Source organism: Pelophylax lessonae, assembly GCF_965119305.1.
Source record: "Pelophylax lessonae genome assembly, chromosome: 6".
Lineage (NCBI taxonomy): Eukaryota > Metazoa > Chordata > Amphibia > Anura > Ranidae > Pelophylax > Pelophylax lessonae.
In genome coordinates this window covers 6569279-6641367 of record NC_138773.1, presented here as the reverse complement: position 1 = coordinate 6641367, position 72089 = coordinate 6569279, and the positions used below count along the sequence as shown (strand labels likewise).

Here is a 72089-nt window from a genome sequence, read left to right as displayed (position 1 = left end):
ATTCCCTTTCATTTTCAGGACAGTTTTAAATATGTAGACATAGGATAAGAAGGTCATTAATAGAGGTCCAAAAGCAAGGAGGAAACCCACAATAAAGACGAGCAGAATGTTGATGAAGGTGTCACTGCAGGAGATCTGAAACAGCTGTGGAAGGTCACAGAAGAAATTTTCAATTTTTGAGATACAGAATGATAATCTTGTGGCATAATGTGAATGCAGAAAAGCATTGAGAAAACTAAGGAACCACGAAATGGACACCAACTGTGCACACATTTTCCTACTCATGATCTGTGTGTAATGTAACGGCAGACAAATGGCGGTATATCGATCATAGGACATGACAGCCAACAGAAAAACCTCAGAATTTGCAAGGAATATAAAGAAGAAGACTTGGGCTATACAAGCTGTTATGGAAATATTTCTTCTCTTGGTGAGCAGGCCAAGTAACATACGTGGGACGGTGACCGAGGAACAACAGAGGTCCAAACCGGCCAGGTTCCCAAGGAAGAAATACATAGGAACATGGAGGTGAGAGTCAATGACTGCAAGGGAGATGATTAACAAATTGAAAATTATTGTCAGAAGGTAGATGAGTAGGAAGAAAAGAAAGAGAGGAAACTGAAGAGCCGGAAGATCAGACAGTCCGGAGAGAAAGAATTCCTTCAAAATTGTCTCATTTCCCATTATAACAAATTTACCTAAATATTCAGGAACTTAAGAATATTAATAACAACCGTTTTTTTTTTTTTTTATTTTGTTTTGCATGTAATAATTGACAAATGAATGAACAAAATATAAAATGTTAAAATTCTTCCAAAAAATTGCAATTATACATTTAGGAATACATTTTTGCATAAAACATGAGCTGGACTGTTATTACCAAGTACAATGTCAAACATTGGAATTCCTTGTCTAAAATCTAAGAATCAAAATAATAAAATAAATGTTTAAAATCCCAGAAGCAACTGAGGTACCAAAAATTGTAATTTTATAAATTGTAATTGTAATACTTTAATGAGATGGCAGTTATTCTGTTTGGTAAATTAGTCAACTTTCCTCTCTACAAAGACTTTGTAAAGCCTCAACGGCTGCCAGAGAGAGAGGGTTCGCCCTTCCGACAGTAAACTGCCAATGTTGCTTCTGCCTTTAAATGGAATTATGATGGTTCCACCATAGGGAAAAAGTACAGTGTGCTAACATGAGACATATTTATGTTAAATGGATTTTAGAAACAGAAAACAATATTTATATCTGTTAAGTTTAGATGATAATCCTTATTATAATATTTTTTTTTGAAAATGTAACAATTCAAAAAGTAATAAAAAGAAGATTTGTGTAGATTGTCAGATTATAAAAAGCTGAATGAATGTCCATTCTCCTTAGTTTCAGCCTCCTTTAAAATTTCAGGATTCAGATATACTTATCAGAGATAAATGGATCAGTTTAGTGGCAGATAGTCTGATGACAAGAGATGTTGTTGAAAAAAATTACATTAATATAACAGGAATTCTGTGTGACATTTCTGGTCACAATACAGTTGTATCAGCCGTACATTCATATATTTATAATACAGAAATTTCCCCTGACATCCTCGGAGCACACAGGGGGAAATGTTGGATCTGTAGTCATCTGGGATTCATCTAAAACACGGATCATCAGGAAAATGAATCTCTACAGAAAATGAAGCATCGTCTGAATTATCTAATCCCTCAATAGAACTCACATGGGAGCTTCCTATAAAACATAAGAACATAATCCTATTTTGTGTTGACACTTTATAACCTTTAATGTCTAATTATACTAGTTAATTATTTTTCAGTGTTTTATTTATAGATTTATTAGAGTTGAACTCTGGGCAGAAACAAAAGACACAACTTAATGTTGAAAAAAAAAAATATATATATATGTATATATATATATATATATATATATATATATATATATATATATATATATATATATATATAATAACTATATAACTATAATGCCAAAAGTATTGTAGCACCTGCCTTCACACATACATGAACTGTAATGGCATCCCAGTCTTAGTCTGTAGGGTTCAATATTGAGTTGGCCCACCCTTTGCAGCTATAACAGCTTCAACTCTTCTGGGAAGGCCGTCCACAAGGTTTAGGAGTGTCTATGGGAATGTTTGACCATTCTTCCAGAAGCACATTTGTGAGGTCAGGCACTGATATTGAATGGGAAGGCTTGGCTCACAGGCTGCACTCTAATTCATCCCAAAGGTGTTCTATCGGGTTGAGGTCAGGACTCTGTGCAGGCCAGTCAAGTTCCTCCACCGCAAACTTGCTCATCCATGTCTTTATGGACCTTGCTTTTTGCACTGGTTCAAATCATTTGGTGGAGGGGGGATTATGGTGTGGGGGTTGTTTTTCAGGGGTTAGGCTTGGCCCCTTAGTTCCAGTGAAGGGAACTATTAAGGCATCAGCATACCAAGACATTTTGGACAATTTAATGCTCCCAACTTTGTGGGAACAGTTTGGGGATGGCCCCTTCCCTTTCCAACATGACTGCGCACCGGTGCACAAAGCAAGGTCCATAAAGAGATGGATGAGTGAGTTTGGGGTGAAGGAACTTGGTTGGCCTGCGCAATCCTGAACTCAATCCTATAGAACACCATTGGGATGAATTAAAGTGGAGACTGCGAGCCAGGACTTCTCGTTCACATTAGTGCCTGACCTCACAAATGTGCTTCTGGAAGAATGGTCAAACATTCCCATAGACACACTCCTAAACCTTGTGGACAGCCTTCCCAGAAGAGTTGAAGCTGTTATAGCTGAAAAGGGTGGGCCAGCTCAATATTGAACCCTACAGACTAAGACTGGGATTATTATTATACAGGATTTATATATAGCGCCAACAGTTTGCGCAGCACTTTACAATGTGAGGGAAGACAATACAGTTACAATACAATTCAAAACAGGAGGACCTAGAGGGCCCTGCTCGTTAGAGCTTAGAATCTAGAAGGGAGGGTCAAGTGAAATAAAAGGCAATAACCGCGGGGGATGGGTTGATGGAGAAAATGGAGGTATATGTGTTAAGTGTGGGTAGGATAGGCTTCTCTGAAGAGGAGGGTTTTCAGAGATCGCCTAAAAGCTAATAGAGTAGGAGATAATCGGACAGATAAGGGTAAGGAGTTCCATAGGATTGGAGAGGCTCTGGAAAAGTCCTGGAGGCGGGCATGGGAGGAGGTGACGAGGGAGCTAGAGAGCAGGAGGTTTTGAGAGGAAGGAAGAGAGCGATAATGGTTGGTGTTTGGAGACTAGGCTAGTGATGTAGCTAGGGGCTAAGCTGTGGATTGCTTTGTAAGATGTTGTAAGTATTTTGAATTTAATTCGTTGGGTGAGCGGAAACCAGTGGAGGGATGACAGAGAGGAGCAGCGGACACTGAGCGATTGGTAAGGTGGATGAGTCTGGCGGCAGCATTCATGATGGATTGAAGGGGGGATAGCCTGTGTAGAGGTAAGTCAATGAGAAGGGAATTGCAGTAGTCGAGGCGCGAAATGACCAGGGAGTGAACTAAGAGCTTTGTTGTGTCTTTGGTTAGAAAGGGGCGTATTTTGGAGATGTTGCGGAGGCTGTGGTGGCAAGATTTGGACAGCGATTGGATGTGGGGTTTGAAGGAGAGTTCAGAGTCCAGGACAACACCTAAGACCTTGGCATGTGGGGATGGGCTGATAGTAATGCCATCGATATTGACAGAGAAATCAGGGGAAGGGGCACGTGGTGGAGGAAAAATTATTAGCTCGGTTTTGGATGGATTTAGTTTGAGGAAGTGGTGAGACATCCAGACTGATATATCTGATAGTAAATTAGTGATACGTGAGGAGACTGAGGGAGAGAGCTGAGGGGTGGATAAATAGATTTGGGTACCATCAGTGTAGAGATGGTATTGGAAGCCAAGGGAGGCTATCAACTGACCCAGAGAGGAGGTGTAGATTGAAAATAGGAGGGGTCCAAGAACAGAGCCTTTGGGGGACCCCAACAGAGAAGGGAAGAGGAGAGGAGGAAGTAGAATTGTACATAACGCTAAAGGTGCGGTTGGATAAGTAGGAAGATAACCAGTGAAGAGTACATTCACGGAGACCAAAGGCATGGAGTTTTTTGAGGAGGAGGGGATGGTCAACAGTATCAAAGGCAGCAGAAAGGTCCAGAAGTAGGAGTGCAGAATAGTGTCCATTGGTTTTGGCCGTTAGTAGATTGTTTGTCAGTTTTAGGAGAGCAGTTTCAGTAGTGTGTTGAGGCCGAAATCCAGACTGAAGGGGATCAAGGAGGCTATTCTCGGCAAGGTGGTCGCACAGTCAGTTGTAGACTAGATGTTCGAGGAGTTTGGATGAAAAGGGGAGCAAAGAAATAGGGCGTAGGTTGTTCAGATCGGTTGGGTCCAGTGAGGGCTTTTCAAGTATGGGGCTGACTAGTGCATGTTTTAGAGAGTTGGGGAAGATGCCAGAAGAGAGGGAGAGATTTAAGATGTGGGATAGAGAGCATAGAATAGGGCCAGAAGGTGAACGTAGCATTTGCGAGGGAACAAGATCCAGAGGGCAGGTCGTTAAGTGGACGTTAGCAAGTAGTTTAGCAACATCATCTATAGTGGCGGGGTTGAATGAGGGAAGTAATGATCGCACCTGTGGGCATGAATCATAAGGCATGGAAGGTATCTGAACAGCAATGATCTCCTTACAAATTGTATCAATCTTCTGTTTGAAGTGGTAGGCAATCTCCTGGGCAGTGAGTGAGTGGTCGGGAGGGGGTAGTGGAGGACGGAGTAGAGAATTAAAGGTAGCGAAGAGTTGCCGGGGGCGTGATGACAGGCTGTTAATGAGAGTGATAAAATAGGTCTGTTTGGCAGTGTGGAGACTGGAATTGTATTTTTGGAGGGCAGATGTATATCGGTTGAAATCAGAGGCGCAACCCCCCCCCCCCCCCCCGAAAAAGCATGTTTTTGACCCTATTTTTTATTTTTTTTGCAATATAACAAAGTAAAACATTTCTGTTTCTGCTGAGGGGTGTGGGATCAGGGGCGATAATGGTGGTGGGGAGGGGTGTGGGATCAGGGGCGGTAATGGTGGTGGGGAGGGGTGTGGGATCAGGGGCGGTAATGGTGGTGGGGAGGGGTGTGGGATCAGGGGCGGTAATGGTGGTGGTGGGGAGGGGTGTGGGATCAGGGGCGGTAATGGTGGTGGGGAGGGGTGTGGGATCAGGGGCGGTAATGGTGGTGGGGAGGGGTGTGGGATCAGGGGCGGTAATGGTGGTGGTGGGGAGGGGTGTGGGATCAGGGGCAGTAATGGTGGTGGGGAGGGGTGTGGGATCAGGGGCGGTAATGGTGGTGAGGGGTGTGGGATCAGGGGCAGTAATGGTGGTGGGGAGGGATGTGGGATCAGGGGCGGTAATGGTGGTGGTGAGGGGTGTGGGATCAGGGGCGGTAATGGTGGTGGGGAGGGGTGTGGGATCAGGGGCGGTAATGGTGGTGGGGAGGGGTGTGGGATCAGGGGCGGTAATGGTGGTGGGGAGGGGTGTGGGATCAGGGGTGGTAATGGTGGTGGGGAGGGGTGTGGGATTGGGGGCGGTAATGGTGGTGGTGGGGAGGGGTGTGGGATCAGGGGCAGTAATGGTGGTGGGGAGGGGTGTGGGATCAGGGGCGGTAATGGTGGTGAGGGGTGTGGGATCAGGGGCAGTAATGGTGGTGGGGAGGGATGTGGGATCAGGGGCGGTAATGGTGGTGGGGAGGGGTGTGGGATCAGGGGCGGTAATGGTGGTGGGGAGGGGTGTGGGATCAGGGGCGGTATTGGTGGTGGGGAGGGGTGTGGGATCAGGGGCGGTAATGGTGGTGGGGAGGGATGTGGGATCAGGGGCGGTAATGGTGGTGGGGAGGGGTGTGGGATCAGGGGCGGTAATGGTGGTGGGGAGGGGTGTGGGATCAGGGGCGGTAATGGTGGTGGTGGGGAGGGGTGTGGGATCAGGGGCGGTAATGGTGGTGAGGGGTGTGGGATCAGGGGCGGTAATGGTGGTGGGGAGGGGTGTGGGATCAGGGGCGGTAATGGTGGTGGGGAGGGGTGTGGGATCAGGGGCGGTAATGGTGGTGGGGAGGGGTGTGGGATCAGGGGCGGTAATGGTGGTGGGGAGGGGTGTGGGATCAGGGGCGGTAATGGTGGTGGTGGGGAGGGGTGTGGGATCAGGGGCAGTAATGGTGGTGGGGAGGGGTGTGGGATAAGGGGCGGTAATGGTGGTGGTGGGGAGGGGTGTGGGATCAGGGGCAGTAATGGTGGTGGGGAGGGGTGTGGGATCAGGGGCGGTAATGGTGGTGAGGGGTGTGGGATCAGGGGCAGTAATGGTGGTGGGGAGGGATGTGGGATCAGGGGCGGTAATGGTGGTGGGGAGGGGTGTGGGATCAGGGGCGGTAATGGTGGTGGGGAGGGGTGTGGGATCAGGGGCGGTAATGGTGGTGGTGGGGAGGGGTGTGGGATCAGGGGCGGTAATGGGGGTAAGGGGTGTGGGATCAGGGGCGGTAATGGTGGTGGGGAGGGGTGTGGGATCAGGGGCGGTAATGGTGGTGGGGAGGGGTGTGGGATCAGGGGCGGTAATGGTGGTGGGGAGGGGTGTGGGATCAGGGGCGGTAATGGTGGTGGGGAGGGGTGTGGGATCAGGGGCGGTAATGGTGGTGGTGGGGAGGGGTGTGGGATCAGGGGCAGTAATGGTGGTGGGGAGGGGTGTGGGATCAGGGGCGGTAATGGTGGTGGTGGGGAGGGGTGTGGGATCAGGGGCAGTAATGGTGGTGGGGAGGGGTGTGGGATCAGGGGCGGTAATGGTGGTGAGGGGTGTGGGATCAGGGGCAGTAATGGTGGTGGGGAGGGATGTGGGATCAGGGGCGGTAATGGTGGTGGGGAGGGGTGTGGGATCAGGGGCGGTAATGGTGGTGGGGAGGGGTGTGGGATCAGGGGCGGTAATGGTGGTGGGGAGGGGTGTGGGATCAGGGGCGGTAATGGTGGTGGGGAGGGGTGTGGGATCAGGGGCGGTATTGGTGGTGGGGAGGGGTGTGGGATCAGGGGCGGTAATGGTGGTGGTGGGGAGAGGTGTGGGATCAGGGGCGGTAATGGTGGTGGGGAGGGGTGTGGGATCAGGGGCGGTAATGGTGGTGAGGGGTGTGGGATCAGGGGCGGTAATGGTGGTGGGGAGGGGTGTGGGATCAGGGGCGGTAATGGTGGTGGTGGGGAGGGGTGTGGGATCAGGGGCAGTAATGGTGGTTGGGAGGGGTGTGGGATCAGGGGCGGTAATGGTGGTGGTGGGGAGGGGTGTGGGATCAGGGGCAGTAATGGTGGTGGGGAGGGGTGTGGGATCAGGGGCGGTAATGGTGGTGAGGGGTGTGGGATCAGGGGCAGTAATGGTGGTGGGGAGGGATGTGGGATCAGGGGCGGTAATGGTGGTGGGGAGGGGTGTGGGATCAGGGGCGGTAATGGTGGTGGGGAGGGGTGTGGGATCAGGGGCGGTAATGGTGGTGGGGAGGGGTGTGGGATCAGGGGCGGTAATGGTGGTGGGGAGGGGTGTGGGATCAGGGGCGGTAATGGTGGTGGGGAGGGGTGTGGGATCAGGGGCGGTAATGGTGGTGGGGAGAGGTGTGGGATCAGGGGCGGTAATGGTGGTGAGGGGTGTGGGATCAGGGGCGGTAATGGTGGTGGGGAGGGGTGTGGGATCAGGGGCGGTAATGGTGGTGGTGGGGAGGGGTGTGGGATCAGGGGCGGTAATGGTGGTGAGGGGTGTGGGATCAGGGGCAGTAATGGTGGTGGGGAGGGGTGTGGGATCAGAGGTGGTGATGATGGTGGTGAAGAGGGGGTGAGATTAGTGGCGGCGATGGTGAGGGGGGTGGGTGGATGGTGGGGTGGGATCAATGGCGGTTATGAGAGGGGGTGATGGATTGGAGGGGGTGGGATCAATGGCAGTGGTGAAGGGTTGATGGTAGAGAGGGATCAGTGGGGGCAATGGTGGGGGGGTGGAGGAGGGGTGGGATGTGGTGTCACCACTACCTCTGTCTTACTGATCCCATCCCCCCACCACCGCAGATCTCATCCCTACACCCCCAAAAGCTCTGTTGTAGAGGATGAGATCTGTTCTGTGCCAGGCATGGGATGGGATCATTAAGAGGCAGTAAGCCAGCAAGGGTGGAGTTTGGGAAGGCAAGTTGAAGTTCACTTACGATTAGCAGTCAGTCACTCAGGCTCAGGCAGACACAGCATTGATCCCTTCACACTCGTCTGGCAGAGGGGAGAACTCCTCCTCCCCCTGCACTCTATTGGTGTCAGCTGGTCAGCTGACTTTCAGTGACTGTTACACCCCTGCTGCCTCACTGCATCAGCCCTCTCTCAGATTGGAGGATAGGCAGGGCTGAGGGCGGTGCAGGCAGCACAGCAGCAGGATGCACAGAATGCAGGTACTCGTAGATTGCTTTACAGTACACTGACTCTGACTGCACACATGACATGCCTGTACCTCTCCTCTCCGCCCCCCCCCCCACACAACGATCGGGGAAGGCGCAAGGCGGCATCCAGCCTAGTCTCTCACTCACTGAGCCACCACTAGCGATTAGCGATCATCAGGCGGACGGACGGGCCCCCTCACGCCGCGGCCGCTGTAAGAAAACAGGGGCTGGCGGGCCCCCCCTCAGGTAGCGGAACTCCAGGGCCCGGTCGCAACCGCGACCGCTGCGACCCTGATATTTCCGCTACTGGTTTAAATCCTTCTGAGACCTAGTCTTACGCCATAGGCGCTCAAGAGCACGGCTATGCTTTTTCAGACTTCTAGTGTTATCTGTTTGCCAAGGTTGAAGGGGTCGGGGCCTGATTCGGTGTGTGGTGAGGGTGGCCAGTGTGTCCAGGGAGGCTAAGAGTGAAGCGTTGTAGACAGAAGTGGCTAGGTTGGTGCAGGACAGGGGTGCGATTTTGTCATAGAGGTGGTCAGTAGCAGAGTAGAGAAGAGAAGGGTTGAGATGGCGTAGGTTTCTGCGGGTAACTGTAAGGTAGCTGGAGGGAGATGAGGTGAAGGAGAGGGAGAGAGTGAAACTAATAAGGTAGTGATCAGAGAGAGGGAAGGGATTGTTTGAAAGGTTGTGCGGAGTGCATAGGTGGGAGAAAACAAGGTCAAGGATATTGCCTTCAGAGTGAGTAGAAGCATGTATCCATTGCTTCAGGTCAAAGGAGGAGGTTAGACTGAGAAGTTTGGAAGTGGTAGGAGTGTTAGTATTAATAGGGATGTTGAAGTCGCCGAGAATGATTGTGGCGATTTCGGAAGAGAGAAAGTAGGGTAGCCAGTTAGAGAAGTCATCAAGAAAGGTCGATACTGGTCCAGGGGGGCAGTAGATCACAGCTATCCTTAGAGAAACAGGGGAGAAAAGACGAATGCAGTGTACCTCAAATGAGAAGAGTGACAGAGAGGGAGGTGGGTGAAGTACCTGAAGTACCATTGGCGGCGGTTCCCCATCCGGAGAGGATACTCATGGACATCTGATCAGAGCATATACAAGTGCCTATCCCATAGGCTCATATGCGAGTCCTTTAATGGCATTGACTTACTGATGTCAGCCAGGTGTATACCACTCCTTGGCGGCTACACGTCCAAGTTTAGCTCTACCCCTCAAGGTATAAAGCTCTGAATAATCCATGACTACCTCTTCGTTATTTACAAAAAAGTTTTGCTGAGATGTGTATCTTGCACAACAATCGTACAGAGTTTATTCATATATAAGCTCCAGATGAAGCTTTGAAAAAGGCGAAACATGTTGAGCAATTGAATTGATATACTAATACAACATCAGCTGACCCGGCTGGACAGTCTTTGTTTCCTTGGCAAGCCGCCGGCAGGACTCCCCTGGTGCTATAATATCTCTATTCCTCTAAGGATTTGTATAGTATTTTCCTACCTGTGCATGAAATTGAACATTTAAGAACTGGTGTATAATCTATACATGACTGTGAGCTTGTTCACAAGCCACACTTTTTTATATAGATATATAATATGTCTGTTTTCTTGTTTTCTTTTTGTTTTTATGTGAATTTAAATAAATGACATTTTAATTACTTTGAGTGCCAACAAAATCCTTGCTTCCCAACCTTCCATGTTCTAATATGTATGGAGGAGTATACCAGTGCACCACCCATAAATAAGAAAGAACAGAAAGAAGATTGTATAGTGTGAAGGAAGCACCCCACTACAAGAACCATGTGATAAGAGAAGAAAAACAAAGAATAAGGAAGGAAGAAAGGGGAGAAAATTCCCCCAGAGGAAAGAACCACGTGATACCACGGGGTGTCCCAAATAATGGAGGGTGCTGTTGGTTATGATGACATACCGTATCAGGCCATATAAGAAGGTAATTTTACCACCCTCCCCATTCCCCTTTCCACTCGGACCTCTCTGGGAGGTCAGGTCCGTGTTATCCCCTCCCCCCTTGATAATATACTCCCTTCTAGATTGTAAGCTCTAACGAGCAGGGCCCTCTAGTTCCTCCTGTATTGAATTGTATTGTAACTGTATTGTCTTCCCTCACATTGTAAAGTGCTGCGCAAACTGTTGGTGCTATGTAAATACTGTATAATAATATAATAATAATAATCAGTGCCTGGCCTCACAAATGCGGCTTCTGGAAGAATGGTGAAACATTCCCATAGACACTCCTAAACCTTGTGGACGGCCTTCCCAGAAGAGTTGAAGTTGTTATAGCTGCAAAGGGTGGGCCAACTCAATATTGAACCCTACGGACTAAGACTGGGATGCCAATAAAGTTCATGTGTGTGTAAAGGCAGGCGTCCCAATACTTTTGACAATATAGTGTTGTTTTACTAAATACAGTACTGAGGATATTTTCCAGTTTTTGGAAGTCTAGAAGAACAATGAATTTTCTAAGCCCTGCCATGAAGCTGAAACTAACTAAGGAAACATGAGTGAACAGGGACCTTCTAGCTGGGACTGTACTAACACAAAACAAGAGGTGGAATAAAGGAACAAATCAAGGGTGACACTACACTTCCACTAGGTGTCAGTAGATACCACTTTATTAAAAATGCAAAGCAATATATAAAGCAATACAACATGAATATACAAAGACTCATACTATGTGAGACACAACAGAGATTACACCATCTTGAAATATGAGGCTTGGATCCAGATGTGAAGAACAGCAGGGAGTGTACCACATATTTATTGTGGTAAAAAGACAAATGGCAACTTATACTGTGAAGGGTAAAATTGGGCTTATCACATAGTAAGGGCAGCCATCAGAAATTTTGGGGCCCCTTACACAGTTTTAGGCCTGGCCCTGACCACCAACATTCCTGTGGGCCCACCTACCATGTCGTCACCCTCCTCCAGTCCCATGTCCTCCTTCATCCCCACATGTCCTCCTCCTCCTCCAGTTCCATCTCCTCCATCCAAGGAAAATAAAGGTGAGCGGTTCTAGTAAATGCCGCCCCCTCCTGTCCAGGAATGAACAGCTGGAGAACAGGGGAGGGCAGGGCTTACAGCTGTGTGTGAGGGCTAGTGAGGGACAGGACGCCCCACATAGTGTCAGTCTGCAAGGGAATGGCGGAGCTTACAATTGAATGGTATTGTGAGGACAGGTGGCAACCTTACCCTGTGTGGGGCCCCTCAGGACGCCTGGGCTCCCTACATGTGTATGGGCTATACCCACCTGATGGCAACTCTACCCTGTTTGGGGCCCCTTGGGACGCCCGGGCCCCCTACATGTGTATGGGCTGTACCCCCCTGATGGCGGCTCTGGGAGGGCTAGTCAACATACAGTAGGTGTACCCCCCTGATGGCAACCCTACCCTGTTTGGGGCCCCTCGGGACACCTGGGCCCCCTACATGTGTAAAGGCTGTACCCCCCTGATGGCAACCCTACCCTCTTTGGGGCCTCTCAGGACACCCGGGCCCCCTACATGTGTAAGGGCTGTACCCCCCTTATGGCGGCCCTGTAAGGGCTAGTCAACATACTACAACATGCACCGGCTTTAGATATACATGTTCAGGGTTTGCTCCCCCAATTTTTTGCTTGTTTATTATGTATTCAGTCTGACCAGACTTATGAGGTTGAGCATCCCATCCCCCACCCACACCTGTACTCTATTGGTGCCCTCTATCAAGTAGATATAGGAGGAGTCCCCTGCAGTGCATTAGCACATCTCTCCCAGCAAGGAGCGTTGTCTCCAAGGGTTGGAGAGGTTGGATTCACCCCTTTTCTATGGATAGTGTAGGACCCACTGATAATGGGGTACTTTGACGCAGTGGTGGGCTTGAGCACTATATGGCCATATGGTGGAACTAAACCCCCATTTTTATTTATGGATTGTCTCCATATTTGATAGTCATTTCTTTTGCATGGTTGCGCTATTCTTTTTTTAATCAACATACAATAGGTGTTTGGAGGGGGGAGAGAACATTTTTAAGATTAGTTAGGTATATCCTGGAATTCTACTTTAACCACTTCAGCTGCGGAAGGTTTTACCCCCTTCCTGACCAGGCCATTTTTTTGCGATACGGTACTGCATTACTTTAACAGACAATTGTGCAGCCGTGTGACGCTGTGGCCAAATAAATTTTATGTCCTTTTTTTTGGTGGTATTTGATCACCTCTGGTTTTTTTTTTTTTGAGCTATAAACAAAAACACAGACAATTTCGAAAAAAGAAACAACAGTATTTTTTACTTTCTGCTATAAAATATTTCCAATAAAAAAAAAAAAAAAAATGTAATTTCTTCATCAATTTGGGCCAATTTGTATTCTGCTACATATTTTTGGTGAAACAAAAATCCCAATAGGTGTATATTGTTTACGCAAACGTTATCGCGTCTACAAACAATGGAATTTTTATTAATTTTTTTACTAATAATGGCAGGGATTAGTGATTTTTAGCAGGACTGCGACATTGCAGTGGAAAAATCAGACCCCTAACTGACACTTCTGACACTTTTTTTTTTTAGGGCGTAATTGTGCATCCAGTGGCGCGCGCACACCACCCAGTGGCTGTTGCAAGAAATTACATACAGGTACGTGATTTTGTGCAATAGAGCCAAACTGCCACAGTAAATATACTGTAGGCGTTAAGCAAGTGGTTAACCACTTCCGGACTGCCCACCGCAGTTGTGCGCCGGTACTTTGACATTAAATACCAGGGTTATGGCAGCGGATAACAGATAGCTGCCATAACCCCAGTATTTTCTTTCTGGGCGGGCGGTCCTCTTTTACATTAAAGTGATCCCGGTGGGATCACTTTTATGGGCGGCAGGAGAAGTGCCCCCCCCCGCTGCTTCCCGGTCCATTACCCCGCTTACCAGAGCTGTCAGAAGCGGGGAAAACAATCCAGTCCTATGGAGTCCTAGGCAGGAAGTCGAGTGAGGGCAAGATGGCCTCCACTCCACTCTATTGCCTTGGAGGACCAGAGATATGTCATACATCACTTCCTCCCAACGACCTTAAAGCGGAGTTCCACCCTGGATTTTTTTTTTTTTTTAATACCCCCGGGACAGTCAGGGCTAGTGCATTCCACAATGGCTAGCCTCTGATCTGTCCCGGGTTGCACTTACCTGTTAGGACAAATATTTACCTTGCAAACGTCTTGTCCAGCGCTGCCATCTCAGATGTGGGCAGCTTGAAGCCAGCGCGTCCTCTTCGGCATCTTCTTCCGCCTTCTTTGGTCCCACGATGCTCTGCGCCGGCCCCGACGTCACTTCCGGGTCGCGCGCGTCATCCCTCCACAGCTTCTGGGCATGCCCAGAAGCTGTTTAGAAGGGGATGACGCGCGCGACCCGGAACTGAGGTCGGGGCCGGTGCAGGCGCAATGATTCCTGGGAGCTATGACGTCCAGCTCCCAGGAATCATTGCAGAGCCAGGAAGTGACGACGGGCCGCGGCCGAGGAAGGAGGAAGAAGGAAGTAAGGTAAGTATATTTTCTTCGCTACGAGGTAAGTAAAAAAAAAAAAAAAAAATGCGCTTATCCATTTCTTTTTCAGGTGACCCGGAGCGAGAAGATGGAGGTAAGTATAAAAATAGGGTGGAACTCCACTTTAAAGGGCCCATTTTTTTATCATTAAAAAAAATATATATTTTTATTTTTTTTGCTTTTTAGTGTAGATGTGAGATGTGAGACCTCACATCTCACATCTCAAGAGGACTTGTCCTGCTTATTTATTTTACAAGGGATGTTTACATTCCTTATAATGGGAATAAAAGTTATAATTTTATTTATTTTTTTCTAAAGGGACAGTGTGAAAAAAAAAGGCAAAATAAATAAGAAAAAAAAAAATTAAAGTGCCCCAACCCTCCGAGCTCGCGTGCAGAAACTAAAGCATACGCAAGTCGCGCCCACATATGTAAACGGTGTTCAAATTGCATATGTTGAGATATCGCCGGGATCGTTAGAGCGAGAGCAATAATTCTACGAGTGTGCACAATTTTGAACCATAACATGTTGGATATCTATTTACTCGGGGTAACATTATCTTTCACATTATAGAAAAAAATTGGGCTAAATTTACTGTTAATTTTTTTATTTTTTAATGCAGTGAAATTTTTATTTTTCAAAAAAAATTGCGTTTAAAAGACTGCTGCGCAAATACCGCATGACAAAAAATATTGTAACGACATCCATTTTATTCTCCAGGGTCTTTGCTAAAAAAAAAACCAAATAGATAGATAGATAGATAGATAGATAGATAGATAGATAGATAGATAGATAGATAGATAGATAGATAAATAGATAGATAGATAGATAGATAGATAGATAGATAGATAGATAGATAGATAGATAGATAGATAGATAGATAGATAGATAGATAGATAGATAGATAGATAGATAGATAGATAGATAGATAGATAGATAGATAATGTTTGGGTGTTCTAAGTAATTTTCTAGCAAAAAATACTGATTTTAACTTGTAAACAACATGTGTCAGAAATAGGCCCGGTCCTTAAGTGGTTAAAGTCAACAAACAGGAGAATTTTTTCCATCTCTAGTTATTAACATCAATACATAATTACAATATTGTTTATAATTTATCACTTCTAGAAAGAGCCAAGAACCAAAATTGTGTTATCATGGCTTCATCTGAATGCTTAACCACTTCTGGATTTCCCCCCTTAAAGACCAGGCCATATTTTGCGATTTGGCACTGCATTATTTAACTGACAATTGCGCGGTCATGCAACGCTGTACCCAAATAAAATTGACGTCCTTTTTTTCCCACAAACAGAGCTTTCTTTTAGTGGTATTTGATCACCTGTGCGATTTTTATTTTTTGCGCTATAAACAAAAAAATAGCGACGATTCTGAAAAAAAAACAATATTTTTCACATTCTGCTATAAAACATTCCTCCCAAAAAATTTTAAAAATCAAAATTGTTTAACATTTTAGGCCAATTTGTTTTCTGCTACATATTTTTGGTAAAAAGAATCGCAATAAGCGTATTTTGATTGGTTTGCGCAAAAGTTATTGCGTCTACAAACTACGGGAAAGATTTGTCATTTTTATTGTTTTTTTTTTTTACTAGTAATGGCGGTGATCTGCGATATTTTTGCGGGACTGCGACATTGCGGCGGACAAATCGGACCCCTGACTGACATTTTTGACACTTTTGGGGGAATCAGTAACATTACTACAGTAATCAGTGCTAAAAATATGAACTGTTACTGTAATAATGACACTGGCAGGGAAAGGGTTAACAGTACAGATGATCGGGAGCTGGAGCACACCACCAGCAGCGCGCCCTCGCCCCCTAGCTGCCACCAGGCGACCGATGTAGACCTACGTTGGTTTGCTTGGGAGAGCCACACTGCCGCAGTAAATATGCGGTAAGTGTTCTGCAAGTGGTTAAAGTTGCAAATAAAAGCATGGTATAGCTATCAGGACTTCGGCTTTCTTTCGGTCTCATCTTTTATTTGTTTCCCTCTCTGTACACAGCTAGAGTTATAGGTGGGTACAGCATCAAGGTTAATGTACATGTTTGGTTTAAAAAAAAAAGTACCAACCCTCTTTAACCACTTCCATACCGGGCCTATTCTGGCACTCCCCTACATGTAAAAATTACTCAGAATCCCAAACATTGCATATGTTTTTTTTTAGCAGAGAACCTAGGGAATAAAATGGCGGTTGTTGCAACTTTTTTATGTTACGTGCAGCAATTTTTGAAACATGTTTTAAATAAAAATTAAAAAAACAGTAAAGTTAACCCAATTTTTTATTGTATAATGTGAAAAATGATGTTACCCCGAGTAAATAGATACCTAAATTGTCACTCTTTAAATTTGCGCACGCTCGTGGAATGGTGCCAAAGTTCAATACTTAAAAGTCTCCCTAGGCAACGTTTTAAAAATGCTTACAGGTTACAAGTTTACAAAGGAGGTCTAGGGCTAGAATTGTTGGTCTCGCTGTAAGGTTCATGGCGATACCTCACAAACTGTGGTTTGAACGCTGTTTACATATGCGTTCGCTTTTGCTTTATTGTTTATTTTATGTTTATTTTTTTATTTTTTTACAATTTCTCTTTCATTTTTTTTTTATCACTTTTATTCCTATTACAAGGAATGTAAACATCCCTTTTATTAGGAATAGGGCATAACAGGTCTTCTTTATGGAGAGATTGTGGGTCCATAAGACCCCTCACCTCTCCTCTAGGCAGAAAAGACTGAGATAAAAAAAAAAAAACAATCTCTGCCTTTCCAGCCGAGTACATGGCAATGTTCATATCTGTCGGGCCAGATGTGATGTCATAACATTGCGCCCGGGCCTTCAAAGGTCATAGAGATGGTTCCCGGTATTCTCTATGGTAAACTTCCGCTACCAGCAGATTCCTTCTCTGGCTCGCTGATCGTACATCAAACTGGTAGAAGCACCAGAGGGTGGTGGGAGGAGGACATCCCCTCCCACCGCCTGAAAAAAACAATTAAGCAGCTAAACGCCTGCTATGATTGATTTTGAGGTGCCAGGAATTGCAGGCAGAAAATAATGATATCTGAATGATGCCTGCAGCATTCAGATATCTCCACTCACAAAGTCCAGGACGTCATATGACGGCCTTGGGCAGGAAGTAGTTAGATACACAGAGCAGCCCAACCCACCATAAGTCAATTTTCACCTCCTCCTCTGATGGCTGTTTTTAGCACCTGGACTGTTGTGAAAATGAAACCCCTGAGGCTTGAACCCAATTAGACTAGTACGCTATGCATGCATGCCTTGGATAAGTTCGGTAGGGTGAAGGCATCAGTATCAGGAAAATTATTGAGATGGAAATATTTATGGAGATGTTGACTGAGCACATCATTTGTTACAAGTTCCTGAGGAGTTTACTGTTACATCACCATACAGTAAATGGATGTTCTGATACCATAATGGAGACAGCCACTTGGTTAGACCAGTTATCAGAAGAGGAGACTCTCTGCAACAACCGTTTATCGACTAAAAACATATTAATGTGTGAGGAAGAGTTATGCCTAACTGAACAGTATGTGTAATGTCTTTCAGAGGAATGTAGGCAGCACCAGACATCATACACATCCTCAGAATGCATAAGCGATCTTAACGAGTAAGAGCAATCCCCCTGGTTCGAGGTTGCATCCATATGGGAATCAATGACCCAATTGAGATCCCCACATACTATCAGATTACCACTCTTAACCACAGCAAGTTTTTTAAAGAGTTTAAGAAAAAAACTCCCTTGATAACTGAGGAGCAGAGCTTGAATTGAGCTTCTAATAGTAATAAGGACCCCTCTCTTCTTTGATGAGAAGTTGGCAAAAAAGACATGCGGGGAGTCTTTTTGTTGACACTTTGGAGCATCAGAAACTTGAAAGTGAGTTTCTTGGGCTATTAAGATATCAGCTTTGGCTTTGATGGCTTTATTCCATAGATTCAGGTCACGGGCATTAAGGGATAAAAATGTAGGTGACATACCAGCATAAAGCTAAAGGGGTTTGTAGTAGACTCACTATGCAGCAAGGTAACCAAGCATCATTATAACCAGCCTGAGCCAAGTAAGGTAAGGAATGGATGTTGAAATGAGCCAGTAGTTGACCGAAGAGATCCAAAGGTGTAACTTGGAGAGGACATTGCATAGGGTACCTTGGAGTTACTGAACAAGGAAAGGAAGAAACTTAACTTGTGTAGAAAACAGGTGAAATGGAAAAAAAGAGCTCACCTGGAATAAACATATTGCAGGTAAAAAAGGAAGTTCCAAATAAAACTTGAAGCAGCAAGTCTGCTATTTTAAATGGGGTGAGTTTAAATATAGCTTTATTAACAAGGAGTTAGCATCTTTGGGGAAAACTGACCAGGTAGATAGGATCATAGACTGTAAGGAAACTTACGCCATCCTTGAGAGGCACTGGAGAAAGGACAAGCAAGGCCTTGTTGCTGAGGATCTTCTGGATCTATGTTCAAAACTTTGAGGAGGTGAATGATGTCTTCCAAACTATTGATGGCAATGATGAAGACTTCCCAAGTAATTTTTAGCATAGCCAGATATTTTCACTGGTATGTAAAGTCGTGGTTGCGTAGAGCCTTAGCAATGGAGATAAGATATTTGCCTTGCAGTAAGGTATGTGCCAAGAGGTCTGGGAGCACCTGGAGCGTTGGAGCTCTGGCAATTGATCCTTCTTATGAAATACAGACAGTAAGTGCTCTTTGACCTGGTAAAAGTGTATCTATAGCAGGACATCCCTAGGGACTTCCTGAGGCCAGAAGGAGGGTTAGGGACCCTGCCGATAGTAAGGTCAGCAGAAGTTAATGAGGGTACAACTGCTTGAAAAAGGTTTTGCACATAGTGAGGCAGTTGAGAGGATTCCAATGATTCCAGGATGTCCCTGATTTTAAAATTGTTACATGTTGAGCGATCCTCGAGATCGGCTACTTTGGATTTCAACCAGGCGATGTCTTCACTAGGGATGATCGAACAGTTCGGGTCGACCATCGGTTCGACCCGAACATTGACTGTTCGAAATTCGTCCGGATTCCGAACTTTTTGCTGTAAAAGTTCGTAATTCGGCACCAGAACCACCCAAAATGCAATGGGACAGGAACTGGGCATTAAAAACCCGTGATTGGAATAGAAACATGAGTAAAAGACAATTGAGGGGGCAATGTAGGAATGTGATTGGAGTGACTAGAGGGTCCAGAGGCCAATCAGTAGTGAATACACCCCCCAGTATATAACATAGCCCCGCCAAATCTCTAGCACTGTAATAGAGAGGATGTGGAAGAGAGTGGAAGCAGTTCTGTTACTCCTGCTGCTCCAGTGTCATTTAGCAATTATTAGTGTGAGGAAAGGGATATCTAGTGTAGTTAGGGTTCTATATATCACTATTGTTAGATTATAGTTATAGTTAGATAATTTCAGTAGCGCAGGGATAGGGTTCCGCTCCTTTCACACCTATATGTGTGTATATATATACAGTGCCTTGCGAAAGTATTCGGCCCCCTTGAACTTTGCGACCTTTTGCCACATTTCAGGCTTCAAATATAAAGATATAAAACTGTAATTTTTTTTGAAGAATCAACAAGTGGGACACAATCATGAAGTGGAACGAAATTTATTGGATATTTCAAACTTTTTTAACAAATAAAAAACTGAAAAATTGGGCGTGCAAAATTATTCAGCCCCTTTACTTCCAGTACAGCAAACTCTCTCCAGAAGTTCAGTGAGGATCTCTGAATGATCCAATGTTGACATAAATGACTAATGATGATAAATAGAATCCCCCTGTGTGTAATCAAGTCTCCGTATAAATGCACCTGCACTGTGATAGTCTCAAAGGTCAGTTTAAAGCGCAGAGAGCATCATGAAGAACAAGGAACACACCAGGCAGGTCCGAGATACTGTTGTGGAGAAGTTTAAAGCTGGATTTAGATACAAAAAGATTTCCCAAGCTTTAAACATCCCAAGGAGCACTGTGCAAGCGATAATATTGAAATGGAAGGAGTATCAGACCACTGCAAATCTACGAAGACCTGGCCGTCCCTCTAAACTTTCAGCTCATACAAGGAGAAGACTGATCAGAGATGCAGCCAAGAGGCCCATGATCACTCTGGATGAACTGCAGAGATCTACAGCTGAGGTGGGAGACTCTGTCCATAGGACAACAATCAGTCGTATACTGCACAAATCTGGCCTTTATGGAAGAGTGGCAAGAAGAAAGCCATTTCTTAAAGATATCCATAAAATGTGTCGTTTAAAGTTTGCCACAAGCCACCTGGGAGACACCAAACATGTGGAAGAAGGGGCTCTGCTCAGATGAAACCAAAATCAAACTTTTTGGCAACAATGTAAAACGTTATGTTTGGTGTAAAAGCAACACAGCTCATCACCCTGAACACACCATCCCCACTGTGAAACATGGTGGTGGCAGCATCATGGTTTGGGCCTGCTTTTCTTCAGCAGGGACCGGGAAGATGGTTAAAATTGATGGGAAGATGGATGGAGCCAAATACAGGACCATTCTTGAAGAAAACCTGATGGAGTCTGCAAAAGACCTGAGACTTGGACGGAGATTTGTCTTCCAACAAGACAATGATCCAAAACATAAAGCAAAATCTACAATGGAATGGTTCACAAATAAACATATCCAGGTGTTAGAATGGCCAAGTCAAAGTCCAGACCTGAATCCAATCGAGAATCTGTGGAAAGAACTGAAAACTGCTGTTCACAAACGCACTCCATCCAACCTCACTGAGCTCGAGCTGTTTTGCAAGGAGGAATGGGCAAAAATTTCAGTCTCTCGATGTGCAAAACTGATAGAGACATACCCCAAGCGACTTAAAGCTGTAATCGCAGCAAAAGGTGGCGCTGCAAAGTATTAACTTAAGGGGGCTGAATAATTTTGCATGCCCAATTTTTCAGTTTTTTATTTGTTAAAAAAGTTTGAAATATCCAATAAATTTCATTCCACTTCATGATTGTGTCCCACTTGTTGTTGATTCTTCCCAAAAAATTACAGTTTTATATCTTTATGTTTGAAGTCTGAAATGTGGCAAAAGGTCACGAAGTTCAAGGGGGCTGAATACCTTTGCAAGGTACTGTATATATATATATATATATATATATATATATATATATATATATGTGTGTATGTATATATATATATGTGTGTGTGTGTATATATACCCCTATACAGAAGTTCAGATGTCATGCCTGCCTCCAAAGACGCCCAAAAAATGCCCAATAAACGCCTGAAACAAAAACGCCCAGGTGTGAAAGGAGCGGAACCCCATCCCTGCGCTAATAAAAATTCTACGAAAAATTATCTTTTTTTTCTGGTTCTGGACATGCTACAGAGCTGAAACTTCACAGGTACACTTTTTAGACCCCCCAGACACTAAATCCAAAGAAATCTCTTTTTTCTTTTTTCAATAATTTTTTCAATAATTGGCTCTCTATCAAAAACGACAATTTTTAAGAACTTTTTTTGTGTGATTAATAGTCCTTGGGGCATGACCCAGAACCCTAGGCACTTTTTAGGGGCATTTATTGTGTTTTAGGGCTTCAAAATGGTGTTCTTTGATTACCGAAGTTCGGGTCCCATTGATTTCAATGGGGTTCTGGAATCCGGACCCGAACTTTCGGGAAATTCGGGTGTTCTGGCCAAACCAAACTTTTCAAAAGTTTGATCATCCCTAGTTTTCACTATGTGCATCTACCATGATGTTATAAGATGCAGTACAAGCACTAACATTATCCTATAGATGGCTCATCCTGTCCCCAAGCTCTTGGACCTCAGTTGCATATTTGTGAAAGCATGCCAGCATGTCCGATTGGAGTGAGGAGCAAAGAGACAACAGCATGTCTTTTAGGATGGTGTCTGAGGCTGTCTGGCCTGTAAAGGGGAATGAGGCTATAGGATCAAGGTCAAGGTGTTGAGCATCTGAGTGCGGCTGAACATCCAGGTCACATAGCTTCATACATTGGCAAAGATGTCAGACTGGGATTCCTATATGGGCCGGGATTTGATCAGGTTCCTGGTGCTGGGAGAGGAGGAAGGTGAGCAGCATGTATCTGCCGTGAAGCCCAGTGAGTCGGAGATGGCTGGTATGGAAGCGGCCATCATGTGTGGACTCCCTCCGCCATTTTGATGAAGCTTCCACGGGCTTCAGTGCCTTGGGATCACTGCAGGTGCTGCTGTGTAGTGGCTGATTGCCAGGGGAAGGGAAAGGGCAGTGCAGGGCAGTTTTAAATATGATGTCTCCCTGGAGAACTCATGAAGCTAGAGCTTCATGCAGCCATCTTGGCTGAGCAGTCGCCACTCCCCCAGTTTAGGTAAAATTATTGCTATATTGGGGATAACCTTCATAAAAACACCTCGGAATGCTTTTTTGATGCTCTGGTTCCTCAAACTGTAAATCAGAGGGTTGAGAAGTGGAAGAATCATGGTATAAAACATGGACACCATTTTGTTACCGGTAAACTGATGGCTTCCAATTAGCTGAAAATAATTACAAAAAACAGACCCATAAAATATAAACATCACTGTGAGATGAGGGGTACATGTAGAGAAAACCTTTCTTCTATTGCCCTTAACTTTAATTTTTAGGACAGTTTTGAATATATAGCCATAGGACAGGAAGGTCAGTGTCAGAGAACCAATTGCAATGAAGCTGCCCAAGAGAAGAATAAGCAGAATGTTGATGAAGGTGTCACTGCAGGAAATCCGAAACAACTGGGGAATGTCACAGAAATAACTTTCTATAATATCTGGTCCACAAAATATTAAATTTAAGGTACAAAGTGCGTGAATTAAAGAATAGATAAAGCTGAGACACCCCACAATGGACACCAACTGTACACAGACTTTCCAACTCATGATCTGTATGTAATGTAACGGCTGACAAATGGCGGTATATCGATCATAGGACATGACAGCCAACAGAAAAGCCTCAAAAGTAGCACAGAAAATGTAGAAGAAGACTTGGGCTATACAAGCTGTTATGGTAATCCTTCTTTTTTCGGTGCGAAGATCAAACAACATTCGTGGGACGGTGACCGAGGAACTGCAGAGGTCCAAACTGGCCAGATTCCCAAGGAAGAAATACATAGGAACATGGAGGTGAGAGTTGGTGACTATGAGGGAGATGATCAGCAAATTCCAGGTTAATGTCAGAAGGTAGATGAGAAGGAAGAAGAGGAAGAGAGGGAGCTGAAGAGCCGGAAGGTCAGACAGTCCAGAGAGGAGGAATTCCTTCAAAATTGTCTGATTTCCCATTGAAACAATATAAATCCCTTTTGTTAATTTTATATAACGTATTCAGGAAAGAATTTACAGTAATAATATTAAATTCACTTTTTGCTGCTATTCAGAGAGTAAATTAATTTATTACAATTCACAACATCTAATGTTACATTTCAAAAACAAATTTGAAACTCGGGGTTCAAAACTCAAAGTTTTTGTAGAAAACCTGAATCATTCTCTTTATACTATAAACAATGCAAATGTTACAATTCTTCTCTTAAAATGTCAGATGTTTGTTGAAAACATCAGGTTTGCTGCCCTATTTTGGGTTTAAAAAGTTGCTAAAAAAAGCTATTCATGAATCAGTGCCAAACCAATGATCAATAAGTCCAAAATGTTATTTTTTATTATTTTTATTATATTTTTTTATTATTTTATTATTATTTAATCCTATGTAGATAGCTACGAAAATAATAATAATTGCATTGCATTTCAGGGGTTCAGACTCCCCTTTTTTTAGTGCTACAACAGCAAGTTAAAAGAAAAGTTCATAATAAAATTCACATAGTAAAAGGATTTGTTAAAAAGAAAATCAAATTTTTTTGATAAAAAGGAAGATAAGTTAAATAATAAAATTCATATAGTAAATTTGGTAATAAAGGGAAGAAAAAGTCAAAATTACCAAAAGAAAACGATGTAAGAATCAGTAAGAAAGCCACACTAATGTTCAATAAGTCTAAAATTGTATTTGTATTAAATAATTACTTTAATGATTCCAATGTGTTTCAAGGATTCAGGTATTCTCCTTCTTCAGGGCTACAACAGCAAGGTGATGTTTAAATTCATAATAAATAATAACATTCATAGAGTAAAAGGATTTATAAAAAAAAAAACGCACACAAACTATTTCAGATTTGGTAAAAAAAAGAAGAAAAGTCAAATAAAATTAATATAATGAAATGTTTTATTGTAAAAATACACTATTTTAGATTTGGTAAAAAGGGAAAGAAAAAGTCAAAATTCAAACAAAAAAACAAAAAAACTATGAAGGAATCAGTAAGAAAGCCATACCATTGGTCAAAAAGTCAAAATGTTTTTTTTTTTTTTTTTTTTGATAATCACAAAAAAAAAACCCAAAAATTCAAAGGTGTTTTAGGGATTCAAATACTCCCCCATTTTTCAGGGCTACAACAGAAGGTTATATAAAAGTGACAACATTCTTAGAGTAAAAGGATTTATATAAAAAAATATATACATCCAAACTATTTCAGATTCGGTAAAAAAAGAAGAAAAGTCAAATAAAACTCATATAATAAAATGATTTATTGTAAGTATTTCCCCACCTCCTACACTGCCTCTGATCCGTCTGGCAAGGCAGGGGTGGCTGTCCTGATAAAAAAAACATGTCCCATTCGGGTTAGGGACTCCCTGCTAGATCCACATGGGAGATTTGTAGCATTGGTCTGTGATTATCTGTCTACTTCCTTCACGGTACTCAACATTTACGCCCCAAACTCGGGTCAATTGGGATTTCTAGATGACATTTTCCATTCTACCTCCCACCTCTGGCAACCATTCACGGTGGTGGGTGGGGACTTTAAACTTATCATGTCCCCCCATAGGGATTGTCATTCCCTGCACAGAGAAACACCTTCACAGCTACTCCTGTCCCAAGCTAAAGCCTTTCCGCAGGTGTGTCCGCTCCCATAGGTTGTTTGACCCCATGGCGTATTAAGCATCCTAACCACAGACAGTTCTCATTTTACTCGGCAGCTCACAAGATGCATTCTAGGCTAGATCATTTCCTAATTTCCGCCCCTCTCATACCCTGTGTAGTTAACTCTGACATTCTCCCCATCGCCTGGTCGGATCATGCCCCTATCGTTATTGAGGTTTCCTTATCCTCCTCGCCCCCAAAGGCCTGTCATTGGAGCTTAAATGACCGCCTTCTTCAGTCTCAGGATATATTGACTCGGAACCTGCAGGAGTTTTTTGATCTGAACGAGGGCTCCGTAGGCGAGGTGTCCACGCTGTGGGAGTCTCACAAGGCTTTTTTTCGGGGCTTGTGTATAGCTGAGGGCTCCCACTTGAAAAAAAAGGCCGAGAGTCTATGGTCCTCTCTCATAGCCGACCTTCGGTCGGCAGAGTCCCGACTTGTGAACTCTCCCTCAGTGTCTTCCCTTCATAAAGTGGTGGGCCTTCAGGATAGTCTCAAGTCCCTGGCAATGTCTAAGATGGCTAAGTCTTTAATGTGGGCGCGTCAGCGTTTTTATGAATATTCTAATAAACCTCTCAAAATGTTGGTCAATAGGCTTCGTCCTAGGCCCTTTCACTCAATCCCGGATCTCCTGCTCCAGTCTGATGGTACTCCTACACATTGTCCCTATACTATGGCTAAGGTGTTTGGTGACTTTTATAGCAAGCTATATAACTGCCTTACCCCTGAGAACCATTTTACTTTCACTCAGGATAATTTTGATGCTTTTTTTCAGGACTTGTCCCTTTCCAAGCTTTCCGCTGCCGATTTATCAAAGCTGAATGCAGATGTCTCCTTTGATGAACTCGCTGCCACGGTAAAAAACAACCCTCACATAAGGTGCTGGGCCCAGACAGCTTACCTTACCTATATTTTAAGACCTTTTTGCCTACTGTTGCCCCCCATCTACTTGAATTTTATGCTTCTCTGCTGCAGGGAAAGGTCCCCCACTACATGCATTCTTTTATTTTGGTTATTCCCAAGCCAGGGAAGGATGCCTCACTCCCGGATAATTACAGACCAAAAGTATTGTTAAATTCCGATTATAAAATATTGACAAAGATTTTGGCCAATCGACTTGCAAACGTTATTCCCAAATTGGTTGATCGGGATCAAGTAGGATTTGTTCTGTCTCGTCATGCAGGTGACAACACTAGGCGCACGGTGGACCTGATCGATCTTCTCGATCGGTTCCCCCATCCGGCGGTGGTCCTCAGCTTAGATGCTCAAAAGGCCTTTTATCGCCTCAGCTGGCCCTACCTTTTCTCCACATTACAGAGGTTTGGATTGAAAGGTCCGTTCTATCACGCCCTGGAGGCCCTTTATGCCCCCGTTAATGAACAGGTACGCCTGTCCTCTGCCTTTGTGTCGCCTCCATTATCCATGTCCAACGGCACCCGTCAGGGTTGCCCCTTGTCCCCCTTACTTTTTTTTTTTATGTTTGGAACCCTGGGCAGAGGCCATTCTTTACCATCCGGATATCACTGAGGTCCTGATGCGACACAGAGAACACAAACTTTCCTTGTTTGCAGATGACATTCTGTTGACTTTAAACCAACCCTCTCACGTCCTTACCCTCCCTGCATTTGGTATTATCTTCATTTAGTGCTATTTCGGGATATAAGATTAATGCCTCTAAAACTGAAGCCATGCCTTTACACATTCCTTCGGATCTTTTGGCTCGACTACAGAGTTCTTACCCATACAGGTGGTGCCCTACGGCTCTCAAATACTAGGGAGTTCAGTTGACACCCTCGCATTCCATGCTTTATTCCCTCTAACTATGTCCCCTTGTTCAGTAAGGTCTCCAGGTTGCTGCGACAATGGATGGGATTCCCGTTATCGCTCTTGGGTCGCATAAATGTTTTAAAAATGTCCATTTTACCTAAATTGCTTTATTTGTTTGATACCCTTCTGGTCGCAATTCCCCTGACCCAACTCAAGGCATTACAGCGGTCTTTTCTCAAATTTATTTGGAAAGATAAGGCCCACAGACTAGCTGCTTCGTGGAGTTTTCCCCAAAGAGCAGGGGGGTCTTGGGGCTCCGATTATTATCAAATAGTACTATGCTCCCCACCTTCGGGTGGCGGCCTCCTGGTCATCCCTGGTTGCTCCCAACTGGTGGTCAGAGATAGAGCGGGGTGAGATCTTCCCAGTCCATCCCTGCTCCCTGCTATGGTCACCCCCATTGCACACAGACCAGGTGCTGTGGGAGATGTGCTTGGCTCCCATGAGGGTTACCATGGAGGTTTGGCGTAGATGTTTCCGCAGGTTCTCTCTCTCTTCACCATGCCCCCCTTTGACCAGTGTTTTATTCAATCCTCTGCTCCTGGATGGTCTCCATATTGGTTGGGTGTGGACCTGGACCCATGCTCCTCTCTTCCAGCTCCGCAATCTGGTCCATCCGGTATCTTTTTTCTCTTTTGAGACGTTGCGGGCCAAATTTGCACTTCCCAAGAAAACATTCTATTTCTATTTACAGGTTTGCCATTTTTTTAGATCCTTATCGACCCCCCTGTCCCTGGAGAGGCCCTCCACATTCGAATATGTATGTGCACAGAGCCCTCACCAGGGACACTTGGTATCCTTTATCTACAATATATTTTACGATGCCTCTCCCCTGACCAAGGATTACCATACATATATGCAGAAGTGGTCTAAGATTTTAAAACGTCCCATCCCCCTCCTTATGTGGAGTAAGATATGGACATCTGCCTTTAAGGCCTCTAGATGTGTGGTGCAGAGAGAGACCACTTTAAAAATTATTCTATTCTGGTATAGAACCCCTGCCCACCTCCATAAGATTGACCCTTCCAGCTCCACCTTATGTTGGCGGTGTGGAGCTGAAATGGGCATGATGTATCATATTTTCTGGCAATGCTCTGGCATACAACCTTTTTGGGCCATGGTTATGTTACTACTCTCCAATATTACCGGTTTACAACTTCCGCTGGATCACTTGCATTACCTGCTGGGTCTTCCGTTCCCCGGTATCACCAAATTGACCAATAGATTACTTTCTTTCCTACTTCTGGCTGCCAGGTGGGCTATTCCGCTTTGCAGGCTACAGCAAGTTCCACCTGACAAAACTCTCCTGTTGCGCTTGATGTAAGAGATCCGGGGAATGGAACATCTCACTGCTATGGTCCATGACGAAATGACCAAATTTAATGCTGTTTGGGCTGATTGGGATCTTCATCACTCTGGGTTGAGCTAAGTCCTGCTGGTACCCCCTTTCCGGTATGGTTCCTTGTTTTCATTAATATTTCTACATTCCAATGTGATCACACGTGACTATGACACTTCTCATTGCTGATCTGATAATATATTGCTTAGTTTTTGGGGGCACTGACCTTATTTTATTTTATTGCCTTTTGTTTCTATCTCTCTCTATTCATTGTAACCTTCTTTTCTTAATAAAAATTATAATTTAAAAAAAAAAATATTTATTGTAAAAATATGCTATTTTAAATTTGGTAAAAAGGGGAAGAAAAAGTCAAAATTCAAAAAAAAAAAAAAAAAAAACTTAGGAAGGAATCAGTATAAAAGCCACACCAATGGTCAAAAAGTCTGACATTGTTTTTATATTAGCTAATCACTAAAAAAAAAAAAAAAAAAAATGGGTGTTTAAGGGATTTAGATTTAGATACTCCCCCCCCCCCCATTCTTCAGGGCTACAACAGAAAGGTGATATAAAAGTTCATAATAAATAATAACATTCATAGAGTAGAATTATTTATTTAAAAAAAAAAAAGCACAAACTATTTCAGATTTGGTAAAAAAAAAAATACAAAGAAAAAGTCAAATGTTGTGACAATACCATAAGGGGGGGGAATTCTAGTACTTCTATAACACAAAATAATAAAATAATGCTTTAAAGATCCAAAGACATCTGCTAAAAAAAATAAAAAAAAAATAGAACAATAGAGCAATCATAATCATATGCTTTATTATTGGCTAATTCATGGCAAACCGGACAGTCTATGCTCATACGATAAAATAGTCTGATGACCAACTGCACCATCAACACAACAAATCAATTTGAGCCTATATGACCAATTCCCACTATGACTTATATGTTGAAAGATATTACTAAAGGTGAGTATATGTAGAAAAAAAAAAAACACAAAATAAAAAAATAAATGAATAAATAAACTGTATACTTTACAATTTAAAAATCTGAGTTTCTATCTTAGTATGACAAAAAGGCAAATTCGAGGTTCACCTTCCGGAACCTTTGGCAATTGAGAAATGTTGAACCTTTTTGTTTTTGCAACATGTTTGCAGTATTTCTGTTACGTTTTTGATTACATCAAAAGAAAATCCAATTGAACTCATTTTTCATTTCTCTGTAAACTGCAATTTGTCTTTTCAATTAAACATTTATAGGAAAAAAAAAAAGAGGAAAAGAAAGTTAAAGCAAAACAGAAAAAAGAAAAGAGTTATTCCTGCATCCTCCCAGAACATTTATTTATTTTGAAGTATTTTCCTAAATATTCTATATTTTTGTGTCATTTGAGGACCCCCAACCCATAGATCAGAACCTCAAATTAGCCTCCCGGAAACTGACCTAAGTGTTTAAATGATGTGCCATTGAACCTCTTAGGACTTTTCTCTTTTCTCCACACAGAGCCTAGATAGGTGCATCAGCTGCCAGAAAGTGAGACCTTACTATAGTCAATTGTGGGTGTTGCTTCTGCCTCTACATGGAATTAAGATGATTTTTTTTTTTTTGTTTAAAATAAATGAAAACCTTTCTACAGAATATGGTGCCTAAATATATATATATTTTTCCTGTTCCAACCTCTTCTCAGATATTGTCTGATAAATGCTGATGGAAGAGAGGTGTTGGAATCTTCCCTGGGTCAGTTCACTAGCAGCAGGTCTGATATGGAGACATTTTACAGAAGAAAGTAAATATCAAATAATAACAATAATAAATCATTTTAAAAAATCAGCGTGACATTTTGATTGTAACATATTTTTATTAGCTTCACATTCATATATTTATAATGCAGAAATTCCCTCTGATATCTCAGGAGCACACAGGGGAGTATATTTTCTCTTAATTATTCCAGACTAATGTTAAATCTTAGTAAATTAATCTCTACAGAAAAACAAAGCATTACCTTAAATCATTTATCCCTCAGCGACGTACAAGTTGAGTCAAATTAAAAATAAGTAAATGATTTTGTATTATCATATTTTCTGACAAATTTGTCTCCTAAGTTTGAAAAGAAAGGATGTGATGCTGAAGTTAAATTAAATAGATCTAAAGTAAACTGAAGGTCAAAAAATTTAAATAAAGTCCAATAAAAAATAAAAATGGTCAAAACAATAAAAAAATGAAATAATAGTAATAATAATGACTGACAACAATTTGATGAATTTTGGTTCTCCAACAGAGCTCCATTTACAGTAAAATAGTAGATCAATTCTACTTTACGGTAAATATGTGCTAATGATTGTTGGTATTTTAAATTAAAAAAAGACAAATAAATATATAAAAATATTATTATCTAAAAAATTGATTGTTAGAATCATACAATTATAAAATGATAGTATATATATAAAAAAAAAAAAAAAAAATATATATATATATATATATATATATATATATATGTATATATACTGTATATAGATATACATATATAATAAATATATAAATATATACAGTATATATATATATACGTATATAATAAATATATATATATAAAGATATATAATATAATAAAATAATATAAAATAAGAAAACAATTTTGTGTCGTGTGTCGCCACATTCTCTGATAAATGTTTCTCCTAAGTTTTAAAGGAAAGGATGTGATGACAAAGTTCAGTTGAATAGATTTAAAGTACATTGAATGTAAAAAATGAAAAAAAGTGCAAATGTAAAAAAAATTGCAAAAAAAAAAAATACAATTACTGCTATCAATCTGATGAATGTTGGTCCTTCAGCAAACCCCCACTGAAAATGGTAGATTATTTTTATTTTAGATCTGTGCCATTGAAAGTTGATATTTAAAAAAAAAGGTTAAATATTTTAACATTATTGTTGGAGTTATCTGGAAAATAGATTTTTGGGTAGTCAAAATAAATGTAATTATAGACAATTTAAAGAATGTTGATCCTCCAGCAGACCTCCACTGAAAATAGTTGATTACTTTATCTTTTGATTTGTGTCAATGATTGTTGGTATTTCCAAGTTTAATTAAAGACACTTTACAGTATATAGATTATTGTTGAAGTTATATTAAAAATAGCTTTTTTGGGTGGTCAAGAGAAAAGATTGCTATGACAAATATCAATTAAGATGGACATTGATTTTCTGACAGTCCTGCCCTGAAAATAATAGGCTAGTACCATTTTTTTTTTCTGATAAATGTTTCTCCAAAGTTTAAAAGGAAAGGATGTAATGTTAAAGCCCAATTAAATAGATTTAAATTAAATTAAATTAAAAAAAATGTAAATAAAGTGCATTAAAAAAAAAAAAATAGTCAAAATTAAAAAAAAAAAAAATTATAATAATAATGACGGGCAACAAATTGTTGAATGTTTGTTCTCCTGCAGAACTCTAATGAAAATAGCAGATTACTCTGACTTTTTGATCTGTGACCCTGAGGAAGTCACGTAACCTCGTGACGTAACGCGTAGGAGGAGCCGGAAGTGACGTTACAACGGAGCCCGATCTCCACAGCGGCGGCTGGTTTTTTGTTTACATGCTGAAGCATCATGCCTAAATTGTAAGTGTAAATCTTTATATTTTAATAAATGAGTTGGATATACTGCACCATGAATAGTCTTTGTCTCTGAGGCACACTAAAGATCGGACAAAGAGGATAGTACAAAAAACGATCAAGACAAACATTTAGAGGGATCCAAGAAAGCAGCTCCACTAAGTAAGAAAGGACCTGGATTGAGAGAAATTGAGTCTATCGTTGAGCTTGGATAGATACCAAAGGCAAATTGATCTTGCCTATAAGGTGAGAGGCTAGAGCACTCAGAGGTGACATACAAGGTGAAGGAGATCATAGTCACTTAATTGCATGAGTGAAGCACGGATATAAGCGAGGAACGTATTCACACAAGCTATTTTGGATGTTCTCTATATAATAATTTTTTCTTTTGGACTATTTCATTTAAATATTTATATTTGAAGGATTACAATTGAACTATTCACAGACTTCTTTTCTAGCACCGTTTTAATAGAAAATTGCATGTAGCACTTTATTTTGAGCACAATATATATGTGTTTTACTGTTTATGAATCAGATTGAAGACCAACACTGGATTTATATAATTTATTTATTGATATCACTGGTAAAGAAGTAGCACTCTGATATTTATTTATTTATTTATTTATTTATCCATTGATACACATCGTACTCATATATTTATCTACTTTAAGAAAACCTTGATATTGACTGATTTGATTAATACACTTGCACTTTCATCACTTAATTATTTAAAAACATAAATATTATATTTATCACGCGGAGCACCTTTAAAGCAAGAATTGTACATATCACTGCCACCAACCCAAATAGAGATCCATTAGAGCCAATCCCTGAAGCGCACCACTACCCTTTGAATTGTGACAATGATTGTTGGCATTTCCAATTAATAAGAAAAGGACAAATTAACCACTTTACCACTGAGTACTGGAATAGTACTGCGGCAAAGTGGCACGATCCCGTCTGACGACGTAGACCTACGTCGCCAGACTCCTCCCCTGTAGGCGGCGCATGTTTTCATTCACAGTGGGAGTTGAGCCAGGGGAGGAGCAGCGGCGATCGCCGTTGCTCTGCCCCGATCGTCGGGGAATCCAGTTTAGAGATCCGCCCGCCTGTGTAAACAGAGCGGGCGGATCTCCTAAAAGACAGGGAGTGACAGATCGGAGTGTTCAGCATAGCTGGACATCTGATCTGTCCCTGTCTCACACAGTCACCTCCCCCCCCCACACGTTAGTAAGCACCAGGCATACATTAACCCCTCCCTCTCCAATAAAATTAACCCCTTCCCTGCCAGTGTCATTTTTACAGTAACAGTGCATATTTATAGCACTGATTACTGCAGTAATGTCATTGGTACCCCCAAAAGTGTCAAAAATGTCAGTCAAGGGTCCGATCTGTCCGCCGCAATGTCGCAGTCCCGCAAAAAAAATCGCAGATCGCCGCCATTACTCGTTAAAAAAAAAAACACCAAAAATGACAGAAATCTTTCCCTTTGTTAGTAAACGCAATAACTTTTGCGCAAACCAATAAAAATACACTTATTGCGATTTTTTTTACCAAACATAGGTAGCAGAAAACAAATTGGCCAAAAATTTTTTAAAAAATTGGTTTTTACATCTTTTTTGGGGGGAATTTCATATAAAAAAATGTTAAAAATATTGTTATTTTTTCAAAATAAACGCTCTTTTTTTGTTTATAGCGCAAAAAGTAAAAATCGCACAGGTGATCAAATACCACCAAAAGAAAGCTCTGTTTGTGGGAAAAAAAGGACGTAAATTTCGTTTGGGTACAGCTTCGCATGACCGCACAATTGTCAGTTAAAGTCGCACAGCGCCGAATCGCACAAAAAGTGGCCCAGACGTAAGACAGCAAAATGCTCTAGTGGTAAAGTGGTTAAATACATAATTGTTATCTGGAAAATAAACAAAGTAAAAAAAAAAAAAGGGCAGACCTCAATTTGATGACTGCTGATTCTCCTGCAGACCTTGACTAAAAACATTAATGACCTGGTTGAGGCACATTGTGAACTGGGTCAGCTCCACTTTGGGAGTGCAATAATGACAGAAACTTGAACCTTGCCAAATTCAATCCCAAGGTGCTGGTGGTAGTAGGTAAAAGGAGCGCCCAATATCAAAATAAGAGACCAACTTAGATAAAAAGATTGTCGTTTTGATGGGGGCCCACGCTGTCACTGCCAGATCCGACCAGCAACAATCATGCCCTGAAGAAGGGGGAGTCTCTGTCCCCCCGAAATCCATTGGCTTCAACATGTTCTGCTACTACCATTAAAATGACAATCTTTTTATCTACAGTAAATTGGTCTCTTATTTTGATATTAGGTGCTCATTTTACCTACTACCACCAGTACCTTTGGAAACAACCACTAGGCAAGACTTGAAGGCAGCAGCCCAAGCCCTCCCAAAGGGCCTACCACCACCTTTCTATTCAGTCGGGGCCGGACTAATTGGGGGCTAATTCCCCCAAAGCTGCCTTGATCATCACCCACCCACAGACCTTCTACCGAGTAGGACAGTCCAGCGCAGTCATCAACTTTCAAGAAGTAATTCAATCCCGAATCTTCCTTACACTGCAACTTACACCAATCAGATGGAGGTCTTCCTCCAATGTTAGAGAGTTGGAAATGGGACGCAATCAAGACTGCTGATAATAATACAGAAATGCCTCCATATAATATTATATCCTGTTTCAGATTATCTGTCATGGACTTGCAATAGTGTCTGGCAGCTTACCTGCTCCTTCATGTCTGCATTAGAGGCCAGATTCCTCTTCTGGCTCCTTTTTATCATCTCTCCTTCCTGTTCGGCCCCACCCCAGGCCATCCCAGGAAGTCTATATTAACCAGTGCATTGCAGGTCTGCTTTGCTGTTCAACAGTGTTTGTTAGTTGTTTCCTGTCTGCCGTGTGCTTGATCTACCTTTCTGTGTACCGACTTTGGTTCGTCTCTGACTACTCCTGTTTGCCTGTGACCCTGACCGTTGGCCTGTTCCTTGGTTACACTTGTCTGCCTGTTGTCCCGACCTCGGCTTAACCATCACTATCCCTTGTGTCCTGAGTGGCTGCTTCCCCTCTCTCCCTACGGAGCGTGACCCGGGGGACCCCAGGGGACACGACCTGGGCCCAGCTGCAGCCAAGTCCATCCTCACCACTAGATGCTCTGGTGAACACCTGCTGGGTCTTAGACTCCGCGCCCTGGGGAATCTTTGGCTCACGTTCCTGTCCATCCGCAGCAGTCAGCTACTGGGTTCACTACCTTGCGGTGCACCCATGCCTCCAACAGGGTGCAGTCGTCACCTGGCCACAGGTGACCTGACATTATCCACATACAACTGACAACATTTTATGTCACATCACTAGTCTTTGTGCAGTTTGGAAAAACTTTGTAACTAGAATTTCCTCTTCAAAGTGAAATCAATGCACGTCTCCAAATCAAAGAAACTTTTTTTCAGAATATTTTGAATACCTCATGGCTGATGTCCGCCTGCTTCACCAGAATGTTTTCAAAGTGATTTCCAAGTTCTGATCCCTAGAAATTTATCAGTCCTTGTATTATATAACGTGTTATATGTTATCATCCTTTGCAAGAATAGGGTTTTGAAAAAACAACAACACCAATATTAAAAGTCATCATTTAATTTGTTCAGATAAAAAACAGCGTGTGCTAGAGAATTACACATTGGGGTCTATTATTTAAAAAAATACTATATGAGGCAAGGCAAGAAGGAACAGAAAAAGGTAAAGGAAAATGGAAAGAAAAGGGAAAAAGGAAAAAAAGGGGGGAAAAAAAGGTAAGGAAAGATGAAAAAAAAGAAATATGGAAGATGAAAAGAAAGAAAAATAAAATAAAGGGTGGTAAAGGAAAAGGAAAAGAAAGGGAAAAGGAAAAATAAAAGAAAGGGAAAAGGAAAAGAAAGGAAAAGGAAAAACAAAGGAGAATAAAAAAATAAAAGAAAGGAAAAGGAAAAGAAAAAATAAAAGAAAGGGAAAAGGAAAAGAAAAAATAAAAGAAAGGGAAAAGGAAAAATAAAAGAAAGGGAAAAGGAAAAACAAAGGAAAGGGAAAAGAAAGGAAAAGGAAAAACAAAGGAGAATAAAAAAATAAAAGAAAGGGAAAAGGAAAAATAAAAGAAAGGGAAAAGGAAAAACAAAGGAAAATAAAAAAAATAAAAGAAAGGGAAAAGGAAAAACAAAGGAAAATAAAAAAAAATAAAAGAAAGGGAAAAGGAAAAAAAGAAAAAAGAAAAGGAAAAGCAAGGGGGAAAAAAGGGAAAAAAGAAAAGAAAGGGAAGAGGAAAAAGAATGAAAAAGGAAAATATCTCAAAACCTTCTCACGTAGCTTCTTCCTGACACTTTAAAATGTAACTCCACTTTTGTTGAGAAAAAAAAACATTCCCCTCTGGGTGATCTCTGTACTTTGCAAGGATTTTACCAAACTTTGTTGCAGATTTCTACCTTTTGTTATTCTGAAGAAATCATTGTTTGTTCCTCTGTGCTGAGTGGGTCTAATGGGAGTGGTTTCATAATTATCTATCAGCTGTGGCAGCTGCAGGGCTCTAATGAGGAAATCTGCTGGACCTGCATCCCTTTAGAGGTGTTCCTATTGGGAGGATCTCACCAAAAATGACATTTTTGTTGCAGGGGATGCCAGAAATGTGACTTGTATCTTAGGCAGACTTCTGGCAAAAATTGGTGAGCCAATCACACAAGCAGGAAATTATGTTTCTGGGGGTGTGGTCTGTATACATTCTGTGTACAGAACAGCTCCAGGAGGCCATATTGTATTGAATTTTCAGAAAATTACAACAGCTGCAGATTAAAAAGGAAAGGTCATTTTTAACCGGTTCCCGACCAGCCGCCGCAGATATACTGCGGCAGGCTGGCTCCTACAGGCAAATCGCCGTACAAGTACGGTGCTCGTCTGAAGGCCGCTAGGGGCCCCACCCCTGCTCGGTTATGGGGAAGCCGGCGCGTGTGTCAGGCGGCTCCAATTGCCACCTGATACCGACGATCTCTCCCCACTAAGGGAGAAGGACGGTCGGCTGATATAAACACAGCTGTCCGTCCTTCTCCCTGCAATGATCACAGAGACCATGTGATCCTGCTATATAGGATCACAGGTTTCTATGATCATCTCACAAGCCCAACCCCCCCCCCCCCCCACAGTTAGAATCACTCCCCTAGGCTTACATTTAACCCCTTGATCACCAACAGTATTAACCCCTTCCCTGCCGGTGTCATTATTACAATAACAGTGCATATGTTTAGCACTGATTACTGTAGTAATGTCACTGGTCACCCCAAAAGTGTCAAAAATGTCAGTTAGGGGTCTGATCTGTCCGCCGCAATGTCGCAGTCCTGCAAAAAAATGCAGATCGCCGCCATTACTAGTAAAAAAAAAAAAACAATAAAAATGACATAAATCTTTCCCATAGTTAGTAGACGCGATAACTTTTGCGCAAACCAATCATAATATGCTTATTGCGATTTTTCTTACCAAAAATATGTAGCAGAAAACAAATTGGCCTAAAATGTTAAAACATTTTGATTTTTTTTTTGAGAATGTCATATAAAAGAATGTGAAAAATATTGTTTTTTTTTTTTTTTTCAAATTTGTTGCTCTTTTTTTGTTTATAGCACAAAAAATAAATATCGCAGAGGTGATCAAATACCACCAAAAGAAATCTCTGTTTGTGGGAAAAAAAGGACGTAAATTTTGTTTGGGCACAGTTTTTTTCCCCATGAAAGTGGAGTTACCCTTTAATGTCTTAGTTGGTGCTTCACTTTTACAGCTTATAATAAAAGAAACTGCCAAAAAATAAAAAATAAATACTGTATTTTTCGCCGTATAAGACGCACTTTTTCTTCCCCAAAACTGGGGGGGGGGGGGGGGGAGTTGGTGCATCTTATACGACAAATACACATTTTTCCTGCATTAAAACTGCCCCTAACTTTGTGTGGTGCTTGCTCTCAGTCCTCTTTTTATGCTGTGTGCTGCAGGCTGGATTTGTTGCATGTACTGCGGGCTGTGGAGACTTCTCTGACCCTCCGTGCACGGCCAGGCTGTGTGTGTTCGGCTTCCCTCTCCCTCCTATAACGCGCCTTGTCCCCACCTCCCGACAGTCTATCCACGTGCTGCCCGGGCACCATGTCAACGCTGAGCTTACCGGTATCCGTCAATGCAGGCTGTGCCTCCTCATGTCTCCCCGGGCCACACATCTGCCCCTCCTGCTCCGTACGTTCCCGCTCCTATTTGATTTGATGCCCGTGATTGATGGGCAGAAGAATTGATCCACCAAAGCTCCACCCCCGAATCCTGGGGAGAAGACACCGTCCTCCCTACCTCATACTGCTGCTCCTGCTCCGCCCCCACTTCGCCTACTACTCTATTGGATGCCCATGATTGATGGGCAGAAGAATGGCTCCACAAGCTCCGCCCCCAAATCACGGGAAGAAGACACACCGCCCTCCCTACGTCATACTGTTGCTTCTGGATAGATCACAGGCAGCGTGTGGTGTGAGTGAGAAAGTGTTCAGGCGGACCAACTACAGGGTAAATGAAATGTAAAATGTGCATACACACCCACACACACCTAGGGTCTAAGAGAGCCTACAGTATTTGGTTCAGAATCTTTTTTTTCTAGATTTTCCTCCTTTAAAATTGGGTGCGTCTTATATGCCGGTGCTTCTTATACGGCAAAAAATACGGGACATTAATTAATTGAGAAAAAAAACTGTGTGAAAGTGACAAACATTTGCTCACCCGCAACAAAAAATCCCCACATTTTCTCTAATATGATTATTTCCTAGTGGCCATAATGCCTGGGATACCTTAATAAAGAAAATAGCACATTATAGATACTAGGCTGTGCTTACCAGCATAGAAAATAAATATATTAGATAATATAAGGCCATTTTTTGTTGTCTGTGGAAATGTTTGACATTTGTACAGCAATTGTATTTAATAAATATACCCCACTGTGTTCAACAATGGTTAATACTTACAGTTAGAGTGGGTGACTTGTAAGACTACCAAAGAGTACAGATGGTTGGTGACCAGTCTGCACAGGTATGACTGTATACATGCTGTATGGTGAGACTTCATCAGCAAAAATAAACCATGCCCTGAAATGGAAATTGAACAGCAGGAGCCACTGAACACTAACAGGGAGTTGGCCAAACAATACAGAACAACTGTAGAACAGTGACAGAAATCACTAATAGAATCATCTTCCCCGCTAGTGAATTGGGGCGCACGCGTGCCCCCAGGATCGCTCCCGCAGATCGCCATACAGGTATGGTGATCCGCGCAGCCGAGCCAGCCTGCTGCAGTATATCTGCGGTGGGTGGTCAGCAAGTGGTTAATCTTATAGTTCTTCTCATGGAAGATCTATTGCATTGCAGGGGGGAGGGGAGAGGGAAGCACCAAGCCACCTCTGGTGCAGTAATATTTTATTCACAAAATGATAAACAAGCTTAAAATTCACTCACATTACATGAGTTAAAACAGGCACATTGGAATGACAGTATCAGCACGAGGGGACCCGCGGAACCAGCAGCAGGTAAGTAAGCTGGAGAAGGAGGCATGACTTTGCCTTTGAAATGCGTTCCTATTGGTTCCTACAGTGAGCTGCACCAGGTTTTTACAGCTCTTCACTGCTCTGACATCGAGCGAACTGGCTGGCTTATGTGGTGCCCACCACTGAATCCGCAGGTCCCCTCGTTCTGTAAATGTCATCCTGATGTGCCTGTTTTAACTCATATAATGTGAGTGAATTTTATGCTGTTATGTAATGGTATCAGCCAGATGATCAGACCAGTGGTGATGTGCAATTTCTACTTTACTTAACAATGAAAATCAACTTAGATTACACAGGAGATCGTGTGAACAGGGGTTTGCAGTACAAAACGGCAGCATGAAGAGTGGGGAAACAGGCATAAAACATATGAAAACAATTCTACTGCAGTTCTACGAATGGCCACTGGATGACAGCAGAGTGCTCTGAGTTCAGTTTACTGTTAGGATAGAGAACTGAAGATTCTCACGTGTTCCAAGAGATTGATCTATCATTCAACAGACTGTGAGCTGAGGGGATTTCCTTCTGGCACAGACTTCACACAGGCGCAGCTGATGCTGACTTCAGTCAGGAGGCTCTGGGGGCTGTAGATAGGACCAACCCACTGCTTGGACAGCTTATCCACATGGACTGTAACAGAGTCCTCTCCAGTGACTGGGGCTTGGATAGATGCTACGTGCTCTTGTGCTCACTGCTGGTGGCCCGCACACCAGACTTGGCAGATAAGGACCCAGCACCTGGGGACAGCTCACTTGCCCAGTCACTGCTGTCCCATCAGGCAGGATCTCTCTGAGCACAGGAAGCTGGGCGGAGCTGGCATTTATACTCCCTGGGCGTGTCCTGGAACTCAGGGGATGCTGGGAGCCCAGAGGATTGTGGGGAATCGAGTTAAAGTAACTTGCACCTGCATCTGGATAAAGGGGCACACCACTACAATACTTGTTTATCATTTTTGAATAAAACGTTACTGCACCAGAGGTGGTTTGGTGCTTCTCTCTCCCCTTCCCCCTTCATTTTGTCTCCACATTTATTGGGTTTCCTAGTCCATGATTGAAGCAGCCTACCACCAAGAGCAGTTGTTTCAGAACTTTGTTGATGCACATACTGTATGTGACTTTTTGGGACTATCATTTAAACCCATTACTGATGGACTGACTTCATCCCTTACAGCTAGCACCAGATCTATATATCTCCCTCAGCTGATAGATTGTACCACTAAATTAAACACTCACATGTGCTTCTTCTCCATTGTTAAGATATAGTCTGTTAGCTTGCATGCTGACTGTGATGATATTAACCATCACTGGGAGTGAAAGACTGATGGTTTGGATTGCTTAAATAAACAGTCTGTTTTTATCCCTTCATGAAGTTTCGACTCATGTTTGGGGTGGGGGGGGGGGAATATGCTGCAAGGGATTGCTATGCTCTTCATACTCCCTTAGATAATCACTAAGCTCGTAAGAGTTTGTTCCTGCTTCACTCTCTGGGGAAATAGAGGTTCACCCACTGGAACCTGGAGCCTTGTCGTAGGTCCAGGGTGGGTAGGAGACGGCGAGACCCCAACCAACCTGCGGCAGTTTGTGGGGTCTGAGTTGGTTATGGTGCCTGGTGGAGTGCTTGGAGCCCTCGGGAAGCACTAGGAGCATCCGTCAACGGAGGTACCCAGTCGGGATGCCGGTTAATCCGTTACATTGGTGGCAATTGGTGGGATCGTGTCCTAGTGCAAGGAGAAGCAGCTCTCGGGGACACCGGTAACATTATGGAGTGAGCAAACACCCCTGCAGGGTCCCCATAGGAAGAAGAGAGGTACAGCTGCCATGGAAGAGGAATTTGTGAGGAGGTTGCGAGAGATGCAGATACAGAACAGGGGACCAGTGTCAGAGCAGGTCCTGCTAGGATGGCATGAATCTGTGCGCTTGGATCTCTGGAAGGAAATGCTAGCCCGTGAGCAGTGCCACCAGGGAAAAATCCTCCCCTCCATCCAGAAAAGGTATTGGTCGCAGTATGGATTGTGGGAGCTGTTTTTGGGAGATACACAGCACCAGGAGCAGAAAGCTAAGTTAAGCAGGCTGGTCTGGGCGGAGATGCGGTTGGAAGAAAGCTATAGAGCCCTCCGGTGGCATGTATCCCAAACATGCCCTTGGATAGTGGATGACAGCCCAATGGAAGGCTTTGGCTATGGCGGCCTGGGAATGTTGTATGGGAAGCTGTCAGGGGATCCTAACTTTGGGAGCGATTTGGAGTGGCGGTTAGAGAAAATTATGAATTACAGAGAAAGGATTCTGAACATCTCGAAAGTGCTCTGGGCACTGGAAGATATGGAGTTTCTGGCCGTTCAGGAATGGGAGCTGGAGATCTCCTACCGACGGCTTCTGGACTCTGCTCAGCGCCAGTGCTGGGCTTTTCTTGCCTGGGAATATCCAGAAGAACCAGCCAACAGTCCAGAAATCCTGATTGAAGAATCAATAAATACAGAAAATGAGCAACCATTTAGCAGCAAACAGGGGGGCAGCAATAATTAAGAACTATGTGCCACATCCTGGTTAATAGGTCAAGAAATTTGGAAAGAAGTAAGTGGACTTTATAGGCACAGATAGGAGCTTTGGATAAAAAACTTTTTTATTGATTGACAATTAAAAACAAAACAAAAACCCGCATAGGGGAATAAATGCGCATAACATACAGTACATACAGAACAAACTTACAAACTATGTGGAACCATGTGGAACTTTGTCAAGGAAGCTGCCATGATGGATTGACTTTTTGGGACTTGTTACCCGACTAACTCAGGCACAGACCAGTTGGAGGTCTGGTACCTGGTTAGTCTACCTTTGGGGGGAAGATATGTGACGGTATTAACCATCACTGGGAGTGAAAGACTGATGGTTTGGATTGCTTCAAATGGGGTCTGTATTTACAAGTGAGGCTAATGTGTATTGTACTTCAGTGTCAGACAGGCTCTCTCTATTGTTGTGTATTTAGATAATATGTATTTTGTTGTCGTCTGTCCCATTGTTAAATGTTAATGACTTCCCATTGTTCTGTCCAGATGGCCAGCTAATTAGTTCGGGCAAATTCTGTTTCTGTATACAATTTCATCTGCATATGATAATGTAATCATTCTACCCCTGACCTGTGTGTAGTAATTTGTTGAGGATGGGGATGTGCTCATGTGTGTATAAATTGAGTGTCTGTTAAATAAACAGTCTGTTTGTATCCCTTCATGAAGTCTCGAATCATGTTTGGGGGGCGGTATGCTACAAGTATGCTATGCTCTTCATACTCCCTTGGATAATCACTAAGCTCTTGTAAGAACTTGTTCCTGCTTCACTCTCTGGGGAAAGAGAGGTTCACCCACTCTAACCTGGAGCCTTGTCATAGGTCCAGAGTGCGGGTCTGTGGTGGTTATTGTTTCTAGTGGAGTGCTTGGAGCCCTTGGGAAGCACTAGGAGCATCCGTCAGTGGAGGTACCCAGTCAGGGTGCCAGTTGATCCGTTACACTGATTAAGTCAGGATAGGGGAAGCCACATTGACATTATCTGTCCCCTGACTTGATTAGCACTCAGGATATCAGGTTGTACCTACACTATATTGTCAAAAGTATTGAGATGCCTGCCTTTACACGCACTTAAACTTTAATGGCATCCCAGTCTTAGTCCGTAGGGTTCAATATTGAGTTGGCCCACAAGGCTATCAACAAGGTTTAGGAGTGTGTCTATGGGAATGTTGGACTATTCTTCCAGAAGCGCATTTGTGAGGTCAGGCACTGATGTGGATAAAAAGACGTAGCTCGCAGTCTCCGCTCTAATTCTATCAGGGTAAGGTCAAAACTATGTGCAGGCCAGTCATGTTGCTCCACCCCAAACTCCCTCATCCACGTAATTATGGACCTTGCTTTGTGCACTGGTCCAAATTATTTGGTGGAGGGGGGATTATGGCGTGGGGTTATTTTTCAGAGGTTGGGCTTGATCTCTTAGTTCCAGTGAAGGGAATTCTTAAAGCATCAGCATACCAAGACATTTTGGACAATTTCATACTCCCAACTTTGTAGGAACAGTTTGGGGATGGCCCCTTCCTGTATCAACATAACTGCCCACCAGTGCACAAAGTAAGGTCCATAAAGACACGGATGAGGAAGTTTAGGGTGGAGGAACTTGACTGACCTGCACAGAGACCTGACCTCAACCCAATAGAACACCTTTGGGATGAATTAGAGCAGAGAATGCGAGCCAGGTCTTCTCATGCAAAATCAGTGCCTGACCTCACAAATATTCTCCTGGAAGATTGGTCAAGCATTCCCATAGACACACTCCTAAACCATCTGGACAGCCTTCCCAAAAGAGTTGAAGCTGTTCTAGCTGCAAAGGGTCAACTCAATATTGAACCCTACGGACTAAGACTGGGATGCCATTAAAGTTCATGCACGTGTAATGGCAGGGGTTCCAATACTTTTGAAAATACAGTGTATGTTTGGTAGTTATACAATAAGATGAGTGACGCCATAATGTACAAAACCAAATGAGTCCCGCATCATTTACCCTTAAAAGCAGCTGACTAATCTACAGGTTTAATTTAGGTGAATTCTATGCTGCAATGCATTGGGATGATCTTCTTTAAAAAAACCTGGAATGCTGTTTTGATATCCTGGTTCCTCAGACTGTAAATCAGAGGGTTGAGGAGTGGAAGGATCACCGTGTAAAACATGGACACCACTTTGTTACCGGAAAATCGATGGCCTTCATTCAGCTGAAAATAATTAAAAAATACAGAACCATAAAATATAAACACCACTGTGAGATGAGGGGTACATGTAGAGAAGACTTTTCTTCGACTGCCCTCAACTTTAATTTTTAGGACAGTTTTGAATATATAGACATAGGACAGGAAGGTCAGTGTCAGAGATCCAATAGTAATGGAGCCACCGAAGATAAAGAGGAGCAGAATGTTGATGTAGATGTCACTGCAGGAAATCTGAAGCAATTGGGGAAGGTCACAGAAGAAACTTTCTATAATATCCAATTCACAGAATGTTAAATTGAAGGTATAAAGTGTGTGAACTAAAGAATTGGTAAAGCTGAGACAACACACAATGGACATCAACTCTACACAGACTTTCCAACTCATGATCTGTATGTAATGTAATGGCTGACAAATGGCGGTGTATCGATCATAGGACATAACGGACAACAGGGAAACCTCAGAAGTAGCACAAAAAATGAAGAAGAAGACTTGGGTTATACAAGCTGGTATGGTAATCCTTCTTTTTTTGGTGTGAAGGTCAAATAACATTCGTGGGACAGTTAACGAAGAACAACAGAGGTCCAAACTGGCCAGGTTCCCAAGGAAGAAATACATAGGAACATGGAGGTGAGAGTCGGTGACTATGAGGACAATGATCAGCAAATTCCAGATTAATGTCAGAAGGTAGATGAGAAGGAAGAGGAGAAAGAGAGGGAGCTGAAGATCCGGAAGGTCAGACAGCCCAGAGAGGAATAATTCCTTCAAAATTGTCTGATTTCTCATTGTAACATTATAAATCCCTTTTGTTAATTTTATATAACGTATTTAGGAAAGTAATAATATAAAATTCACTTTTTGTTGCAATTCAGAGAGTAAATTGGTGTATTACAATTTGCAACATCTAATGTTATATTTCTAAAACAAATTTGAAAACTGGAGATTCAAAGCTCAAAGTTTTTGCAGAAAACATATTACTATAAACAATGGTACATTTTTTAATTCTTCTCCTAAAATCTGCGATGTTGGTGCAAACATCACATTTTCGGTTCAATTTGGGGTTAAGAAAATTACAAGAAAAAAAAATCTATGCAAGAAGTATTAGGAGAGCTACACCAATGGTCAATAAGTCTAAAATGGTATTTTATTAGATAATAAGAAAAAAATAATAATAATTTCAATCAGTTTCAGGGTTTCAGACACCCCCCCCCCATTATTTTGTACTACAACAGCAACATAATAGAAAAGTTCACACTAAATAATAAAATCCATATAGTAAAAGGATTTCTAACAAAACAAACAAAAAAAAAAAAAACGCTATTTCAGATTTGGCAAAAAAGGAAGAAAAGTTAAAAAATAAAATTCATACAGTAAAAGGATGTAATATTTAAAAAATATATATTTCAAACTTGGAAAACAGACAAGAAAAAGTCTAAAGTACCTAAAAAAAATGAAATGAAAAAATCAGTAAGAAAGCTATGCCAATGATCTATAACTCTCAAATGGTATTTTGATTTTTAGATAATCACAAAAATATTAATATTTTCAATGCATTTTAGGGGTTCAGACACTATACCTTTTTTGGTGCTACAACAGCAAGATAATAGAAAAGTTCATAATAAATGATAAAATTCACTGAGTAAAAGGATTTTGAAAAAAAAAAACTATTTCAGATTTGGTAAAAAAATTAAGAAAGGTAAAAAAGAAAAAAAAAATCATATAGTAAAATGATTTAATATTTAAAAAAAAAGCTATTTTGAACTTGGAAAACAGACAAGAAAAAGTCAAAAGTACAAAAAAAAACTTTGTAAAAATCAGTAAGAAAGCTATGCCAATGATCTATAACTCTCAAATGGTATTTTGATTTTTAGATAATCACAAAAATAATTATATTTTCAATGTATTTTCGGGATTCAGACACTGCACCTTTTTTGGTGCTACAACAGAAAAATTATAGAAAAGCTCATAATAAATTATAACATTCACTGAACAAAAGGATTTAGAAAAAAAATATATACCATTTCAGATTTGGTAAAGAAAAAGGAAGAAAAGCCAAATAATAAAATTCATATAGTAAATATATATATACCATAGACATTATTAGAAATATAAATTTGACCTAAATTTGACCTAAAAGAGAAGATGTACACTGACCGGCCACTTTATTAGGTACACCTTGCTAGTAGCGGGTTGGACCCCCTTTTGCCTTCATTCTTGGTGGCATAGATACAACAAGGTGTTGGAAACGTTCCTCAGAGATTTTGCTTTATAGTCAAAAGATACCATCATGCAGTTGCTGCAGATTTGTCGGCTGCTCATCCATGATGCCAACCTCCCATTCCACCACATCCCAAAGGTTCTCTATTGGATGAGATGTGGGGAGTGTGGAGGCCATTGGAGGACAGTGACCTCATTGTCATGGTAAAGAAACCAGTGGTGAGATGATTGGAGCTTTGTGACATGGTGCATTATCCTGCTGGAAGGAGCCATCAGAAGATGGGGACACTGTAGTCATAAAGGGATGGACATGGTCAGCAACAATACTCAGGTAGGGGGTGGTATATAAACCATGCTCAACTGGTACTAAGGGGCCCAAAGTGTGCCAAGAAAATATCCCCCACACCATTACACCACCAGTCTGAACCATTACCCCTCCTCCCCCACACCATTACACCACCAGCCTGAACCATTACCCCCCTCCTCCCCCACACCATTACACCACCACCACCAGCCTGAACCATTACCCCTCCTCCCCCACACCATTACACCACCAGCCTGAACCATTACCCCCCTCCTCCCCCACACCATTACACCATCATCACCAGCCTGAACCATTACCCACCCCCCTCCTTCCCCACACCATTACACCACCACCACCAGCATGGACCATTACCCCCCCTACACCCCACACCATTTCACCACCAGCCTGAACCATTACCCCCCTCCTCCCCCACACCAATACACCACCACCACCAGCATGGACCATTACCCCCCCTACACCCCACACCATTACACCACCAGCCTGAACCATTACCCCCTCCTCCCCCACACCAATACACTACCACCACCAGCATGGACCATTTTTTTTATAAACAACTTTAAAATAAAACTTTTCTAATTCCATTAGAAGCAACACTCACCATGTACTGTAGTGTGGTCTCACTTTCACTGCTGCAGTTATCTGAGCTCTGTGTGTAGAGAGAAGAACATTCATTAATCCCCCAAAGAAGGCAAAAAATGCAGGTGGGTCTCAGGGAGAGTAATTTAAGGTCCTGGTCTACAAGTTGGGCTCCTCAGATTACACAAAAATATAAAATATTTAGGAAAAGACTTCCAAGTAATTTTTTTTTTTTTTTTGGATGGATTCAGGAAAAATGTTTCTGTTTTGTTTTTTGCTTTCTTTTCTTCTTCTACTTCTTGTATATTTTTTTTCTTTTTTTTAACTACATGTTACTTGCCTTTTTTTCCATATATTTATGTCATAGTGTGAATTGCTCATATAGCCTTAAGCTGCTTTGCTGTGTTGATGGTGCAATTGGTCAAATCGTTTCATACTATTTTGTCATACAAGCATAGACTGGTTTGCCAATAATGAAGCATATGATTATGATTGCTCTTTTGTTTCATTTCTTTATTTTTTATTTTTTAAGCAAATGTCATTGGATCTTTTAGGGATTATTTTATTATTCTGTGTTTTAATAGTACTGGAATTGCCTCTTATATGGTATTATCCTAACAGTTGACTTTGTCTTCCTTTTTTTTTTTTTTTTTTTACTAAATCTGAAATAGTTTGGGTTTGTTTTTTATTTATTTGTTTATAAATCCTTTCACTCTATAAATGTTATTATTTATTATTATCTTTTATATCATCCTGCCGTTGTAGACCTGAAAAAGTGGGAATATCTGAATCCTAGAAATGCATTGGATTTGTTATTTTAGAAATTATTTAATACAATTACCATTTTGGACCATTTTATACCATTCTATTGACAATTGGTGTGACTTTTTTAAAGATTCTTTCTTGGTAATTTTTACTTTTTCTTGCCTTTTTTCCAAATGTAAAATATTATTATTATTATTATTATTTTTTTAAATAATAAATCCTTTTACTATAGGAATTTTTGTACTTTACTTTTTTTCCTCTTTTGCCAAATCTGAAATAGTTTATTTTTATTTTTTTTGAAATCCTTTTACTCAGTGAATGTTATCATTTTTTATGAGCTTTTCTATTATCTTGCTGTTGTAGCACCAAAAAGGTGCAGTGTCTGAACCCCTAAAATGCATTGAAATTATTATTATTTTTGTTATTATCTAAAAATAAAAATACCATTTAAGAGTTATTGACCATTGGCATGGCTTTCTTAGTGATTTTTACATAGTTTTTTTATTTATTTATTAATTTTTTTGGTACATTTGACTTTTTCTTGTCTGTTTTCCAAGTTTGAAGAGTTTTTTTTAAAACATTAAATCCTTATATACTGTAGATTCTTTTTTTATTTTTCTTGTTTCAGCCTCTGCACAGGTTTTATCTTTGACCCACCAGAAATAAATGTTGATGGAAGAGAGGTGGGGGGAAAACTTCCTTGGAAAGGTCAGCAGCAGCTCTGATATAGAGACATTTTGCAGAAGAAAGTTAATATAATAAAAAACGAGGGTGACATTTTGATTGTAACATAATATGTGTAATAAAATTAATAATAATATAACAGGAGATCAGTGGGACATGTTGGGTCACAATACAATTGTATCAGCCGTACATTCATATATTTATAATACAGAAATTCCCCCTGACATCTCCAGAGCACACAGGAGAGTATATTTGCTATAAATTATTCCAAACTAATGTTAAATCTTAAAGCTTCTTAGGAAATTAATCTCTACAGAAAACAAAGCAATACTTAAAAAAAAAATAATGAATCCCTCAGCGACGTACGAGTTGAGTCAATTCAAAAAAAAAAAGATTTTGTATTACTTTATTCTCTGATAAAAGTTTCTCCCAAGTTTAAAATTTAAAAAAAAATGTAATGCTAAAGTTCTATTAAATAGATCTAAATAAACTGAAAGTAAAAAAAAAAAAAATAAAGTGCAAAAAAAAAAAAAAATGGTCAAAAACGTTTCTCCTAAGTTTAAAATTAAAAAAAAAATGTAATGCTGAAGTTCAATTAAATAGATCAAAATAAACTGAAAATAAAAAATAAATAAATAAAGTGTTAAAAAAAAAAAAGGTCAAAATAATAAAAATAATAATAATAATAATAATAAATAAAATAATGACATAAAATAATTAGATGAATGCTGGTTCTCCAGCAGAACTCCCTTGAAAATAGTAGATTTATTTTTTTTTGTGGATGACGGCGACCCAGAACGGCTTCTCTCGTGCGCCCACAGGGGTGCGCAGTGCGGCGATTGTGGCCGTGCCATGTTGCTAGGACATGGCATGATCCAAAATCTTGGTAAAGAGCCAACTCTTTATCCTGGCTCTTTACCCATGTGATCGACTGTGTCCAATCACAGCCGGTCACATGTAAATGAGGAAGTGCCATTTATCAGCTCTCCCCGCCTCTCACTGTCAGAGTGTGTGGAGAGGAGAGCAGATCAGTGGCTCTTTCCCAAAGGGGAGTCTAGGAGATGTAATCAAGGCACTGATCATCAGTGGCTTGATTACAGAAAATTTTAAAAACAGTGCCAATCAGTGCCCACAGTGCCCACCCTCAGTGCCCACAATCAGTGCCCATAGTGCTGCCAGTCAGTGCCCATCAGTGCCTGCTCATCTGTGCTGCCCATCAGTGTCCATCAGAGCCGCCCATCAGTGCTCATCAGTGCTGCCTGTCGGTGCCCATCAGTGCTGCCCATCAGTGCCCTTCAGCACCACTTATCAGTGCCACCTCTCAGTGCCCATTAGTGCCACCTTTCAGTGCCCATCAGTGCTGCCTATCAGTGCCACCTATCAGTGGCCATCAGTGCGGCATATTAGTACCTCTTCGTCATTGCCCATAAGTGCCACCTCATCAGTTCCCATAAGTGCCACCTCATTAGTGCCCATCAGTACCGCCTCATCAGTGCACATCAGTGAAGGAGAAAAATTACTTATTTTCAAAATTTACTGACAGAAAATATGAAAAACTTTTTTTTTTCAAAATTTTCTGTCTTTTTTCTTTTTTTGTGAGAAATAAAAAAAACCAACGGTGATTAAATACCACCAAATGAAAGCTCTATTTGTGTGAAAAAATGATATAAAGGTCATATGGGTACAGTGTATCATGACCGCGCAATTGTCATTCAAAGTGTGACAGCTCTGAAAGCTGAAAATTGGCCTGGGCAGTAAGGGGGTGAATATGTAAAAAAGGATTGGTGCGCTAAACTTACAATTCCACATAAACAATAAATACAAACATAAATTGATTGTGAAAAATTCAAAAGAAAAAGTCCATTCTCTTGTGACAACGTGCAAAATGAATAAACTTTGAAGTGACTTGAAACAAATTGAGAATCCTGTAACTTTGATTGGATATATGTGATCACCACGTGAGACGATCCCCACCACCAGCAGGCTATTCTTCTTACCAGAAAGACAGACTTATGTGTGAGTTGAACATATAAAACGACCACTCACTCCCCATGCAGCTTCACCCGAAGTGTGTGTATAAGCCGCTTACCAGATATCAATATGGTTTAAACATGGGAATATAATCTCCTCTCCTCAGAATAGGCTGTCTGTTGGTATGACGATCCCAATACAGAGTATAGTGTCTCCTTGTGGCTCCGCAACGGATATGTAAAGAATGCAAGAGGACCAATAGTGCATTACCCCCGATTTATTGAAGAATAAAAGCAATTGCACTTACATGTCTCTTTGAAATCACAGGCATATGCGTTGAATGGATACAGGAACGCTCCCGTGTCTGACTGCAGTAACAGACAACCGGGATGACGCGAGTGACGGCGCGGCACGCCTCCTCTCTGACGCGTTTCCTCTTACGAGACTTCCACCGAGATAGGAGGGGGTGAAAGGGCCCGGCATTGAAGTAGTTAAAAACAATTATTGAAACACGGTAGTCTGGAAACTGATTGATATAGTCCAAAATTCACGATGGTTCAGGGGTGATAATCCCAACATGTTTTGTTTATGTATTTAGCTTCTTCAGGGGATACTGTACTATCACACCTATATCAATAAATAAATACATAATCAACAATACAATATAAGAAATAATTTCACTCAATCCGAATTAACAAATCATAAAGATGCCAAAAAATCCATGTTTGTAAATATATGGAAAAAACAACTTCATTAAACATATATATATATATATACCCATGTGCGTGGGTAACTTAGTTTAATGTATACAGTGTTGGTTGGAGATAACAAAGGGTCTCTTACCCCTATATATTGGATTAATCATCCAAGTTTCCACTACTTGTAAAAAAAAATAACAAATAAAAATGATTTGAAAACCATTTAAATTGTTTAGGGCAAAGATCCAACAGGAGACTGCAGGGTGGGACTCCTATAAGCTGGCGGGAGGAAGTATCGGATCGAATTGACAAGCTCAATGGAAAATTAAATAAAGCTGAGCTATAAATAGATTAAATAAAATACAAAAAGTTCTATCACAAAACTCCCTCTGAATTAACATTGGATCTAGTTCTAACACTTTGAAGGAAAGGAAACAAAATAATCTTCAAGGCCTTTTAAAGCGTACAGGAAAGTATCTCCCTTTGTTAGTTGCATGCTACATCCATGAGTTCATCCATCAAGCAAACTCTTGAATGTTTAGAAGACTCCTTCCCTCGGAGTATGATGTACAAACTGACAGATATTTTTTTATTTAAATTTAAATTAGTTCCAACAATGGGCCACCACAAGGAAACACCACAAGGATGCACCCTTTCTTTTTTTTTTTTTCATAAACAATTTTTATTGAGATTGAAAAGCACAATACAGAAATGTATATAAATGGTCAATCACAAAAAAGAAACACAATGTAACAGTTGACAACTATCCAATACAAAAGATACAAGGAATCATCAAGGACCTAACAGATGTAGGTTGAAACAAACAACTTATGATAACTGTAGGGAGAGGTCAGTAAGGGCATCGCTATATGCGGAGGGTGTTGTCCATCTCTTTAAATTCTCTAAATGGGGGGTAGAAATTACATCAGGTGAGAGACATCGAGGTGGGATGGCAGTGGGAGAATGTAGGATAGGTACTAGTGGTATTCGGGGGACCTCCGGGAGTGAGATTCTGGTTAAGAGGGGCAGGTCCTGGGATGGGCCATTATCCTGGGTACCGAAGACCCAGGAACTGGGAGGGAGAGTTGTCAGCTCAATGGTGAGACTAAATCAGGGTATGATGGCTAGGTTATAGGTGCGTGCCGGGTGGGCCAGCCAAACGGCAGGATGAACCTGTGAAGACTAAGGGGTGCAAGTTTGAGAGAGGAAGAAGGGAGGGATAGAAAGGGGGAAGAAAGGGGAGGGGAGGAAAGAGGGAGAGAAAAAAAAAATGGGGGTAGGGTGGATGAGTTCCCGTGCCGTGTGAGTAGAGGCTGGTATGCATGTTTGATAGGGGACGCACCCTTTCTGTATGAACATGCCCGCAACGATCCGCCAGAAATATAAAGCCTCGATGTGGCTTATACGGCTTCCCCACTGGTCTGAAATGCCGTTGGGGGTAGCCTCCTGATAAAATACTCCCGCCCCGCCCAGCGTGTGACGCTGTGGTGTGACGCGGACGCATTGATGCACCAATCCCCTCCCCAGCAGGAAGACACATGATAAAGGCTTGAATATAGTTCAGACATTTTTTTTTTTTTTTTAGGGCAAAGATTCCGGCGGCTACTGCAGGGGTGCTTTTAGCTTGGTCATACGGACACCCCCAGGCATCCAACAGTTTTGTTCCCTCAGGAACCAATTTTTGTTGTATCCCTAATCCTGCGCCCTCTTTCCTTCCCAAACAGTTGTAAATATGAAAGAAAAACAATGATTACATGTATAATTCTTATGTTTTCAGTTATAGAGAGGTTTCTATTTCAACTATGTATGATTATCTCTTTATTTACTCATTTACTTACTTGGCACATATATATTATCTCTTTTTCCTTTCCTGTTCAGTAGTTTTGCTGTCTCTAATTCTTGTGTAACTCTGTCCTTGGCCGTTTGGACTTGCGCAGGTTAGTGCGCATGTCTGAACTATATTCAAGCCTTTATCATATGTCTTCCTGTTGAGGAGGGGATTGGCGCATTCGCGTCACACGCTGGTCAGGGCGAGAGGATTTTATCAGGAGGCTCACCCGTCAGCATTTCAGAATGGCGGGGAAGCCGTATAAGCCACATCGAGGTTTTATACTTCTGACAGATCGCTGCTGGTATGTTCATACAGAAAGGGTGCGTCCTTGTGGTGGCCCGTTGTTGGAACTAATTTAAATTCCTTTTTTGTCTGTCAGTTTGTACATCATACTCCGAGGGAAGGAGTCTTCTAAACATTCAAGAGTTTGCTTGATGGATCAACTCATGGATGTAGCATGCAATTAACAAAGGGAGCTACTTTGGTTGGGTTTTCATTAGTTATTATTTTTTTTTATTGGTTGAGCCAGGTGGACTTGTGTCTTTTTCCAACCTGACTAACTATAACTAACTATAATTATACTTTCCTGTAAGTTTTAAAAGGCCTTGGAGCTATTTTGTATCCTTTCCTTCAAAGTGTTAGAACTAGATCAAATGTTAATTCAGAGGGAGTTTTGTGAAATAACTTTTTTTATTTTATTTAATCTATTTATAGGTTCCAATAGCTCAGCTTTATTTAACCACTTACGTCGATTTACGTCGGTACTTTGACGCTAAATACCGGGGTTATGGCAGCAGATAACCCCAGCATTTTTCGAAACGGCGGATGGGCCTCTTTAAAATAAGGGTGGTCCCAGTGGCAGGATCACCCTTTCGGTGCTCCGGAAGAAGTGCCCCCTCCCCTCCCATTGCGTAATGGTCATTTTCCCCGCTTACCGGACCCGCCGGCAGCAGGGAAAATGATCCGATCCTCCCTCTTCACAGACAGGAAGACAGCAAGATGGCCCTCACTTGACTTTATGGTCTTGGAGGACCGGAGTGACATCAAACGTTGTCTCCTATCAACGGCTTTAACCTCCCTGGCGGTATGATTGTTTCGGATTTTAGGTGCTGAAAGCGGTACAATTATTTTGCATGTAATTCTTAAGGACGAGCAGCCCAAACCAACTATTTATATATTATTTTTTTTTTTTTACTGTGCATTCTTCTTTTTAACATCTCGGGTATGATAAAGTTTGAAACACAAAATCAAAAATTATAATCTAATAAATTACTATTAATAAGTTAATATGTGTGTGTGTGTATATATATATATATATATATATATATATATATATATATATATATATATGTATATATATATATATATACATATATATATATATATATATATATATATATATATATATATACATACGTGTATATCTCTCTCTCTATCTATCTATCCATCTATCTATCTATATATATATATATATATATATATATATATATATATATATATATATATATATATATATATATATATATATATACGTGTATATCTATCTATCTATCTATCTATCTATCTATCTATCTATCTATCTATCTATCTATCTACCTATCTATCTATTTATCTATCTATATATATATTTATATATATATATATATATATATATATATATATAATATATCTATATCTATATATATATACACACATATCAAGTTATTTATTATATTATAATTTTTGATTTTGTGTTTCAAACTTTATCATACCCGAGATGTTATAAAGAAGAAGAACGCACAGTAAAAAAAATAATATATAAATAGTTGGTTTGGGCTGCTCGTCCTTAAGAATTACATGCAAAATAATTGTACCGCTTTCAGCACCTAAAATATATATATATATATATATAAAAAGTACAGTAAAACTGCAGGAAAGGGCACTGGGGCAAACAAATGTAAATTTATTTTATTTTGTAATGAAATCAGTGTGTTTGTGTGTTTTACTATTTGAATTTGCCGCCGGTTCCACCCCCCTGCGAGCGTCACGTCGCAGTAGATGGAAGCCGGGGCTCACAGCATTGGGCAGAAGATCCGGCCGCCCTATGCTGCAGGGACACATCGCGGGATCCCGGGGACAAGGTAAGTAACCCCTCTACCAGGATCCAGCGATGCTCCCTGGCGGTACCCGAGTGTGGCTCGGGGTTACCGCTAATGGCACTGGAATTCCACCCCGAGCCACACTCGGGAATACCGCCAGGGAGGTTAAAGAGACAATTTTTTTTCAGCAATTTTTTTTTTTAGTGTAGTTGTGAGGTGAGAGGTCTTTTTGACCCCAGATCTCACAATAAAGAGGTCCTGTCCTGCTTATTTCTATTACAAGCAAGGGATGTTTACATTCCTTGTAATAGGAATAAAAATGATCATTTTATTTTTTTTTTTTTTAAATTGTGTAAAAATAAAAAAATAATAAATAAAATAAATAGGAAAATAAATTAAAGTGCCCTGTCCCTGTTAGCTCGCACACAGAAGCAAACGCATACGCAAGTCCCGCCCACATATGTAAACAGTGTTCAACCAACACATGTTAGGTATTGTCGCGATCGTTAGAGCGAGAGCAATAATTTGAGCCCTACACCTCTTCTGTAACTCTAAAGTGGTAACCTGTAAAAATACACAATTACAAGTACAATGTAAAATGTCGCCAATGGGGATTTTTAAGTACCAATGTTTGTCACCATTCCACGAGCGTGCGCAATTTTGAAGCATGACATGTTGGGTATCTATTTACTCGGCGTAACATTATCTTTCACATTATTGAAAAAAATTGGGCTAACTTTACTGTTTTCTTTTTTTTTAAGTTATCTTTAAAAAGTGAAATTTTTCCCCAAAAATTGCGTTTGGAAGACCGCTGCGCAAATGCGGTGTGATAAAAAAAATATTGCAACAATCTCCATTTTATTCGCTAGGGTCTCTGCTAAAAAAAAAAAAAAATATATATATATATATATATATATATATATATATAATGCTTGGGGGTTCTAAGTAGTTTTCTAGCAAAAAAAAAACGGATTTTAGTGTCAGAAATAGGCCCGGTCCTTAAGTGGTTAATCTTCCTTTGAGCTTGTAAGTTCGATCCCATACTTCCTTCTGCGGCCAGCTTATATGAGTCACACCCTGCAGTCTCCTGTTGGATCTTTAGTGGAAACTTGGATGATTGATCCAATATATAGGGGTAAGAGACCCTTTGTCATCTCCAACCAACACTGTATACATTAAAATATGTTATCCATGCACATATATATATATATATATATATATATATATATATATATATATATATATTTGTAAATGTTTAATGAAGTTGTTTTTTCCATATATTTACAAACATGGATTTTTTGGCATCTTTATGATTTTTTATTTTGGATTGAGTGAAATGATTTCCAATATTGTATTGTTGATTATGTATTTATTTATTTATTTATTTATTTTTTCACCAATAGATTTTTATTGAGTTTATACCATTTTTACAAAAAGTGTAAACAAAACCACAATTATATGGGTAAAAACGGTTGTAAGTACGTCATAATATATTTATTTATTGATATAGGTGTGATAGCACAGTATCCCCTGAAGAAGCTAAATACAAAAGCGAAACATGTTGGGATTATCATCCCTGAACCATCGTGAATTTTGGACTATAGTATATCAATCGGTTTCCAGGCTACCATGTTGGAATAATTGTTTTTAAACAATTATGTGTCCATCAGTGTTTTTTCTATATATTTTAATTAATTGTAATTAAAATTGGCAATTTTATAAATTTTTCTTTGTAAGTACATTATTTGCACCTTAAAAATCCCAGCTCCCTTAGGAACCCATTCCCATTTCTCCTGTTCTATCTTTCTCATAAGTTTCAAAGGAAAGGATGTAATGCCAAAGTACAGCTGAATAGATTTAAAGTACATTGAATGCCAAAAAGAGAAAAAAAAGTGCAAATTTAAAAAAATGGCAAAAATTATAATGCAGAAATTCCCCCTGACATCTCTAAGCACACAGGACAGTATATTTGCTCTAAATTATTTCAAACTAATGGTAAAACTTTAAGCTTCGTAGTAAATTAATCTCTACAGAAAACAAAGCAATACTTAAAAAAAAAAAAATGTATCCCTCAGCGACGTATGAGATGAGTCAATTTAAAAAAAGAAAAAGATTTTGTATTACTATATTCTCTGATAAATGTTTATCCTAAGTGTGAAATAAAAAAGATGTGAGCTGAAGTTCAATTAAATAGATATAAAGTAAATTGAAAGTTAAAAAATTAAAATAAAGTACAATAAAGAATAAAAATGGTAAATAATAATAATAATAATAATAATGATAATAATAATAATAATAATAATAATAATAATAATAATAATAATAATAATAATAATAATAATAATAAAATATTGACAGACAACAATTAGATGAATGTTGCTTCTCCAGCAGAACTCCATTGAAAATAGTAGATTACTCCCAATTTAAGATCTGTGCCAATAATTATAGGTATTTACAAAAAACGATTTTGCAATTTACAAAAATGATTTAAAAAAATTAGGACAAATACATACAATATACTTATCTAAAATATATATATATTTTTGTGGGTGGAGAATATAAAAATAAGCAAATAATTTTGTATGTCCACATTCTCTGATACATCTTTCTCCTAAGTTTTAAAGGAAAGAACCATCTACCCCTGTCCAACATATATATATATATATATATATATATATATATATATATATATATATATATATATAGTCCTACAGCGGTGAAGATAATTTTTTTTAGACCCCCTGCAGATTGTGTAAGTTCACCCACTTACAAACAAATGGCGGCTGTATAATTTTTATCATAGGTGTATTTTATATAATAGAGTATTTTATATAATAGAAGATCAACCAAAATCCAGGAAAAAACACATAATACAAATGTTATAAATGGAGTTGCAGTTCAGTGAGTAAAATAAGTATGTGATCCCCAAACAAAACATGACTTAGTAGTTGGTGGAGAAACCCTTGTTGGAAGCACAGAGATCAGACATTTCTTGTAGTTGGAATCACAGAGGTCAGACATTTCTTGTAGTTGGTGACCAGGTTTGCTCACATCTCAGGAGGGATTTTTGTCCACTCTTCTTTACAGATCTTCTCTAAATCCTTAAGGTTTCTTGGCTGTCACTTGGCAACTCGAAGTTTCAGCTCCTTCCATAAATTTTCTTTAGGATGAAGGTCTGGAGACTGACTAGGCCACTCCATGACCTTAATGTGCTTCTTCTTGAGCCACTCCTTTGTTGCCTTGGCGATATGTTTTGGGTCATTGTCATGCCGAAAGACCTATCCATGACCCATCTTCAGTCTTCTGGCTGAGGGAAGAAGGTTCTCATCCAAGATTTTACAATACATGGCCCCACCTGTTGGTCTCACAATGCGGCAAAGTCAGCCTGTACCTTTATCAGAAAAACAGCCCAAAAGCATCATGTTTCCACCTCCATGCCTGACTGTAGAGATGGTGGTCTTAAGATTATAGTCAGCATTTTTCTTCCTCCAAACATGGTGAGTCCCCCTCTTCAAGAAGGCACATGTCCAGTCATGCCAGTGAACATCTAAATCAGGGGTCTTCAAATTATGGCCCTCCGGTTGTTCAGGAACTACAATTCCCATCATGCCTAGTCATGTCTGTGAATGTCAGAGTTTTACAATGCCTCGTGGGACGTGTAGTTCCACAACAGCTGGAGGGCCGTAGTTTGAGGATTCAGAGAAGGATTGGGAGAAAGTGCTGTGGTCAGATGAGACCAAAATTGAGTTCTTTGGCATGAACTTGACTTGTTGTGTTTGGAGGAAGAAAAAGGCTGACTATGACCCTAAGAATTAGATTCTGGTTGTCTCCCTTCATCTGTCCTTATCTTAACCACATGACCTCTGGAAGATTTATCCCCCCCCCCCCTCCCCCTCTTCATGACCAGGTAGTTTTTTGCTACACAGCCCTGTGTTACTTTAACTGACAATTGCTTTGTCATGCAACACTGTACCAAAAAAAAATATGTATTTTTTCCCCTCACAAATAGAGGTTTTTTTTTTGGTGGTATGTATTCACCATTGCAATTTTTTTACTTTTTTTCCCCTTCATTTGGGTTATAAACAAAGACCGACAATTAAAAAAAAACAAAAAAAAAAAACATTTTGTTTTACTTTCTGCTATAAAACATATCCAATCTGAAAAATGAAAAAAATCAATTTTTTCCATATATTTAGGCCAATATGTATTCTGCTACATATTTTTGGAAAACAAAAAACCAAATAAGAGTATATTGATCGATTTACGTGAACCTTATAGTGTCTACAAACTATAGACTATATACAGCAGTGATGGTGAACCTTGACACCCCAGATATTTTGGAAGTACATTTCCCATGATGCTCATGCACTTTAAAGTGTAGTTAAGCATCATGGGAAATGTAGTTCTAAAACATCTGGGGTGCCAAGGTTCACCATCACTGATATACAGGATTTTTTTTTTGTACTAGTAATGATCAGCAACTTATAGTGGGACTGTGATATTGCAGTGGACAATCGGACACTAACTGACACATTTGACACTTTGCGGGAACCAGTGACACTAATACAGTGATCAGTGCTAAAAATATGCACTGTCACTGTACTAATGACATTGGTTGAGAAGGGGTTAAACATCAGAGGCGATCAAATGGTTAACAGTGTGCCTAGCCAGTGTTTGTATGTGTACTGTATTAGGTGTTTTTACTAGGGGCAGAGATGGAAATTATTCCCTGCTTTGCAGAAAATCAAAAATCCTCCACCCAGATCTCAATTTTGAGTGTTTTAATGATTATAGGCGGGCGCCGGCAGACATCCAGTCTCTGGTACCTACAGATCAGCTTCCGCTGTGAATTATCACAGCAGGAACAGCCTACCAGTGGCATGTGTGCACCCCCTGCAGACGGAGGTGAAGAATCACCTAGATATGTGATTCTGCACAGGAGAGCCAGCCTGTAGCAGTAAATCTGCCATGGGGTAGTATTTAAGTGGTTAAATACACAGAGCAGCCGACCCCACCCCACCAAAGGTCTATTTCCACCTCCTCTGATGGCTGTTTTCAGCCCCTGGAAAGTAGAAATCTAGTGCCGGGACGCTTAAGGTTTTGCAAATTAACACCCCTGAGACATGGACATGATGTATCCACATAGCAGGAACAATGTCTCATTTAAGTCTGAAGCATGCTAGCATGCAGTCGTCCTGAAATACATTTTTGCCACCAGGATGCAGAGAATGAGGGAGGCTGCAGCCATTGGATGAGATAAATACAGACTAGCAGAAAGGGAGGGTGATGGCCGTACTTACCTCATCCAGGAAACCAGAAATAAATATATTATATTAATATAATAATAATAATAATAATAATAATAATAATAAATATGTAGGTGATTTCTGCTAACTATTTGTTGTCTAAAAATCGTTCCTAGTAATGAACCATAGATCTAATACTGGTGGTATTTTAATAAGAAATGTATAACTTTAGAATAATAGGCACTTATTAAATAGAACATTAAACTGGCTTTTAGTTATCATGTAGATTTACTACACTCGCTTTCTAGTCACTAGATTACGGGCAATATTTGATTCCGTATATTACCTGATCAAATACAAACAATTATGAATAAATTATGAGATAATAAATAATTACCAATGAATTCTTAAAAAGATACATTCATTTAATTAGGATATAAGTTAATGGAGTTAATATATATATGTATATGTATATGTATATGTATATATATATATATATATATTGTATATATTTTATTACAAATATAAATAAAATTACATGGAGAGGATGATAAGGGAATATATCCAATAATTTTCTGATAAAAACAGTATCATTAGTAGTAATCACTAATCAGCATGGGTTTATGAAGGTTCGTTCTTGCCAAACCAATCTGTTAACATTCTACTAGGAAGTGAGCTGTGATCTGCATAGGGGGAGGCCTGTGGATGCGGTTTATTTGGATTTTGGATAAACATTCATTACAGTTCCCTATAGACGCTTAATCTACAAGCTGAGGTCTTTTGGCATGGACCATAAGGTTTGATCTTGGAAAAAAAAACTGGTTACGGGATGGGGGTACTAAAGGGTAGTGATAAATAATGTATACTCAGACTGATCTGGAGTGGTAAGTGGGGTACCCCAGGGTTCTGTCTTGGGACCAATTCTGTTTAATTTATTAATAAATGATATGATGGGATGGGAGGATGGGATAAAAAGTTCAATCTCAGTTTTTACGGACAACACAAAAATAAGCAGAGCAATAACTTCATGTCAGGATATAGAAATCTTAAAGAAAGACCTGAACAAAATAATGGAGTAGGAAACTACATGGAAAATGAGGTTTAATGTGCAGAAATGTAAAATAATGCACTTGGGGGCTAAGAACATAAACACAAACTGGGGGGAGAACCTCTGGGGGAATCAAGGATGGAGAAAGATCTGGGAGTCAGAGTAGAAGACTAAGCAATAGCATGCAATGTCAAGCTGAAGCTGCCAAACCTGGCAGAATATTGGCATAAAAAAGGGGATATACTCCAGAGATAAAACTATAATCTTGCCACTTTATAAATCTCTTGTCTGGCCAAATCTGGGGTATTTGGTCCAGTTCTGGTCACCAATCCTCAGAGGGGTTGTCCTGGAGCTGCAGAGAGTCCAAAGAAGGGCAAAAAAATGAATAAAGGAATTGGAGGACCCCAATTACAATGAACGACTACAAGCACTAAAATTATTTTTGCTCGAGAAGAGACACCTGAGAGGGGAAATGATAGCGACTTACAAATACCTCAATGGTGATCTCAGCATAGGAAAAAAGCTATCCCAACTTAGGGAGTGTAAGAGGACATTGGGCCACACAATGAGATTGGAGGAGAAGCGGTTTAACCTTAACCACTTAAGCCCCGGAAGATTTTACCCCCTTCCTGACCAGGGTTTTTTTTTGCGGAATTTAACGGACAATTGCGCGGCCGTGCGATACTGTGCCTAAACTAATTTGATGTCCTTTTTTTCCCACAAACAGAGCTTTCTTTTGGTGGTATTTGATCACTTGTGCGATTTTTACTTTTTGCGCTATAAACAAAAAAACAGCTTACATTTTGCAAAAACAACAATATTTTTCACATTTTTTTTATATGAAATTCCCCCCCAAAAAATGCAAAAATCAAAATTTTTTTTACATTTTTGGCCAATTTGTTTTCTGCTACATATGTTTGGTAAAAAAAATCGCAAAAAGCGTATTTTGATTGGTTTGCCCAAAAGTTATCGCATTTACTAACTAAGAGAAAGATTTCTGTCATTTTTGGTGTTTTTTTTAACGTGTAATGGCGGCAATCTGCGATTTTTTTTGCGGTACTGCGACATTGCGGCGGACAGATTGGACCCTTGACTGACATTTTTGACACTTTTGGGGTTACCAGTGACATTACTGCAGTAATCAGTGCTATACATATGCACTGTTACTGCAAAATGACACTGGCAGGGAAGGGGTTAACTTTATTTGAGAGGGAGGGGTGGTGTGTGTCCCTAGGGGCGTGATTCTTACTGTGATTGGCTGTGGCTTGAAGTGTAGGAACAATGATCGACAACGGTCCTACATAGTAGAACCGTATGATCACTGTTTCTACACAGGGGAGAATGACAGGCGGCTTGTTTACATCAGCCGCCTGCCTTTCTCCCTCTGCACCGACATCGGGTCCGCCGGTCACACGCACGGACTTGCTGGGGAACGAGTCGGGGTGGCAGCGCGCCTCCGTGTGCGTTCGCTCGCCCGCTATTGGCTCCCAAGCAAGTGACAGGCTAGTGACGAACCGGTACGTCACTTTGCCTGGCCGGGGCTGACTGCCGACGTATATCGTCGTGTGGCGGTCAGCAACCGGTTAAGCTGCACAGGACGTTTTTCACTGTCAGGGCAGTAAGAATGTGGAACTCTCTTCCACAATTGCTGGTGTCAGCGGGGAGTATTAATATTTTTAAAAGACTTTTGGATGTGTATCCTAAAGAACACAACATACATGAATATGGGAAATGATTATCGACACTGACACACGTACAGCTACACAGGTTGAATTAGATGGACTATTGACTTTATTCAACCTTAACTACTGTGTAACTATATACAGCATTGACAGATGTGACAGATTTTATCTTCCTAGGCTCCAAGATCACAGCAGACGGTGACTGTAGCCATGAGGTTAAGAGGCGGAAAGCAATGGCAAACCTAGACAATATTATAAAAAGCAGAGACATCACCCTATCGACAAAGTGCCGTATAGTCAAATCTATGGCATTCCCAGTAGTAACCTATGGCTGTGAAAGTTGGACCATAAGGAAGGCTGAACGCCAAAGAATTAATGCTTTGAACTATGGTGTTGAAGAAGACTCTTGAAAGTCCCTTGGATTGCAAGAAGATCAAACTAGACAATCCTGTAGGAAATCCATCCTAAATATTCACTGGTAGGACAGATCCTGAAGATAAAACTCAAATACTTTGGCCACCTAATGCGAAGTGAGGACTCATTGGAAAAGACCCTCATGCTGGAAAACATAGAAAAAAAAAGCAGAAGAGGAAGACAGCAAAAAAAAAAAAAGCAAGATGGATACATGGCATCATCGAAACAATGAATATGAAGTTAAGCAAGCTCCGGGAGGCAGTGGAGGGCGCTATGGTCCATAAGGTCATGAAGAGTCAGACACGACAAAATAACTGAACAACAACAAGCTCAACAATCAGCCATAAAATAAGGCAAGTGATACTGTAATGTACAACACCGCACAGTTCCCTAAAATTCACTCCTGGAAGCACCCTCCAAAACTAGACTTGAAATTTAGGTAAAATTTATGCTTTATTTGGGATGAACTTCAATAACAAATCTCGGAATGCTTTTTTGATATCCTGGTTCCTCAGACTGTAAATCAGAGGGTTGAGGAGTGGAAGGATCACCGAGTAAAACATGGACAACACTTTGTTACCGGCAAACTGATAGCTTCCAATTAGCTGAAAATAATTAAAACACGAGGAGCCATAAAATATCAACATCACTGTGAGATGAGGGGTACATGTAGAGAAAACTTTACTTCTGCTGCCCTCAACTTTCATTTTTAGGACGGTTTTGATTATATAGACATAGGACAGGAAGGTCAGTGTCAGAGAACCAAATACAATGAAGCCAGCCAAGAGAAAGATGAGCAGAATGTTGATGAAGGTGTCACTGCAGGAAATCCAAAACAACTGTGTAACGTCACAGAAGAAACTTTCTATAATATCTGATCCACAAAATGTTACATTGAAGGCATAAAGTGCGTGAACTAAAGAAAAGGCAAAGCTGAGACAACACACAATGGACACCAACTGTACGCACACCTTCCAACTCATGATCTGTGTGTAATGTAATGGCTGACAAATGGCGGTATATCGATCATAGGACATGACAGTCAACAGAAAAACTTCACAACTGGCAAAAAACATAAAGAAGAAGATTTGGGTTACACAAGCCTTTATGGAAATGTTTCTTGTCTTGGTGTGAAGGTCAAATAACATTCGTGGGACGGTGACTGAGGAACAACAGAGGTCCAAACTGGCCAGGTTCCCCAGGAAGAAATACATAGGAACATGGAGGTGAGAGTCGGTGACTACGAGGAGAATGATCAGCGAATTCCAGATTAATGTCAGAAGGTAGATGAGAAGGAAGAGGATAAAGAGAGGGAGCTGAAGAGCCGGAAGGTCAGACAGTCCAGAGAGGAATAATTCATTCAAAATTGTCTGATTTCTCATTGCCACAAGACAGCTCGTTAAATTATATAAAATATTTAGGAAAGAATATACAATTCACTTTTTGTTGCAATTCAGAGCAAGTATTGCTTTATTACAATTCACAACATTTACTGTTACATTTCTAAAACAAATTTGAAACTGGAGATTCAAAATTCTAAATTTTTGCAAAAAACCTGAGCAATTCTTCTCATACTACAAATAATGGCAAATTTTATAAGTCTTCTTCTAAAATCTCAGATGTAAAAACCCTAAATCTGCTGCCCAATTTTGGATTAAGAATGTTAACAAAAAAAAGAAAAAAAAATAATCAGTAAGAAAGCTACACCAATGGTCAATAAATCTAAGATGACATTTTTATTAGATAATCACAAAAATAATAATAATAATAATAATTTTAATGCATTTTAGGGGTTCAAACACTACCCCTTGCTACAATAGCAAGATATTATAAAAAAAGTTTGTAATAAATAATAACATTTATTGTAAAAGAAATTATAAAATAAAAAATAAAAAACATTCAGATTTGGTAAAAAAGGAAGGAATACAAATGATAACGTTCATATAGCAAAAAGATTTATTATTAAAAAATATATATATTGAATTTGGAAAAAAGGCAGGAAAAAGTCAAAATTACCAAACAAAGACTATGTAAGTATCTATAAAAAAGCCACACCAATGGCCAATAAGTGTTAAATGATAATTTTATTAGATATTCACAAAAATAATAAGAATTTCATTGCTTCTAAGGGGTTCAGACACTGCCCTTTCTTTGGTGCTACAACAGTAAGATAATACAAAAGTTCATAATTAGGGATGGGACGAACACCCCCACTGTTTGGTTTGCAGCAGAATTCCCGAACAGGGGAAATGTTCTAAACCGAATGGCGAACCCTATTGAAGTCTACGGGAGCCGAACAGGAAAAATCAAAAGTGACAATTTTGAAGGCTTATATGCAAGTACTTTCCCATAAATGGAGTTTGGGGGTCCGGTTATTGCCCTGGGGGACACATATCAATCAATTTTTTTTTCAACAATATTTTTTTCAGGAGCAGTGATTTTAATGATGCTGAAAGTAGCAGCAATAAAAATGAAAAATGTCTTTAAATATAGTGCCTGGGGGGTCACCCTAATGTGTCTGCAAAGTGGTGCACCAGTAGCATGTATAAAACATGCTGCAGCAAAAAATACATTTCTAAAGAAAAAATCCCATTTAAAATGACTCGCGATTAAAATTGCCGGCTCCTGGATATTGAAAAAATAAAGAAAAAATGTCATGAAGTCCCCCCGTCACTTCGGGTCTGGTAGGGGTTTTAAGGGGAACCCCACGCTAAAAATAACATGTGGGGTCCCCCCAAAATCCATACCTTATCCCTGCATGCCGACCAGCAGGTCAGGAAAGGGGAGGGGACGAACGAGCGCCCCCCACCTCCTGAACCATACCAAACCACATGCCCTCAACATGGGGATGGGTGCTTTGGAACAGCCCCCCCACCCCAAAGCATTGTGTTCCCATGATGGTGGGGATAAGGGCCTCTTCCCAACAACCCTGGGCTGTGGTTGTAGGTATCTGCAGGCGGGGGGGGCTTAACAGAATCTGGAAGCCCCCTTTTACAAGGGGGCCCCCAGATCCTGGCCTTCCCCTATGTGAATGGGTATTGGCTACATAATACCCCTACCCTTTCACTAAAAAAGTGTCAAAAAAGAAAGTTTTTGACAAGTTCTTTATTAAAAAATTGAAAATAAAAAATAGTGCCCCTCAATGTAAATCCATCATCAATCATGCTGCCCGCCAGACCCGAAAAATAGAAAAAAAATGCTCTCGCCTCTTGAAAAGCCTTCTGCTTAATGCCTGCTCTGTGCATTGACGTTTCTTATATAGGCAATGGGCTGGGCCACACAGCTACATCACCCAGTGGAACCGCCCCCTTCTGACGTTATGTGATGTTAGACCCCAGCTGTTGGGAAGAGGCTCTCACTAGTCCCCTCCCCTTTCCTGACCTTCCGGGCTGCATACTTAGAGAAGGGTCTAGTATGAATTTTAAGGGGACCCCACACCATTTTTTTTTTATTGGTGTGTGGTTCCCATCAAAATCCATACCAGACCCCAAGAGTCTAGTATGGACTGTGGGGGGGGGGGGGCACACCATTTTTTTTTATTGATGTTTTTTATCAGCTCTTTTTTTTCAGCTGTCATGGGGGGAAACCCATTGACTCATCGGTTGTTAGAGACGCCCCGGCCGGATTCCCAGCCTCGGTCCTTAACAACCAGCTTACACTGTGCCCTGATTGGGAAAAGCTTTTATCCAATCAGGGCACAGAATGCACTGTGAAGCGCCCAGTGTATTGCAATTATTGTTTTTTTGTAGTGATTATTTAATGCAAATACAATTTTAGAACTTATTGAACATTGGTGGGGCTTTGTTACTAATTATTATATTGTTTTTCTTTTTGTAATTTTGACTTTTTCTTCCTTTTTTTTTTTTTCCAAATGGAAAATAGCTTTTCTTTATAATAAATCCTTTTACTATATGAATTTTATTTTTTGAATTTTGTTCCATTTTGTTATTTGAATTTGAAGGGAGTTCGCCCCAACGAACATAGGGTGAAAACCCTTCAAATTCAAATAAAAAAATGGAACAAAATTTAAAAAAAATAAAATTTATATAGTAAAAGGATGTAGTATAAAGAAAAGCTATTTTCCATTTGGGAAAAAAAGGAAGAAAAAGTCAAAATTACAAAAAGAAAAACAATGTAATAATTAATAAGAAAGCCACACCAATGTTCAATAAGTTCTAAAATTGTATTTGCATTAAATAATCACTACAAAAAAACAATAATTTCAATGTTTTTCAGGGATTCAGATATAGGACTATAACAGCAAGGTGGTGTAAAAGTAAAAAAAAAAAAATAATAATAAATATAGAGTAAAAGGATGGTTAAAAAATAAAATCCCAAACTATATTACATTTGGTAAAAAAGGAAGAAAATCAAAAATTTGTAAAATGATTTATGCTAAAAATAAGCTATTTTAAGTTTGGTAAAAAGGGGAAGAAAAAGCCAACATTACCAAAAAACAAAACAATGTAAGAATCAGTAGGAATTTTGGAATACAATATGACCTATTCCCACTATGACATAAATATTAAAAGATAAAACTAAAGTTAAGTATAATGTGGAAAAAAAACACACAAAAAAAAGAAATAAAAGAATAATAAAAAAAAGAAAAAAAAGGTATTCCTGCATCCTCCCAAAAAAAAAAAAAAATAATTTATTTTGAAGCATTTCCCTTAATAATCTATATTTTTGTGTAATCTTAGGAGCTGAACCCATAGACCAGGACAGCAAATTGGGCTCCCAGAAACTGACCTAAGTGTTGAAATGATGCGCCATTGAATCTCTTTCTCCGTTTTTCACGCACATCCTAGATAGCTGCAATGGCTGCCAGAAAGTGAGACCTTACTTTAGTAAATTGTGAGTGCTGCTTCTGCCTTTAAATTTTATTGAGATGATTTTATTTTAAAGAGGTTTAAAATAAATGAAAACCCTTCTACAAAATATGGTGCCTAAAAATATACATGTTATATTATTTTGTTCCAGCCTGTTCTCCGATATTGTCTGATAAATGCTGATGGAAGAGAGGTGTTGGAATCTTCCCTGGAAGGGTCAGCTCACTGGCAGCAGGTCTGATATGGAGACATTTTACTGAAGAAAGTTAATATTAATACAATAGAAAATCAGCGTGACATTTTGATTGTAATATATTTTTATTAGCTTCACATTCAGATATTTATAATGCAGAAATTCCCTCTGATATCTCAGGAGCACACAGGGGAGTATATTTGCTCTAAATTATTCCAGACTAATGTTAAATTGTAAAATTTCTTAATAAATTATTCTCTACAGAAAACTAAACATGACTTGAAATAATTTATCCCTCAGCGACGTTCAAGTCGAGTCAATTTAAAAATAAGCAAATGATTTTGTATTATCATATTCTCTGATAAATGTTTCTACTAAGTTTGGATGGGATGCTGAAGTCCAATTAATTTGTTCTAAAGTAAACTGAAGGTCAAAAAATTAAAACAAAGTGCAATAAAAAATAAAAATGGTCAAAAGAATAAAAAATGATAATAATGACAGACAACAATTTGATGAATGTTGGTTCTCCAGCAGAACTCCATTGAAAATAATTGATTGCTATCACTTTAGATCTGTGACAATTATTTTTAGCATTTCCAATTATAAAGACAAAATAGTTAAGTAGATTACTGTTATCTGGAAAATATTTTTTTTTTTTGGGCGGACAAAAAAAAAAATAAAAATAATGGCAGACATCAATTTGATGACTGCTGATTGTCCAGCAAACCTTCATTGAAAATATTATTGGTCTGGTTGAGGCACATTGTGAACTGGGTCAGAGCCACTTCTAAAATTTTGGGAGTGCAATAAAGACAGAAACTTTACCCTTGCCTAATTCAATCCCAAATCTTCCCCACTAAGCGACTTACACCAATCAGACGAAGGTTTTCCTCCAATGTTAGAGAGTTGGAAACGGGACACAATCAAGACTGCTGATAATAATACAGAAATGTCTCTATATAATATTATATCCAGATTCTGATTATCCACATACAACTGACAACATATTACATTATATCACTAGTGTTTGTGCCATTGAAATAACTTTGTAACTAGAATTCCCATCAATCAATGCACGTCTCCAAATCAAAGAAACCTTTTTTCAGAATTTTTTGAATACCTCATGGCTGATGTCAGCTGCTTCAGCAGAATGTTTTCAAAGTGATTTCCAAGTTCTGATTCCTGGAAATGTATCAGTCCTTGTATTATATAATGTGCTATCTGATATCATCCTGTGCAAGAATAGGGAGTGGACAAAATCAACAACACCAGTATTAAAAGGCATCATTTTATTTGTTTATTTGACCAAACATTGTGTATGCCAGAGAATTACACATTGGGGTCTATTATTAGAAATTAACTGTACAAGCAAGTTTAAATGACATTTTCTCCTTTAGAAATGTCAGTATTGCTGCAGCAGGCTCCATACATCGTACAGATGCACCACTTTACAGGCACATTAACGGGACCCCCCCCAGGCACAAAACTTAAAGAAATTGTTTTCTCTTTAAGCATCATTAAAATCCCTGCTCCTGTAAAAATGATTGTTTAAAAAAAAAATTGCATTGATACATGTCCCCCAGGGCAGTAACCGGACCCTCATACACTTTTTTTTGGCAATAACTTGCATATAAGCCTTTAAAATTAGGACTTTTGATTTTTCATGTTCGTGTCCCATAGACTTTAATAGAGTTTGCATGTTCGCTAGAACATTTCCGCGGTTCCAGATGTTCTGGTGCGAACTGAACAGGGGGTTTTTTGACCCATCACTAGTCAATACTATAGCTCATTATATAACCTTAAAGATGACCCCAACACTCCACAACCTTCACCAGACATCATTAAGGGATTCTTAAAATCCACTAACCTCCCTAAACTCTCGGAGGACCATCTCAACAGTCTCAACTCACCCATTACAGAAGACGAAGTTCAATGCACCGTTGACTCCCTACCCAATAATAAATTGCCCGGACCAGATGGTTTTATGGGAGAATACTACAAATCTTTTAAATCTATTCTGGTACCACATTTGGTTGAGATTTTTGGTTCAGCTGCTGCCTCCTCTTCATTTACTCCAGAAATGCTCAAAGCTGGGATAATTGCCCTACCGAAACCAGGGAAGGACCCAGACACTCCACAAAATTTCTATCCCATATCATTCTTAAACAATGATTTAAAGATATATGTTAAGCAATTGGCTAACAGATTAGTAGAAATCCTGCTATCCCTTATACATAGAGATGAGTTGGGTTTCATTAAAGGTCATCAGACGGTGGACACCACCTGGCGTTTGATAAAAATGATACATCTAGCCAGTGGCGGCCAGTGCACTGGGGGCGCAGGGGCGCCGCCCCCCCATCCATGCATCCAGCCCCCTAATCTGCATGCAAGGGCGCCGGAGGCATTGAATTCAATGGGGCTTTTTTTTTTGGCATCACCTGATTAGAGTCAGAGGCTCTAATAGGGCAAAGCAAAGGGTGGACCCAGGGCGCAGAGCAGTGCGTCCCGAGCCCACTCATTGTGTGACAATAGCGAATGAAAATTCGCTATTGTCACACGGATCCTCCTCCTGGCCAATCAGGGAGCGCTTCCTGATTGGCCGCAAGGTAAACCCCATGCCATTGGCCGAGGAGGAGGCTGGAGCGGTAGGACTCGAGGAGACGCGCCGGCAGGGGAGTGAAGAGAAGCCGGCCGCCGGGACACTGAGGAGAAGGCACCGCCGCCGCGAAAGTGCTCCAGGTAAGTGCACTGGTGTGTGGGGTGGGGAACACTGCATTGAAGGGGGCACGCATGCACGCTGGTCTCTGCATGTATGCTGGTCACTGCATTGAAAGGGAGCATGTACGCTGGTCACTACATTGAAGGGGGCATGTATGCTGGTCACTACATTGAAAGGGGGCATGTACGCTGGTCACTGCATTGAAAGGGGGCATGTATGCTGGTCACTACATTGAAGAGGGGCATGTATGCTGGTCACTACATTGAAAGGGGCATGTATGCTGGTCACTGCATTGAAAGGGGGCATGTATGCTGGTCACTACATTGAAAGGGGGCATGTATGCTGGTCACTACATTGAAAGGGGACATGTATGCTGGTCACTACATTGAAAGGGGGCATGTAAGCTGGTCACTGCATTGAAAGGGGGCATGTACGCTGGTCACTGCATTGAAGGGGGCACGCTGGTCACTGTTTTGAAGGGGGCATGCTGGTCACTGTTTTTAAGGGGGCACACTGGTCACTGTGCATTGAAAGGGGGCACACTGGTTACTGTGCATTGAAAGGGGGGTCACTGTGCATTGAAATGGGGCACGCTGGTCTCTCTGCATTGAAAGGGGGCACGTTGGTCTCTCTGCATTGAAAGGGGGCACACTATACCCTAATTACTGAAGGCCCCTTACACTTTTGCGACCTCAAAGTCACGCAATTTTTTACACCGTTTTTTGCCGCAAAGCAATGCCTATTACATTTTTCTGTTTGCGCACCCCCAAAAATATTGAGCAC

At 40.7% G+C, this 72089-nt stretch overlaps 4 protein-coding genes across 4 annotated transcripts in view; all 4 read right to left on the bottom strand.

Moving 5' to 3' along the window:
• LOC309558364 (olfactory receptor 5B12-like) overlaps positions 1 to 684 on the bottom strand; it is a gene marked incomplete at both ends in the record, with an annotated part of 939 nt that extends 255 nt beyond the window's left edge. The window contains one exon of the mRNA XM_082261431.1: positions 1 to 684. This exon is cut by the window's left edge and continues 255 nt beyond it. Within this exon, the coding sequence (XP_082117557.1) occupies positions 1 to 684 (684 nt within the window).
• A 21568-nt stretch (positions 685 to 22252) lies between these two features.
• LOC309558363 (olfactory receptor 8G17-like) lies at positions 22253 to 23248 on the bottom strand (the record flags this gene model as incomplete). Its single annotated transcript, XM_082261430.1, has 1 exon — positions 22253 to 23248. The coding sequence occupies one exon, from the start codon at positions 23246 to 23248 to the stop codon at positions 22253 to 22255; it is 996 nt and encodes a 331-aa protein (XP_082117556.1).
• A 20617-nt stretch (positions 23249 to 43865) lies between these two features.
• On the bottom strand, positions 43866 to 44816 carry LOC309558362 (olfactory receptor 8G17-like; the record flags this gene model as incomplete). The annotated part of the gene is made up of 1 exon (XM_082261429.1): positions 43866 to 44816. The coding sequence occupies one exon, from the start codon at positions 44814 to 44816 to the stop codon at positions 43866 to 43868; it is 951 nt and encodes a 316-aa protein (XP_082117555.1).
• A 19195-nt stretch (positions 44817 to 64011) lies between these two features.
• On the bottom strand, positions 64012 to 64947 carry LOC309558361 (olfactory receptor 5AR1-like; the record flags this gene model as incomplete). The annotated part of the gene is made up of 1 exon (XM_082261428.1): positions 64012 to 64947. The coding sequence occupies one exon, from the start codon at positions 64945 to 64947 to the stop codon at positions 64012 to 64014; it is 936 nt and encodes a 311-aa protein (XP_082117554.1).
• Positions 64948 to 72089: the final 7142 nt, after the last annotated feature.